This window comes from Lathyrus oleraceus, chromosome 3 (genome assembly GCF_024323335.1).
Source record: "Lathyrus oleraceus cultivar Zhongwan6 chromosome 3, CAAS_Psat_ZW6_1.0, whole genome shotgun sequence".
In the NCBI taxonomy this organism is placed as follows: domain Eukaryota; kingdom Viridiplantae; phylum Streptophyta; class Magnoliopsida; order Fabales; family Fabaceae; genus Lathyrus; species Lathyrus oleraceus.
The window spans coordinates 425,626,388-425,698,476 of NC_066581.1; the positions used below are offsets into that span (position 1 = coordinate 425,626,388).

General features: G+C 36.4%; 1 protein-coding gene across 2 annotated transcripts; it reads left to right on the forward strand.

Moving 5' to 3' along the window:
* Positions 1-17,189: 17,189 nt before the first annotated feature.
* LOC127129361 (sugar carrier protein C) lies at positions 17,190-20,142 on the forward strand. Of its 2 annotated transcripts, none has more exons than XM_051058568.1 (4): positions 17,190-17,378; positions 17,501-17,823; positions 18,893-19,522; positions 19,668-20,142. In XM_051058568.1, exons 1-4 carry the CDS (start codon positions 17,243-17,245, stop codon positions 20,106-20,108), a joined length of 1,530 nt encoding a protein of 509 aa, XP_050914525.1. In that variant the 5' UTR covers positions 17,190-17,242; the 3' UTR covers positions 20,109-20,142. The 2 variants fall into 2 exon arrangements, with proteins under 2 accessions (XP_050914525.1, XP_050914526.1); XM_051058569.1 differs by having other exon boundaries at positions 19,661-20,012.
* The last annotated feature ends 51,947 nt before the right edge of the window (positions 20,143-72,089 follow it).

The window sequence follows — 72,089 nt, forward strand, 5'->3', positions numbered from 1 at the left end:
AGAGATATGAATTTTTAAAATGAAATGGAATTAAAATAATAAAATGAAAATAAAATAAGAAAATAGAAATTATGGAAAAACACGGAGCGTTGGATGGTGATTCATTAATTGACGTGGATCATCACACGGCTAAGAAGCGCGTGTTCACCATACACGCTGGTCAAACGAGTAACACCATGCCAAATGAAAACTCATAACAATGGACGCGTATGATTGAATCTGGAAACAGAGATGGACGCTCCAGATCAAATCTGGGAACCAGACGGTGGCCAGCGCCACCGTCTTCTCCGGCCAAGCTCCGGCCAGGTCAAAAATTGTAGGAATTAAAATGGTAACCAAATGGCACGATCCAGGCATCAATCGAGAGCTGGGGTGATGTACATCACCCCTGTACCACCCAAATCCATTCTAGATCTCTATGTTGAGAGAAATCAGAAGTGGAAGATCTGTGGTGTTTATATGAACTTCATGATTTTCAAAAATTAAAAGCACAACAATGTTGCCTCTATGCAGAGGACTTCAGATCACACAACAACAATGAGAATTGAACACTATACAAGTAGATTCGAAGAAGATAACAGTTGGTGTGAACCTTTGATTTGCAAGGCTTTGAGGCACGATTCTTGGATGCAGTTGCTTACAGTTGACACTATAGAGCAAGGAGATGAAGGTTTAAGAACTTTAAGATCTGAAAATTGATCAATGAAATCAAAACTCAGATCTGAAAAATTTGAAGAAAAATGGATTAGTTCCTTTAGTGATGGCTGGGATTTCAGTTGAGCAGCAATTGGGGCGCCATTAGGTTGAAGAATTGAAGAGCATTGGCCTTCTATTTATAGGAGAAGCAAGCTAAAATGCATGATCAAAATGCTTGCATGAATGGAAAGGGCCTCCATGCATGGGCCTGTACAGGCGCATGAAGGGCCCAATTCCAACTGGAATTGAAAGCTGATGCATGCTAAAGGTAAAATGGACGTGCAGATTGGATTGTATTAGCTCATGCAAGGAAAATTAAATGATCTTCCAAAATTGCACTATAATATTCAAGTCTTCGAAAATGCTATGCCGAAAATAGAAACACCACCTTATGAGTAATGGTTGGAAAGATTATTGCATAAGGATCATTTTTTATGTTGATCAAAACTCCATTTGGGCCTTGGAAATTGATGAAAATTGGACATGAATTGTAGGGTGCAAAACATGCATATGTGAGATTTTCAAAATTGACCAAAGTTCAAGCCCTTCTGTCTCAATGATGCAAGCTCCAAATGACAAAATATTCAACATCAAAGTTGTAAATCTTTTTAAGGTAATCAATTTGGACTTAAAATTTTTCATAATTTGGATTTTTGATGAAGGAGTTATGGGCACTTGAAGTTGGACTTTTTCACATTTCAATGCATTTGGTCCAAAGTGACCTATAATGTTTTGCATTATCACATGTAATTCTTTTGAGATTTTGAAATTTTTATCAACATAACATTCGAAGTAGACATATTAATATTTCCAATGCATTTGATCCCACCTCAAAATCATGAAAAATGAATGAGTTATGTTCTAGGGAAGTTGACCCAAAATTAGGGTTTCAGTCAAAATGACCTATAATGTATTGGAATGGATGATGACCTTCCATGCTTAAAATCAATTTTTGATGAACATGAAAGTTGTTCATATGGTTATTAAGAACATTGTTTCTCTTGGGGTCATCTCCATTTGACAAACACATAAAAAGTTAGGTCTTAGTGTATTTCAAAATAGTCAGATGAATTGACTGGTCAATTTCTTAAGTCCACAACTCACATCTCGATGAATTGATGATTGAGGAAACTCAATTAAGTTCAAATATGCATGAAACTATGAATGAAAGAACTTCCCTTGATTGTTTTTGACCATGGGTTGAGATTGCTTCATGAGCAAGGCACAATTGATGAACAAATGAATTAGGGTTTCCTTGGGAAACAAGCCTCAAACACTTTGATTTGCTTTGATAAAAATGAGGAATTGAGATGTTTGGGAGACATATTTGATGGATGAGAGCTTTGGGAATCATTGTCATTCTTGCTTTCATCTTCTTTTGGCCATATCAATGCACATAGGATCTCCTAGAAGCTTTAGACCTTGTGACTGCTCAAGCTACAAACAAGAGATGTTAGTGACATATTTTTGTGCTTTTTGGTTAGTAAGTAAAATGAGAAAAGAAATAATATACAATTCAAGCATGCTTGGTGATCTCAAACCAACTCTCAAAAGATCCCACCCAAAGGTAAGGAGCCAAGATGCTTATGATCCTTGAGGCAATGCAAATGCAATGTTATGATGCTATGAGGGATCTTAGGGTCAAAATTAGGGTCTTACACCCAACTCCAAGATGATATTGCCAACTTCAGGAGAAACATCCAACAAATTAACTTGGCTGAGGAGAGCCTTCAAAGATAAGGGGGCAGAAGGATCAGCCAACAAGAGTAGGAATAAGTCACCCTTAAAGATTTTCTCTTTAATTTTTGAGAGTGCCTCATTCACGGGTCTGCTCGAAGATTGATCCTCAGAGGTTGTAGAAGTGCTAAGACTTTTTCAGATGAGCTTTCTCTTCGACTCAGCATATCCTTTAGATACTTAAGGGGATGGCTTGTTTCAGAGCTGCTAATTCGTCTAAAGAGAGACCCCCAATTGCTCTTGTCGAGGATCTGATACCCTCAGGAATAACTTCAGTTGTGGGAGTTGCAGAAGTTTGGCCCTGAGGTTGTCCTTCATTTATTTCACCCTTCCCCCCTCACCATTGTCATCTTTGTCCTCAAGCTCCCCCTCCTCATCAACATAAGGAGCATTGTCAAATATCGGTGGCTCTTCGACTTCTTCGTCTTCTTCTTCTTCTTCTACCTCCCCATCTTGGTCGTCATTTCCTCCTTAAGAGTCATTATCTGCACCTTCGACAACAAGTAAATCACCTTTAGAAACATTGCCAGCTTGGACTTCTTCGTCCACCACCATGGCATCTCTGTTCACCTCAACTTGGGTTTCTCGACCTAAGTCATCTTCGTAATCAGAACCACTTGTGTGAGAGTGTTGGGTGGTGGTTTTTTGTGGCAAAGTCTCAATCCCTCCAGCAATGGGTTGGTTGATTTCTCTCATTGAGATTTTCTTTGATGATGGTCGATAGGTGGGTTCGCCGGCACTGTTGAGAACATCTGGTATAGAAGAAGATTTGCCTGTTGTTTGGATGGCAGCGTCTCCGCCATCCTGAAAGCCAAAGTTTAAGAGATAAATTAGTCAAAGTAATAAAAAACAAACAACAAATTAATGTATGATTTTAAACTTGTTTCCTTCGTCTCTAGGACTGGAGTTGTCACTTTCGCCTTGTGTCGCTGCTATCTTCGACATATCTTCAAGATTAGGGTCTCGAATGGTGAGAGCAGCGGGTCATTTTATAACTCTGGAAGCCTTAGCCTGGAGCTGGCTCGAGGCTTCAGTGGCCTTTGTTTGTCTTTTTCTTTTCTTGTGAGACAGATCGACAACGAGAGACATGTCCTCATCGTCTGACTCTCTCACGACAGGGATTTCAGTTATTTTTGTTTTGATTTTTGGAGGTGTGAGGGGAGGTTTTTGAGTGATCTGGATGAGAATGTCAAAATGTTAGAGATACCATTATATATAACAAAAAGTAATGGACAGGGTAAAGATGTACCTTAATGGTTTTGCTGCCACCCTCAGCTTTTTCTTCAACCAACTTCTTGGCTGCTGGTTTCCTAGGTGGAACTTTGATAGCTAAAAGAAATAAAATGAAGAAGTTACTATAAGTCAAGAGTGAATATCCTAATAAGATATGTCATTCGAAAAGGCCTTCCACTCCACACCTTCATATATATCTGATTCGATGCGAACTCTTCAATTCCTATATAAAAATGCCATTTGAAACTATCTAAAGTATGCTTAGTCGCAACCACCCGCTGAGCTTTTTTTTGTGATTGTTGTCGAAGGATTTTTATAGAATCCCCATAGATGAACCAGTCTGGGAATGGAGGGGCAAGGGCCACTCCAAAATCATCGTTTGGCAGTCGAGGAAACTTAAGAGGATGCATTTTGAAAGCCATTTCGTAGTGTTTCTCAGGAGGAACGTACGAAGGGATTTTTAAGTTCTCCATTTTCTTTAAAAATAATTCCTTTAGTGTGACAGCTGCCTCACGAATGGTTCGATTAAGATCATCGAGCCTATAGGCAATTTCAAAGTAGTTTTGGGAAGCCTGAATTTCTTTGATGTATGTGTAAGTACCTTTCTTGATTTTTTCCTGCATAAAGAGGAAAACTTTAGTAATATGTTGAGTAAATGAAGAAACATCATAAAATTCTTCAGCATAGTATTTCGACCACTACTTCTCAAGTTCCGGAGTGCAGAGGAAGCATGGCTCGAATTTAACTTGAGCAAGGTGTGTTCTACCAGTATATCGAGCTATCTGTTTGATAACAATGGTTTCATTATGGATTGTATTGTAAAGAAGGAGATTTATTTTCTTGTCATAAAGATACTTTGGGAGAGCTTAAACTAATCCAAACTGTCGATCCACGAGGTTGGGTTGATAAGCAATTAAGGTAACCTGGATCTTCGACGGGTGTAACCTGAGGGTTATAAGTTTTGGGGTTAGAAAGGCTTCCTAAAGTAGAAAGGGTTATGTCTCTTGTTTCTTGGCAAGAGATGGAAAAGGTCTTATGAACCATGTTGGACCATACTTTATGGCTGTAAAGGGGGCCATGTTCGACATGAACTCATGTCATCTTGCAAACATCATGACGTAGCTCATGAATGTAGGTCAAAAGGCTTTTATTTCATCATTTTGTGTCAGTTGAGCCAAACAAACTCATTCGACCCTCCTATTCTTCACTTCTTCAGAGTCTTCGTCAACGAGGCCTTTGTTGGAAAGGCTTGCCTCGAAGGTGGCATTTAACCAGACTTGTAATATCCAGAAAGGCCCAGAAAGGAGGATATTTCCTTTTTCTCCTAGGTTTTTTAGTTGAGTAACGCCATCACTTAAGGATTCGTAGAGGCTGACCAAGATCATTTCGCCCAAACAAACATCGTGACCAGCATGTAGTTGGTTCGCCAGAGTAAGATATTTCTTGGAAACCTACAGTGATTTCGAGCAGAAAATGCAGTGGGATAACCATAAAGCTAAGAAGGAAATATGTTCCACGTCGGAGACGGTTTCAATGTCCTTATCATGATAATGGGCTATATGGGTCGAATAAGCAGCCCTAGAAGTGGAGAAGGCAATAGAATCCTCAGAGCCTATCTCTTGGTCAGAGGTGTGTCCAGCCGGTTTTAGCCCTGTGATAGCGGCTATGTCGAAAAGAGTAGGTGTAACCATTCCACAAGGAAGGTGGAGGGTATATTGGGTGTTATCCCAAAAGTACAAGGAAGACACTAATAAGGATGAACTATACTTTAATCCTACCTTCGAAAAAATGATTAAGTCATATATTCCCATATCTTTCCAGGTTTGAGCTTTGGCTTTCTCTATTTTGTTTAGCCAGTTTATGTAATCAGTTGGATCTTTAAATGAAGGGGTTGCACGGAAAACCCTAAAACCATTATTCATGAATCTAAGGTCTATGGGTTCATTTGTTGATGATTGAGGTTCCTCAGTAGTGCTAGCCCTAAGTTTTTTGGCCTGTCCTATGGGTTTGAATTTGTGGTAAGTGGGGAAGAAATCCCTAAGTTTGATAGGGTCAGTATTTAAATCAGGCAAAGGTCCAAGTAAAACGTTAGTTTTTCCAAAAACAGTAACATGAATAAGTACCTGAGATTCATAGATTTTCTGTTGTTCTTCAGTCCTGGGTTCTGGAATGTATTGTTGGTTATTTCTCATTACTGGACCAGGGAGCGTGGCAAAGGGAGGAAGATTTGAGATCTTTTTTGGGACCTTCATGGATTTGATAGAAACCTTAGCAACTTTGGTGGTCTCTTCGGAAGCTTTGCTTGAAGTAGCCGTTGTTGTTGAGAGTTTGAAGAAAATTTGGGTTTTGTTTTGAGTTTGTTTTTGGAAGAAGATGAAAAGATTAAGTGCTTGAGGTTTTCAGAAAGCGTAAAAAAAGAGAGAAATGAGTAAGAAATGTGCCTTTTATAAGTTTTTTGGAAGAGAAACAGTTCAAATCAGCATTAATGGTTGACAAGTGAGTGGGACACATGTCTCTCCAGGATTACATAGTGGAACAGTGGTAATTAATGCGTAATCCTATGATCTCCTAGAGTCTAGGAAATGTGATGATTAAAAAGATTTGGGTATGGGCTGAAAAGACATGTTAGGAAAAGGGTAATGATGGTGCTAACATCACAAGCCATCTAGAAGAAACTGAAAGGTTTTGTAACACTAGGGCATTAGTAACATGCAACAATTGTTCAAGGCGTCGAACCACATTCTTAAAAAATGCCTTTTTCTTTGAAATGTCAAAAATGACATTTTTTTTTGGGGGGGGGGGGGGGGCAATTTGTTAGCTCCCAATTTCGACGCCCATATAAATTAAGAGAATAAGTTTTCTTATTAAGATGCTTCGACAAAACTATGCATTTGAAATTCTAGTCGAAGATGCCTTGGTACAAGGGTAAAGATGCTGCATGGACTTAGAAATATTTTTAGTAGTTTAAGGTCTTTTTCGACAGAGACGTCACCAGTTGTGGTTCGACGAGGGATTCAAATTCAAATAAAGGAGGGAATTTTTGTTCTTATCTAAACTATTGAAAATACACGTGGAGCATAGTGGATAGTTACATGCATGCAAAACACCATTTGTCTCGATTTGGTGGAAAGACCGTTAGAAGTGGTTACTTCGATTAGTATAAATAAGAGGTCTTAGTGTTAGGACCATGTGTGTTTTCAAGTGTGTACAAAATCTTTCAATTTTACAAAATTACCCGTGTGTAGAGAAAGAGTAAATTGAGAAATATACGTTTGATGTTACATCATTGTTTTTTACTTGAAGTAATTTAATCAATTCTTTATTTCCAAAATTGTACTTTTACCTAGAAGTTTATCTTTACTTCCATTTACTTTCGATTTACAACATACTTTTTACCCTCTTTCATTTTATATTTTCATTAAATCCTTTAACGAATTACTGCTGGTATGAACACCGTCGAAGTGTTTATTCTCATTAGAATTCACCTTCAAAAATAGTTAGCACAAGTCTTATGATCAATCTGATCGATCCTGTAAATAACAAAATATAGTAATTTGGAAGATCAATGGTTGTTTATCAATTTTCATGGTAAACATCTACTAAGCACTAACCACTAACTACTAATTTCTAACATTTATATTATAATACTTTATTTCCTTGCAATTTACTTTATTGTTCATTTTATTTCATGTACTTTATGTCTACGTTCATTATCATCTAACCCTATACCATTTACATTATGCTAACTTATTGACTCTCTTACTACCTTGCTAAATAAAAAGAAGTAAAAACAAAAGAAAGAAAACAAATCATAATTATTTGAGTAACATAATTTGTTAAAATATTGATAGATGGACTTAGGGTTGCATAACTTTCTTTGATACAAATCTATTGTTAGTTGATTTTTTTAATCATCTTCAATACTTTGCATCAATGATAAGTTATCCCTTAATTTATCATATTTTGAGTCTTTTTTGACCTATGGAAAAATAGTCCTCAAAATGTTCATTTTGCACATATTACTAACCACTAATTATATTTCACTAACTTTGTTTATCATTAACCATTTATTATTGTGATTTTGGTACTATTGACTTGTTATTTGTCTTATATCATTGATACCCATTAACCATTATTTATTGTGATATTGTTATTATTTATCTTGTAATTTACTTTTATGTCATTATGTTGTAATTTACATTCAAGTACTCATTACCATCATCATTGTACAAACTCATCATGCATGTTTATTTACTTGTTTATTTATTTTATTATCATCAAACATTAAAAACAACAAAAATATGATAAAATGATAAGACCAAAAATATTCACTCCACTCTTAATCAATTTGGACTTAGAGGATTTCATCTTAGGATCTTTGCTTGAAGGCCTTTTCATTACTCTTTTGTGATACTTTGTAAATACTTGGATCTTCATTCGTAACTTACATTCATGTTGTAAGAATGACATCATGACACCACCTTAGGGGGACATGTTTGTAAGACCATTATCCTTTGTTTAACATATGTCACTTTTGCACACACAAGGCTTTCTCTTGGGCTATCTTACAATGAGATCCTTTATTTTTTTGTTGGTTATTTTGCATAAGCCAAATTTCATAATCAAATAAAACAAACCCTTGATTCAACGTCAAGTGACATTTTCAAAATCATTTTCAAAAATACAATAAAATTACGATTATTATTGTGCGCCACGAGCCTTAAGTGGTGGAGAATGAGTAAGAATGAAGCATTCCTACCTTACTCTGATTATTTTGGACGCAAGACGCTTGGCTTGTTGTCTAGAATAATCACCTCCGCCCATAGACTTTAGTATAATATAATCACAAACATTATTTCATAAAATCCATATTCAAGGTAAAAAATAATATAACCCATCAAACTCGTTTTTGTGCCTTAGGGCATCATCCCGAAAACCTTTTTCTCAAAGGTAAAATCAACCAACACATAAACATTTTCTACTCCGAACTACGGAGCTCTGATTCTTCATCCCCGAATGAGTGATGCGTAGGCACAAGGACCCCAATCCTTGGCGAACACTATAATAATAAAACACACACATTTATTTTAAAAATAAAATAATGATAGATAAATCTCCAAGTATGTAAAACAACACAAATGGTTCCCATGGAGTACCATGGACGTGAGGGATACTAATACCTTCCCCTTGCGTAACCGACTTTCAAACCCAAAATCTCGATTGTGAGACCGATTTCTTATTCTCTTTTAACGCTTTCCATGCGCTTCTCTTTTCCGATGGTTTTATCGATTATTTCCCTTCACCTCTCCGATAGGGGCACACAAATAAAATTCGATGACGACTCTTCTGATTTTGCCTCTCTTTGGCATCTCTTTAGTCTCGATTTTCATTATCGTGAAATTTCGGTAGCGACAACCACTTCATCTCCAAATCATCACTCAAAACAATGATCTCTGATTCAAAATTTCCACTGACAAAGGGGAAGGAATGCAACTCAGACTCCATTCCCCTTTTCAAAGATGAAGAAACACTACCCTCCGAATGGCTTTCGACAATAATAAGGTTTGAGAAAATATAATATATATTAAAGTTAGTAATTAGTTGTTAGGTTAATATTTTTTTTCCTTTCTGTTTGAACCCATAATTTTTAATAGAGAAAAATATGTGCAACGATATATTCAAACATTATATATTGGTGTTACTAAACATACGAAAGAAGTTATGAATCAAATTATATAAAAAATAATAATATGATTTACAATAATGTATTTACAATGAAAATCTTCTATCAAATATGAGGGAATTAGCAAATATGAAAATGAGAGAGAAACTTGAGAGGTGGTAACAATGTGTAAAAAATTAGACCAGATCAGCCGATCGAACAGGGAAGTAGAGGGGTCATCAGTCTGGTTTGATTGTTGGATCAAGTAAGATATTAAACTAATGATAATCACTCAGAACCTGCCAAAATTGACGAACTGACGATTTTGGAAAACCGATAGGTTAAGTGCTTTTTTCGTCTGACAAAACGACATTTTTTTGATATGTTTTTTAAAAAGTAAAATAAAAATATAGATAGACTTTGTTCAAAACTTATTAGAAACAATTTCCCTTTTTGTAATTAAAGTTATTAGACACTACGCTTATTTTGTTATTCAATTTATGTTGCAATTAAATTTTGTTCAAAATTTATTTGGATTTTCATTTTTTACTATTTTTTTATGTGTGATGATTATGTTTAGAATTTGATTTTAAAAAATAAATTTGTAAAAATATGATATTTTGTAATTTGATAGGTGTCGTGACTTGCTTACAGATCAAGTCATATGATTCGACTAGTTTAATAACTATATAGTTATGTTATATGGATCAATTTATTCAATCGAGTATCCATTTTATTCAAGTGAAATATACAATTTAATCCAGTTTAATTATGCAGTTTTGACCAATGACTCATTGGTTCGACCAATAAACTAGTGATTCAATAACTTCATCAATTTAATGACCGGTCCGATTTTTAAAAGATGAGGTTTAAGAGGGAGAGAAAAATGTGAAAGATAAAAATGAGAGGAAGAGAAATAATTATTTTAAAGGGAAAAAATAAAAAAAGTGAATATATATATATATATATATATATATATATATATATATATATATATATATATATATATATATATATATAAATATATATATATATATATATATATATATATATATATATATATATATATATATATATATATATATATATATATATATATATATATATATATATATATAGGTAAATAAAAATATAAATTTTATGAACTTGGTGGCAAAAGAAAACCAAGATTCAGATTCAACAAAACTACTGAAATTACAATTATCAATATCATAAACATGGCAATAATCGAGTGTCAGTCTCGACCAGGTTTGCTACTCTTCCATATCATCTCCTTCAAATACTTCAATCTTCTCCTACAATGGTGTAACTTTTGTTGAGAGAACCTCTGCAACAGATATATAAATATAAATATTATATATTGTATAGAAACAAAATTAATGAGAATGCACTCCATTATATTTAATCGACAAAAATAGGGAGGCATGAAGAAGAGACAAACTATATCAATGTCTGATTACCTTTTCAAAGTCTCAGTAACATCTACTTTGTTTAAATAATGTCATGCTATATATTGTTGGAAATCCACCACAACCTATGAATATTTTCTATCAATCTTGATGAACAAGATTGTTATCACCCCCACAATAACAATGAAAAAGAGAAGAACAATTGAGAAAGAAAGAAAAGAGAGGTTTGAGAAGAAGAATATTTTTTGCAGAGTTTTCTCTCTGCCCACAACCTATGGAAAACTTCTTTATTCACTTTGCAACTGCAAAATTTTGTGAATACAATATTATGAATACAACATTTACTTCATTACAAGAATCAAGGTTACTCCATCTATTTATAGATTTAGATTAGCTTGCACCCAAATCCAAAATCTAAAATTATAAAAACCCAAAATAGTTAACACTACTAAAAATAGGTCTAAGTCGAAATTCTGTGTGAAGCAACATGCTTTGACACTTCGACACACTAGTATAACTTGACACACTAGGTGATTTAACATTTCCTTGTTCTGTTGAGAAACCTACTTCGACGCAAGGAATTATAATTCAACACACCACCTAATTAATTGTGTCTAAGCTATCTACATTCATCACAACTCTTAGTCTTCTAAACACTTTGACATGCACTCCCTTCGTCATGATGTCTGCATTTTGATTCTCAAATTTGTAGTGTTCCATATTCATCTTCCCATATGCTACCTGCTCTCAAAGATAATGAAAACTCACCTCGATGTGCTTGCTTCAACTATGTGCTATCGGATTCTTTGTCAGATTGATAGCTGATATGCTGTCGATCTTCATGGTAATTGCTCCATAACTTTTCGTTGTTATCTCTTCGACCAGATTCACCAACCATGTTGCTTGACATGCACAAAGAGAAACAACTATATATTTTGCTTCTCATGATGATAATGCCACTACTGGCTCCTTTCTCGAACTCCAAGCAACTGGTGCACCACCTAACATAAACACATAGCCAACTGTGGATTTTCGATCCTTAGCATCACTACACCAACTTGAGTCAGTGTATCCCACTAGTTTGCATTCTTTTCCTTCATCAACTTCAGGAAATAAAATGCCATAGTCGAGTCCTCTTCGCCACTGTTAGATGTGATGCCTTTGGCTTCTGCATTAATCTACTCACCATACCTACATTGTATACTAAGTCAGGCCGTGTGTGACAAATGTATCAAAATAACCCAATAAGTCTTCTATATTGAGTTGGGTCAACATCATCTTCATCTGTAATCTGGGCTCAGCTAGAGTCAAAGTTAGGTTGCAATTTTACATCTAAAATCTATTGAGTATTTCGCCTGCATACCTTCTTTGAAGTCTTCGATCTCCTTCTTGCAGCTACCTGTTATCAACAAGTCATCCACATAGAGACATAGTATAAGCAATTCACTCTTGCTTCTTCTTACATATACTCCATGTTCAGTTTTGCACTTTATAAATTCCTTCTCCCTTAGAAAGCCATATATCTTCTTGTTCCAAGCTCTTGGAGCTAGTTTGAGTCCGTACAAGGCTTTTTGCAGCCTGTACACCTTTCTTTTTTCGCATTGTTTCACAAACCCAACTGGTTGTGCAACATAAGTTTCTTCTTCTAAGGGGCCATCCAGGAATTCCAATTTCGCATCCATCTGACACATCTGCCAGTTGTTCATGTTTGCTAGACCAACAACCAACCTGATTGTTTCGATCCTAGCAATAGATGCAAAAACTTCATCGAAGTCGATTCCTTCTTTCTATAGAAATCCTTTCGCCACAAGTCTCGCCTTGTGTCGAGTCACTCCTCCTTTGGGATTCAACTTCACCTTGTATACCCATTTCATATCGATTGTCTTCTTGTCTTGGGGAAATTCAACAAGTGACCAAGTGTTGTTGACTTCAATTGACTTCAGTTCTCCGTTCATTGCTTTCATCCACTTCAAATCTTTCAAGGCCTCAGATGCATTGACTGGTTCGACATCTACATAGAAAGCATAGTGTACCAGCTCACCTTCTTCATTGACCACATCATCTGATGTAATCATGAATTCTCGCAACCTTGCAGGCATGTGTCTTATTTTTTGAGGTTTGTTTGGGCCTGCTTCACCTCTGACTTCTTGTCGAACTTCTCTTTCGACTTCACTAGTTGGTTCATCACATAAGGTTCTCATTTAATCCTTCTTAACATTCTCATTCCAATCCCATTCCTTAAGCTCATCTATGATCACGTACCTGTTGATCACCACTTGCTTGTTCACTAGGTCGAACAACTTATATCCTCCAATCGAATGATATCCTATCAGGATCATCCGACTCGACTTGTCATCAAGTTTTCTTCTCAACTAATCTGGCACATGTCTTTGTGCTATAGATCCAAACACCTTCAGATGACTCAAGATAGGCTTGACACCAGACCAACATTCTTCTGGCGTGATTCCTTCTAGCTTCTTCGTTGGACATTTGTTTGGGATATATGTTGCATTCGACACAACTTCTCCCCATAATTCTTTGGGTAGATGCTTGCCTTTCAACATACTTCTAACCATATTCATGATGGTTTTATTCTTCCTTTTTGTGACTTCATTTTGTTATGGAGTGTAGGTGGCACCATCTCATGCACAATCCTTTCTTTCACACATAATGAGTTGAAGTCTTTCGACACATATTCTCCACCACCATCAGTCCTCAGAATCTTGAGCTTTCGACCTCTTTGTCTTTCGACCATATATTTAAACTTGGCAAATACCTCAATCACTTCACTTTTCTTCTTGATCAAGTAAGCCCACAGTTTTCGACTGAAATCATATATGAATCCACCTGGATGGGACCACATACATTAGAGTATATGACTTCAAGAATTGCCTTCGACCTACTTCCTGCATCCTTACTGAAGTTGTTCTTGTGTTGCTTCGCCTGCACACATTCTTCACACACTTCGTTTAGAATGACGATTTTTGGTAATCCTGAAACCATATTTCTTCTCTTCAAATCTCTAATGTCCATAAAATTGAGATGGCCAAGTCTATAATGCCATATTCTTTCATCTCTGTTGGTTGTCGTTGCAAGGCACTTATGCTCCATCACATTAAGCTCAATCTTGAAGGTTCTATTCTGAGACATTAGGACCTTCAAGATCAACTTCCATTTGAGTCGAGAACTTTCATCATCTTGTCTTTGATCGAATCCTTATAGTTCTTTTGGGCTAACTGCCCTATGTTGAGCAAATTGCTCTTCATGCCTGGTATGTACAACATATTTGAAATTACTGACCTCTTGTCATCTTTCCTCATAATCAAAATATCACCAACACCTTCAACTACTAGAGTATTGTCATTTGCAAATTTCACAATGTTCTTCATTAAGGGCTTTATGTTGACAAATCAATCTTTCCTTCCAGACATGTGTGACGAGCATCCTGAGTCGAAGTATCAATGGTCCTTGAATCTCTCTTCATCTCTCGTTGTAACCATCAACAACATCTCTTCTTCTTCATATTTCGCTAGCTTTACATAAGTTTCTTGATTCTTTTGCTTTTCTGGATAATCACTAGAATAATGACCATGCTTCTGACAATTGTAACACTGAATGTGACTCTTGTTTGGCTTTTGACCACCACCTCTTCCTCTACCTACAGAACCACCACTTTGGTTTTCTTGGTTCCAGGGTTTTCTCTGATTCGACCAATTTCCTTCTTGTTGATTTCGACCAGTCGAACTTTTGTAGCCTCCTCTACCTTTGTTGCCATTCCAACTTCCTTTGCCTTTCCTTTCTTTTATTGATTGCACCTGCAAAGTCATATCTCTCTTCGACTTTCCTGTAGCTTTTTCAGTCATTCTTTGTTCATGAGATTCAAACATCCCTTGAAGCTCTTCCTTTGTCAATTTTGACAAATCTTTCGACTCTTCTATGGCTAATACCATGTGGTCAAACTTTGGAGCCAACGACCTCAAGATCTTTCCAACAACAGATATTGATGTCAACACTTCTCCACATACCTTGATTTTATTCACCAGTTTCGTAACCTTGGTGAAGAAATCAGTTGTGCTTTCATTGTCTTCCATATGAAGCAATTCATACGTCCTTTTGTGAGTTTGCAACCTCACCTCTTTCACCTTCTCCCCGCCTCCAAATGACTTATTTATAATTTCTCATGTTTCTTTCACTTACTCTACATCACTAACCTTTTCAAAGTTATCTGAATGTACACATTGATGGATTATAAAGAGAGTTTTATAATCTTTCTTCTTCAATTCTTTATGTGCAGTCTTTTCTTGATCTGTCGCGTTTTCTGCAAGCGTTGTTACTCCTTCCTTCACAAGATCCCAAAGATCTTGATAACATAACACAACATTTATCTTCTTGCACCAATTCTCATAATGGTAGTTCTTGAGAATCAGAAGATTTGGTGGAAAATGCTCGTTTGGATAATTCATTGACATCGTAATTTTCTTCCCACAAATCGCTTAAATCGGAGATCTTGATACCCAATGTTGGAAATCCACCACAATCTATGGAGAATTTCAATCAATCTTGATGAATAAGATTGTTATCACCCACACAACTCCAACTCAAACACAAACTCAAAAATGAACAAAAAGAATTACAGTATCTCCTCCTCTCTATAATAATTATTTAGGGATAATTTTGACAAAATACAATTAATATTACCTTGAATTTTATAAATAACACTTAAAAATGAAGAATTTTTTTTTTCAAAAAAGAAACACTTAAAAAATAACGGAGAAAATACTTATGATAAAAAATTCTCATATTTCATTTTTCTTAAATTATATGAAAATAATCTTGGATTAATGACATCAAATAGGTCAAGAATTACATAAAATTTGCTCATAATTAAGTCCATCAAAGTAAAGTTTTTATTTTATTTTTATATTCCAGTTTGGTGGGAGTACATCTTTATATCTAAAGAGTGAATTGATATTAGTTTCATTTAATCATTTTTTAAAAGGAATGCGATGTAAATACAATAACATTTGGCAATATTATAAAGCTGTCCAAGAGACTACACATGTAACAGCCACTCCACTAACTTAAGCCACGCATTATTTTTTCTTTTCGTAATTGATTTGTTTCAATCCTTATGTCCCTTTGATTTTGCTATTAAATCTCGCATGAAACACGGACACACAGAATATAATCGTGATGCTGATACGGCGATATCGATAATAATTAAAAATAAATAAAAAAATAATTACATATATTTGAGATAGATGTCCAACATAGACACCTTTTTTAAAGATGTAGATGCTAGATAGGATCTCCTCGAATTAGTTTGACTTTAAAATTAAATATGATCTTTTCAGTTTGAATTCGTTTTCAGTTTTGGTTATCGACTATATAATATCTGGGTTTGGATTGGACTGGTTAGCACTATAGTAACCAAAACTTGATCTAATCCATTAAAAAGTGCTTATTTCAATTTTTTTCCAGTTTGTTAGGATTTCGCCTTCAAGGTTTGGTTGTTGCGGTTTATATTGGATAGGAACACCCCTAACGGGAAGTAAATTGAACATTTTGAATTGGATGAGAGCTTTTTATTACTTTTAGGTACAGCACACCCTGGGTGCAGTCTGGTTATTTTAATAAAGAGCTAATTTTAAGCAAGCTTGATTTCTTTGCCTTGATATGATTACTTACACTCAAAATTTGTAGAGAAAGATTTTGCCTCTCTAACCCCCTTCTTTACCATAATAATGTGTAATGTTAGAACCAATCATGACATATTCAGCATAATATTTAAACATACAACACATCCTAAGCAAATCCTTCTTACTGATAACACCTAATTTAACTTACAACATTTGGTTGACTATGCTTAACATACAAAGAATCCTCAGAATACCAAAAGCATGTTTCAAGTCATTGTAGAATACAATTTGAGACTTAGCTTCACATTTAGGACATGTTTCTTTGGATTAATTTATTTGAGTTTATCTATTTACATAAACATCTGTGAGACTATTTAGAAAAGCTTATAGAAATAACTTAAAACATATCACATATCTATCTATAAGTTATTGCCGTTTACTTTCACAAGCTCACCGTGATCACTAATGAAAACAGATTTTTGTACTATCAGATTCTATCTCTAGACCGATTATCTACTTACAAATACTAACGGTACAATATAGAACTGAACTCTTTTATCTTAAAGACATTGTGGTTGAGTGACTACTTTGCATAATTTTGAATAGTATCACGTAAGATTTTAAGGAAAGCGACTGAATCCAATAATTTCTTCGCTCATAATTTTTCAAAAGAGTGAAACAACATTTCAGTTATTATTTTTTTCCAATTATTTTGAATAAGTGAAAACTTTTAATGTTGAAAAGTTTATTTGATGTATTTCAATATTTAGAGAGAGTATAGAAAATCTTGCCACATCATCCAACCTCAACCTCGTTTCTCTTCTTCGGTTTGTGCTTCGTACAATATCAGAATAAACAAAAAAAAAATGTCTGCTGCAGGAGGAATACACGTAGGAGGGAGGAAGAAGGACTACCCTGGAAACCTCACTCCTTTTGTTACCGTAACATGCATCTTGGCAGCTATGGGTGGATTAATCTTCGGCTACGATATTGGAATTTCAGGTACACGTATATCCATAGACATATACTTAATTACTCAACAAAACTTTACACCAGTTCAACGGAAGCATAACAAAAATCATATCAACACAACCTTATATGTTTGTTTTTTCTGTTTTTGTTAGGTGGGGTGACGTCTATGGATCCATTTCTAAAGAAGTTTTTTCCGTCAGTATACCGGAAGAAAAACTTGGATATAACGGCAAACAGATATTGTCGATACAACAGTCAGATACTGACTATGTTCACTTCGTCATTGTACCTGGCAGCGATGCTGTCGTCGTTAGTAGCTTCCACTGTCACACGTAAATTTGGTCGGAGACTTTCTATGCTTTTTGGAGGTTTGCTTTTCCTCATAGGTGCTCTCGTTAATGGCTTTTCCCAATATGTTTGGATGTTGATAGTCGGTCGAATCTTTCTCGGGTTTGGTATCGGGTTTGCGAATCAGGTACTCATTAACCATATGATATTTAGAATCCGTTTTTTTTTTTAAATAATTTTTATAATGTTAAATATTTTAACGTAAAAAATTTACAAAAGATTTTTTTTATAAAAGTTTCAAATGAAATTTTAGTTTGAATAAGTTATTCTTAAAATGTTATTTTAGATATTTCTTCATTTTATGAAGAAAAAAAATTGGATATCAAAATTTTAAAAAATCACTTAATTTTGAAATTATTTCAAATAGTTTTTTATAAAAATCATTTTTGAGATACAACTTTTTTTTGAAAAAAGTTTGTAATTTTGACTATATCTTGATCTTTAATAATGTATATTTATGTTATAGAATAAAAATTTAATTTTTTAATTTATAAAAAATAAATTTAAAAAAATTTATAATATTTTAAAAAACATTTTTATAGAATCAATTTTCAAAAATACAAAAAAAAATCCATTTTTTTAAAATTCAAACAAACTGGCCATTAGTAGTTTGAGATTAATTCTATAAAAAAAATGACAACTAATGAACTACATAATTTGAACACAACTCCACAAAACATTATAGGTGACTCTGATGGCTCAATTTGAACACAAATTTATTATAAGTAGTTCCACAATTAATGTGCCCCGTTTGTCACTTCACATTTCCACACTCAATAGCACCATTTTATACATACTTGTATCAAAAAATTGGATTTTACAAAAATAACAAAAAAATACAAAAATAAAAGTTGAGATGGACCCGTGGTCCTACATTATGACTTTCGCAAAATCATTGAACCTTTTTTTTTTCTTAAAGCATTACTAAATATGAATATATTTCTTTTTCAAACATGTGTGAAAGGATAAAAATGTCCCATGTGAATCCAAGGACCATTGTCATAGGGATAATCATCATCACCATCATCACTACTACTTAAAGATTAAGATCGTTTTAAATCAGTCTGTGTTGTAATTTTGTAGTATTGATTGATAATAGTAATTCACTTGTTAACGAAGTTATGTATATTTTGATTAAACTTGCTATTAATTATTAATAATTGTTAATTGTATTTTTTTTCTTATAAATTTTACAGTCTGTGCCAATCTACCTCTCTGAGATGGCTCCATACAAATACAGAGGTGCTTTTAATATTGGGTTCCAATTATCAGTTACAATTGGCATACTTGTTTCCAACATATTGAACTACTTTTCTAACAAAATCAAGGGTGGATGGGGATGGAGGTTAAGTTTAAGTGGTGCTATGGTCCCTGCACTTATAATAATAATTGGATCATTAGTCCTGCCAGAAACCCCCAATTCCATGATTGAAAGAGGTGATTGTGATGCAGCTAAGGCACAACTGAAGAGAATTCGTGGAGTGGAAGAAGTTGATGAAGAGTTCAATGACCTTGTGGTAGCTAGTGAAGCTTCCATGCAAGTGGAACACCCTTGGAGGAACTTGTTAGAAAGGAAGTATAGATCCCACCTTACTATAGCCGTATTGATTCCATTCTTCCAACAATTTAGTGGCATCAATGTTATTATGTTTTATGCACCTGTATTTTTCAATTCCATTGGGTTCAAGAATGATGCTGCTCTTATGTCAGCTGTCATCACTGGAGGTGTTAATGTTGTTGCGACCTGTGTCTCAATTTATGGAGTTGATAAGTGGGGTAGGAGAGCCCTTTTCCTTGAAGGTGGAGTTCAGATGGTCATATGTCAGGTACCCTTCGTTTAATTTCTTCTTTGATAGATATAGGGGTCCGACACGGACACGAACACATGCACATATTTTTTTCATAGGTGTCGGTGCCACGTATACGTGATAAGAAGTGTTTAATTAATACGATATATGTTTAAGTGTGTAGGCTATAGTTGCAGCTGCTATTGGGGTAAAGTTTGGAACAGATGGATACATTGGTGATTTGCCAAAGTGGTATGCTGTAGTAGTTGTGCTCTTCATTTGCATTTATGTATCAGGGTATGCTTGGTCATGGGGTCCCCTTGGTTGGTTGGTACCTAGTGAGATTTTCCCATTGGAGATTCGTTCGGCTGCTCAAAGTCTCAATGTATCGGTCAACATGTTCTTCACTTTCTTAGTTTCACAAATTTTCTTGACAATGCTTTGTCACATGAAGTTTGGTTTGTTCATCTTCTTTGCCTTCTTTGTAGTGGTGATGACATTTTATATATACTTTATGCTTCCTGAAACAAAGGGAGTACCGATTGAAGGTATGAGTAGGGTTTGGAAATTGCGCTCATATTGTTTAATATTTGATTTTTTATTGTTTAATATTGTAAAAAACTAATTACACCTTAAAAAGGTCTCCATTTCTTTCGATATATTAATACAATATTATGTAATCTTTATGCATAAAATGACATTGTGTTAGCCGGTCAATAATAAAGTAATAATTTTAATCATTTTTCTATGTTATTGATCAACTCTAAAATAATGTGTCATATCCAAATTTTAATCTTGAATCGCCGAATCAATGCATTCATCGAATCATTAACATCATATGTATATTGTAACATGCATTTTGTCTCGCACAATGTTCAAATTGTTAGTCAGAATATTTTTTCGGATTTACAGACAAATCGGTCAAACTGAATCTCAACTATGCATAAAATCAATGGACGAAAAATTTCAAAATCGAGTTTGCAGACGTCAATTATATTAATCTACGTTTCGCGTATTTTAATCTAGCATATTCGTTTTATTTTTTGACTACTATTTCGGTCGCATTTTGATCCGTCTGAGCCTTTTAACCGATCAAAATTTATTTCAAAATTAAATCAAACAATGTATATTTCTGAGAAGTTTATTTCACGCTGATCATTTTGGTGCAGTCAATTTATTTTTTGGGCATTTTTGGGTAAGTTTATTTCACGCTGATCATTTTGGTGCAGTCAATTTATTTTTTGGGGCATTTTTGGGTCCGACTTATATTTACTTTGAGTTTTTTTTGTTGTTGCATTTTTGTCAAAGTGTCTAGAAAAATTAAATAAAATTATTGGTGTTTTTATTATATTTTTATTTTAGTTATTTTTTAGTATTTAATTTTATTTAGTTTTAGTTAATACTATTTAATTTTGTTTCTAAAATAAGCATAAGGGTATTTGTGGATTTTCAAAATTATTAAAATCATAATCTTACTTTTATATATATATATATATATATATATATATATATATATATATATATATATATATATATATATATATATATATATATATATATATATATATATATATATATATATATATATATATATATATATATCTATATATATATATATATATATATATATATATATATATATATATTTATTAGTGATGCTAAAAGAAGAACGAACACACAAGTCAATAACACCAAACGACCCTCACTTTTGATTTTTTTTTCTGAAAATGATCACCGAGTAGATTTTGGAGAATTTTACAGGCGATGCATATTACTTGTTTATCCGTTGGGGTTTCTCAATTTTCATCTCCTCACGTGATAACTGGCATTGTGTATAAGTTGTTGTTCATTCTTTTATAATTTTTCTAACAATGGTAGAGAAAGGATCGAAATATGTATAAGAAATTAAAGAAATGGTAGAGAAAGTCTAGAGGAGTATTGAGAATTTTCTTTCAAACTTATTGAAAACTTGCTTACAAAAGAAACTTAAATCCCCTTATATAGGGAAGCAAAAACTTACTATTTAAGCCGGTAACATCTAGTAACCTTGTCTTTTGACAAGATTCTTATTCTATTAACCTTGTCTTTTGCTTTTGACAAGATTCTTATTCCATTAACCTTGTCTTTTGCTTTTGTTTATTGATTCTTTTCATTATTGCTTTGAAATGGCAAACAAGATAGGATTCTTTCTTATCTACTGCCTTTTATTATTGATTCTTATTTTTTGCTTTCTCTTTTTCTTTCTGGGCCATGGATTGAATCATTGCGTCCCAGAAGTCTTCTGCAGTTGGGTCCTCTGCTTGGGTTTCTCCTGCCAAACAGTCAAAGTTGGGGGAATCAATTGATCCCATGGAAGAGCTGGTCTTCATAGATGAATCTTCATCTTTTGATGCTTTTGCTGGAAAAGTGGAGAAGAATTGGTTTTTCATATGGTCCAAAGTTCTAACCATGATTTCATCTTCTGATTCATTTGGATATTTTCTCTGGAAAAAGCTCTTCAGATTTCCCATAGACATTTGTTGGGAGCTTTGCTCTTTGACCTTATTACTTTGGTCTTCAGCTATAGCTGTTTGAATTAAATTTCCTATTTTTTGGACTTCTTCGGAACTCATTTTGTTCCACCATTTATAGAAGAAATTTCTTTCTAAAATGGGTATGTTGAATTTATCCTGAGATATGGTGATTGACCATCTCCATATCCATGGAATCTGAAATTTGGTAAAGAACCAAAATGGACATTGTCCGATGATTAAATTATCAGATGATATATTTGCAATAAGTGGGCTATTGTCACACCAGGGATAGTATAAATCAAGTAATTCTTTGGGTAGTATTTCCAAAGACGGACCAAATTTAGTCCACCATTCATAAAACCAATTTGGTATAGGTCTATTAATCATCTCTGGATTAATAGAGTAAAACCAAGAATGCTTATTCTTGGGATTTTGATAATAAAAAGCTTGAGTAAAAGCTTGGACATAGTCCCAGTAATTAAAGTAAATATACTTTCCTTCTGCAATTCTTATTGCCTTTTCACCATTTGGATTAAGACCCCATTCTCTTGGTAACAGGATTTTATTAATGTGACATTTACTGAAGTTTATAAAACTTTCAGGATTATTATTCTGGTAATGGTGAGTAAATGTTACCGATTCGGTAACGGTTAGAAGAATTTCTAGGTGAGGCCTAGATTTTCCATGTAGGCCTGGATATCCTCTTGATTCGAGGTATCTAGTTTTGATAGACCATCCATCATTTGGATTGATTTTGATATCTTCTTCATCAATATACATGATTTTTTCAGTTACTGGATTTTCAAAATAATCCAATTGCTCTTGAAGTGGGTTATTAACCGCAACTTCTTTGTAAGATGTAATTTTATTAGAGCAAGAGGAAGGAATATCTTCCTTTTTAGATAAAGATGCAGGTAATTGTTGCATTTTTCTACCTTTGTAAACTGTAGTCCAATCCCCTTTTATAGGAATGTTTGATTCTGGCTGGGGTAACATTTTGTTACTCCCCCTTCCACGACGGCCATAACCGCGACCTCTTTCCCTATACGGGGTCATCATTTTTTCCCTGCAAAAATTCACGAGTTAAATAATCAGCAAGTGAATTATTTTCACCTTTAATATGTTGAATGTCAAATTCAAACATAGATAATTGAGATTGCCAGCTAGCAAAAATTTGCTTAGCAACAAGATTTTCAACATCTTTTTCAATAATTGATTTAGCTGAGCTACAATCAATTTTTAGTAAAAATTTCTTATTAAGAAGATCATCTTGAAATTTTGAAATGCATTTTATAATAGAGAGCATCTCTTTTTTGATAGTAGAATATTTTGATTGGGCAGGATTCCATTTTCCAGAGGTAAATCTGACTAAAACTTCTTTTGATGTATCAGGTATAATTTGTTTAAGGATTCCTCCATAGCCTAAGTCGGAAGCATCCGTTTCAACAATTTTGAAATATTTAGGGTTAGCTAGGGATAAACAAGGCAAACATTTAACTTTATCTTTAATTCTTTGGACTGCCTGAGAATGTTTATCAGTCTAAGGGCCAGGATTCTTTTTAAGCCTAGCATGTAATATGGCAGTATCTTTTGCAAGATTTTCATAATAATCTGCTATATAATTAAGACTACCAAGAAACCTTTGCAATTGTTTTTTATCTGTAATAATATTGGGGAATTTTGAAGCGAATTCAATACTTCTTTGTATATGAATTATAGTTCCTTGGTCAATTTCATGACCTAAAAATCTAACTTTTGTTTGAAAAAGTTTCATCTTAGGAGCAGATATAACTAATCCATTATGTTTAACTAATCCTTTGAATATTTTTAAATATTTAACATGTTGATCTATAGTTTTAGAAAAAACTAAGACATCATCAATATAAACAATTATAAATTCAGTATAAGGATTAAAAATATCATTCATAATATTTTGAAATTCATAAGGGGCATTTTTAAGGCCAAAAGGAAGGACATTCCATTCATAATGTCCAAAAGGAACAATAAAGGTTATTTTATACTTATCAAATTCATTAATCTGAATTTGCCAATAACCAGATTTCATATCAAATTTAGAGAACATTCAAGCATTGTTTAATCTATCTAAAAGATCCTTTTTATTAGGAATAGGATATCTAATCCATTTTAACACTTTGTTAAGAGGTTTGTAATTTATAACAAGTCTAGGGACCCCACGTTCCCTTTCGGCAGCATTATTAACATAAAAGGCTGTGCAGCTCCAAGGAGATTTGGATTTTCTTATTAATTTTTTCTCTAAAAGAGATTCTATCTCCTTTTTGCATAAATCAAAATACTCATGATTCATTTTAGCAGGCATAGCTTTAGTGGGAATTTGACTTTCATTAAAGTCATCAAGATAAGGTAAAGAAATAACATGTTTCTTTCTATCCCAAAAGGCATTAGGTAAATCATTGCATATTTCATCTCTAAACTGTTGATCAATTAATTTAATTTGATTTTGAATTTCAGGTTTCTTAAGTTGAGAAGTAATGTTTAATAAACCTACTTCTTCTTTAAGAAAACAAATTTGTTTTTCTTTTTTAAGAAGAATATCTTTAACTTCATTAATCATCCTAGTATGAGGATCAGTAATAAATTCAAAAGTAATTCTTTTGTTATTGATAATGGAGGTAATTCCCTTTTGATCAACATTAATTAGAGGCATAATTTTATGCAGAAAAGGAGTTCCTAATATGATTCTATGAGTTAAATTTTTTACAAGAATAAAATGAGTAGGTAAACAAATATCTTTGTTACAGATATAAGCATTAGACAACTTATAATTAACCGTGAGTTTATCTCCTCCAGCTTGGATAAGAGATTGTGTGGTTTTATCAAAGTATTTAGTGGGAATAATTCCTTCTTGAAGGCAGTTTAAATCAGCGCCACTATCAATAAGGGCAACTTCATTTTCTAATATGAAATTTCTATTAATAACTAAAGTTATTCTAACAAACCATTTTTGAGAGGTCACTCTATCAATGAGAGAAAGGAATTCATCACTAGGTGAAGGATTACTAGTTGAAGATATCTCTTCAACCTTGGAATGACTAAATCCTAACAAAGTGAGTCTTTGAGATAAACCATAGTTTTCTCTTTTAATCTGAGATATCTCATTCTTTAAGAGGTTTATTTCTCTATTTAAATCCATAATAGAAACAGGAGTTTCACGGATGTTAGACTGTCGAAATCTAGACAAAACATCACTTAATTGGTAAGGTGCTTCTGTAATAACAGGAAAATCTTTTTTAGAGTTTTCTTGTATTAAGACCTCAAGCATTTTTCTTTTTATTTCTTTATTAGAAATAGATTCTATAGCTTTTATAGCTTCGTCTTGTTCTGAGGTTAAAACATTTAACCCATTCATATTAACAATTGATTTCCAGTAATCTAATTGATTACATTGACAATCATTACTATCAGAATATTCAGAAGAGTATTCAGTAGAGGATTCATAAATCATATTAATATCCTCTTCTGAAGAATAATTTTCAGAATCAGAATTGAGAAGTAGAACTTTTTCTAATTGAGAACGCAATTGTTCATCTTCTATCTCATTAAGAGCTTTTTTAGTCCAACATTGGTTGGCATAATGACCATGTTTGACACATTTATGACACGTTATGTCAAGTTTTTTGGCTTTTCTTTTACCTTTAGGGTCAAAAGATTTTTCCTTAGGTCTACCTTTATTGTAGTGACCCTTTTTCTTATTCTTATAAGAATTTTTATAAGAATTTTTATAAGAATTTTTTGACTTATCCTTATAAGGTTTATTGCGGAAATTTTTTCCTTTTTTCTTATTATTATTATCTGGAGATTTTCCAAGATCAAAAGCAAATTGTTCGCAAAATTCGCCAAGTTGGTGTTTCTCCGAAAGCTTTTGCCTTTTAAGTTGATTTCTAAGCTTTATGTCATTACATAAAGTTAATCCTTCATTAACACAAGTGCTAATTATATGACCATAAGTAAGTTCAGAATAATTTATATTTATCCCATCATTTTTCTGTCTTAAAGATTGTCTAACCTTTCCAGAAAATAAATGGGGTAATCCATCAATAAATTTTGCTTTCTAATGCAAAGAATTGGGATTGTTTAATTGATAAACTCTTGAAAGAAAAGTATCCTTATACCATCTAAAGTGGGTAAGAGAAGGGCACCTAAGGTTTTGGAGAAGTGTCTGGATTTTTTCTCCAATAGGGACATTGATTCCTACAAAATGCTGTAACATGGAGAGACACAGAGTATACACTGCATCTTCTTCTCCCGTGGTAGCCAAAGTAGTGCTTCTACTGGTTTCTGGTTCGACCTTAATGATTTTCTTATGATTAAGAATTTCTAATTTCTGAGATTCGGTGAGATAATGATCCCACCAGCCTCTAAGTTGACCAACAAATCTCGTGGTTATAAAGGATGCTATAGAACTATCTGAATTTCCATGTTGCTTGCAAACAGTAGAATACATGATCATCCTATGGATTGTATCTATAATCTGTTTGTCATTAAGACCGTCAACATTCTATTCATAAATGGCTTTTCCTGAATAAGAATTCTGGAATGGTTCAGATTCCTCAAAGAGCAAATCTTGCAGTGAGGGGCGCTTGTAATAATACTCTTCTATAGGCCTAGGAGCATAAACATGGTTTATATTATTAGTATTATTAATGTCAAGGTTACTAATGTCTAAATTAGCAAACATATCAGATAATTTGTCAATATGGTTTTCGTTATTATCCTCAGAATAATCTTCATGGGACATAACTGTGATCTTAATAAGACCTTTTAACTTTTGTTCTAAAATACGAACAAATTCTTGACCATCGGTTTCCATTTTAAACCCCTCTATGGAAACAGGAGGTTGAACTATAGGAACATCCGAAATAGTGGATGTGGACATCTGGTCCTTAGGTTTATTTATGAGGTCAATAATGATATCTTGACGTGCTATTTGTTTTTCTAAAAGTTTTTTTATGGATAATAGATCTTTTTCCATAGAGATAAATTGTTCTCCTAAGCAAACAAGATAAGCATTGGTATAATTTTGAGACCTGATGACGGAATTTAATTCCTTAAGAGTAACTTGATTTTGTTCAACTCTTTGTAACTGAAGGTTAAGGTAAGGGGTAGCTTCAGTATTTTGACTCAAACTTATCGTTTGTTCAGGGGGAAAAGGAGCTTCCATTTTTTCTCCTCTAATATTTTCCCAAGGTCTTTGTAAAACAAGGATTTCTTCTTGTTTTTTACTTATGAAATAGTTAACAAACCATTTCACAAAAGGAATGAAATCCTGCGCAAGGTTCATTTGAGTGTAATACTCATCTTTAAATTTAGCTAATTCGGGTTTTGATTTTTTTTTCAAAACCATTCTCTGAATTGAGTATATCTCTCATGTTGAAACTCATCATTGATGAGTTGTCTCCTCTTGCTACCAGGGGAGTAATCTAACATTATAACTGGAAATCCATGTCTGACGAGGTAGGTGTAGATGTTTGATTGGCTGCATTGTATGGTAAAACACTAGCTGGATTCTAATGTCTTGACTGATGTCATGACATGCTGTGGAGATGTTTGTTTGACTGCATTGTATGTTAGAATACCTAGCTGTACTCTGATGTCTTGGCTGATGTCATGACATTCTGAGTAGTGTACTGCAGGATTAGCTAATACAGGATTCATTGAATGTCAAACTGGATGTTATGACATTCATCCCTGTCAATAGATACTGAGGAATAGAACAGGTGGTGTTCTACTATAACTCAATATTTATTATCAGTCTGCTTATCAAGGAAATAACAGACCTGGCATAAGGCCTACTGTCTGAATGTCAAACTGGATGTTATGACATTCATCATTGACAGCATATACTGAACAATAAGCAGATTGGTTTTCTGCTACATTTTAGTATGCAACTCAGTCTGCTTATCAAGAGGATAACAGACCTGATGTAAGGCTCTATGTGTGAATGTCAAATTGGATGTTTTGACATTTATTAATGTACGCTGATACTGAAGTATGGACAGATTGGTTCTGTACAGTACAGCAAATTGTACAGTCTGTTTTCAGGAAAAACAGACTTAGCATATGGTTAATGATTTGGAAGTCAAACTGAATGTTGTGACATTCATTCCTGACAGCATATGCTATATTGTAGGTTGTTTAGTTTTTCTGTTTCAGCATTTTTCTCAGGCTAAAAGCCAGGAAACCAACAACCAAGCTACAATTAAGGAACCTAACAAATAGCCTATTTGTTAGCACACTAATATGTGGAAATTAGTTAGAATCATATGTGGCATTATTTGTGGAGGTCTTGAGATATTTTAGGAACTAAATATGGAGATATTTTAGGAACTAAGAGATTGAAGACCTTGATTGTAGCAGAAACTTTCTGCTGGTTTTGTAACAGCAAAGAACAAGTTTGCTGCGATTTCTGAAGGCCCAAATCCAGTTGGGTGATTAGGTTATAAATAGCATATTGTAACCTAGTCTTTGTAAGCCTCTTAGAATGAAAAATTAGGGGTATGTGTAAGCTAAACCTCCCAACCTGTGGGAAGGTTACCATGTGTTTCTCAGTGTTCCAAAACTGAGAGTATTTGTGACTCAAAGCCTGTAGGCAAGAGTTATTATGTTCTTGAACGAAGCTGTGAAGCAAGTCAAGTTGTTTAAACATTACAGTGTAATTGTAGTGATAGGAATGGAAACTGGAGGTTTCTATCTAGGAGTTCCTAGGTATAGATTGCATTGGGTAGGGATTAAGTGAAGAGTTGTAAACGGTGGAGTTTAACTCTGAATTAATACTGCTGATAGTGGATCTTCTTCCTGGCTTGGTATGCCCCCAGACGTAGGTGAGTTGCACCGAACTGGGTTAACAATTGCTTGTGTTTTTACAGTCTGCACACTATATTTTGTTTGTTATACTCAGTCTGGTTTTAGTCTGTTTATGAAGGGAATAACAGATATGACACATAGACTGCAGTCTGAATGTAAAACAGAATGTTATGACATTCATCATTGACTGCTGATATTGATGGACTGGTTGGTCTGTTACAGTTCACTCATCTGTAATGTTGGGACAGGTGATGTTCAAACCAATGTTGAGACATCATGCTGATAGCTGGGCAGGATAAATAAACATAAGGGCTATGTTTGATCTTTACTGTGTGTTTGCACTAGATGGACAGAACTGGATGTTCTTCTTTCCATGGTGGTACATTAGCAGTTGTTGTAACATCTGTGAATATGTGCATATGAGTACTGGATCATAATTTATATAACTGTCTTGCTGTATTAGTTACAATGTTGGATCAGATGTCATGACTTGGAGTAGAACATTTGAATTCTGACTACGCCAGAATTTCAAATGGTATCAGAGCAGGCATCCTGTTCTGGTTCTGGATGAGATCCATGGGTGATACTTTCTGGTATCTTGCAAGGAGTTATGTTAGTACTGATGTTGGAACCTGTGGAAGGTTCTGTGATCTCCCTGAATGGTCCCTTGAAGTAGGTGGATGGACTATTCATGACAAGAACTGTGTGTACCTGTCTCTGGAGGTTGGCAATTGGCCTTGTGTGGGACAGCTGTGCTAATTATTGAATCATATTCAAACTTGTTATGTTCTTGGAGGCTGATCTGGTGAAGTGTGTGTTCATATGTTGAGTTGTATTATGATTTCCGCTGCATAATACCTGGAAAAACTCAAACTCTGATGTAGTTTCCCCTCATGTGGATGAAAGGCTGCTATATTCAAGATTTCATCATAATCTACTGTAGATGTCAAAGATACTTGAGTCTCCTCAAGTCCACTCATCATGACATTCTCACTTCAGGATGGTAAGAATCACCTGATCACTGATTCTTTTACTCTCTTGGGTAGTGCATATGAAGACCTTGAATACTTTCAAGAAGGGTTTGTTCCAAGGAGGTGGAACTAATGTTCTATGTGATGTTAGAACATATTGTTCAACAAGTATGCAGCTACTGGTTGAAGAGCAGATGTTATTAGGTGTCAAACAAAGGGATACTTTTGTTTGGAACCTACTCCTGACCTGGAAGAGGAGACATCTGTTTGTGCTAAGTTGACAAGGGTAGGGTCAACTGTGTGTATGCTCAAGAAAGTCACTTTTAGAAGTCTGATCTCTAGAAGTGGAGCTGGTTGAGATGTGACATTGTGCAATTTCCTGCTGGTTGTCTTATTCCTGTAGATTGATCAGGGTGGGATAGTTGTTCCCTGAAGTACTATGTTGTGTTGGAAGACAAGTCCCCTGGATGTTAGAAGTCAATAATGGGGTAACCTGATTGCTATATCATTTAAGAGGATTGGGACCATGAATCTTGGTGTTCAAACACCACGCTCAGAAGTGGCAGTTCTTTCAAGGAGTGAGAATATGAAGATTCAGAAGTTGGTTGAGGTAGTATGCTCTGGCAATGCATATCTACTATTGACTGGTGTTGTTTTCGTTCACTAGTACGTATGGTCAGCTGGAGTCTGATTGGTGTGATTGGAGTATGTATAGGTATAACTCATAGAGTTAGTTGCCACTGGTAGGGATGGTGTATGTCATGTTGAGACATTTGTGTACAATGCATGGATATTAGTGTGGAGTTTCCATGATTGTTAATTTGAGGGGGAGTTTTGGTTAACCTCCTCACGTTTGGTCAGCCTAGGGTCTGGTTGGCTGTTGACCTGTGTCACATGAGTTCTGGTGGTTGTGTGACACATTTGCAAGGAAGGATTCATCTCTCACATTCCTAAGGGTGAATTTAATCTGGGAAGTTTTTCAAAACTGTTGAGGTGCTTGCAAGCAGAAGATGTTGACACAAGAAGAGTATTTTCAAAGTACTCTTATGGTGGAAGTATCTGAAAGGAATATTGGGAAAGGATTTAAGATCAATGGCTACTTGTGCCAAGTATAAATATTTAATTGATTATCCTTGGAGCTCAAGATTACTGATGTTTTTAAAGAGGTTGGAACATCTCGTCTTCAATACCTTGTGCAGAATCACAGGAAGGATAGTACATTGGCTTATGATCTATCACTTTGGTGGCAGCAAAAGCATATGATCAATGAAAAGGTTTCCTGGCAAGAAACATGTTCAGCCTTGGTGTGTACAAGAAGAAGAAAACATCATAGTCCTGATGGTGGTTACTTGGATCAGTTTACTTCTGATCTAGGTAAGGAAGTGCATTGGCTAATGCACACTGTGAAGTTAAGAATAAGTGGCAGCATTCTTAACATCATGGAAACAGCCTTGCCTTAGGAAGTGGAATCCTTGGTATAGCTGAAGGGACAGTTTCTAACTAGTCCGTCTGAAGACTCATACATCAGAGTGTCTGATGTCTTTGAAGAAGAAGTAGGGATTCATCAAGGTGTGAGCTTGGATGACTTAACTGCAAACCTGCAGGATGGAGGTTGTCTACTCAAACTTGGTTCCACAATCAAGTCTATGAGAGCATTGAACTCTTGTTCTGTGTAGGGAGGAAGTTCTTTCAAGTGGCAGAAGAAGGAGCTGAATTCTACAGCTGGATGTTAAAACACAATGTTGTGACATTTGGTTCAACATCAGAATCTTAGTTGGTGAAGTGGCACATCAACTTAAGATAGAAGGGTCTACAGGGTTGTAGATTGGATACTTCAAAAAGGCCGTTCTCGTTGCAGTTCTTTGGAGTTGCTGGATAGAAAGGATGTCACATGTTCATGTCTTAGAAAATCTAAGTTTTGTTCAACATGTAGCTTGAAGTTCAAGTCTCACTTGGAAGATCAGAATATCTTTGGGAGAAGTCTGATAAACATGGAGAGGTCAAAAATGGCATTTGATTTTTTCATATGAGGATTCATGAAGGAGGTAATCAACAGTGGCATTTGGTCTATCTCAGAAGTGAGTTTGAAAAATCAAGATAATCAACATATGGCAGCTGATTATGCTTGAGGAAGGTCTGAGACAAATTACTTTGAGCAGAAAAGTAGTAAGTTGAAGACATAAGGAGGTGTTTTCTATTCATCTCTTGGAGCTTGTGGTAGGAGTTCTGAGCTATCTATGGAAAATTATCTCGTGTAATGGGATGAGAATGTATATGTCCCAATTTGTGTCTGGTTCCTTTTGGATCAAGCTGGTGACCCAGTGATATCTGAGGATTATCAGATGGTGTTCTTTGGATGTCCTAACTTATGTTAGAACATTCTGGTTCTCTGCTCTGGTTAGAAGAGAGATTGACACAGAGTGTGGATGTGTTCAGCCAAGAGGGTTGATCAGAGGGTGTGCTCTTGAAGACATGAAGATGCGTCTTATGTTTTCCATTCACCAAGTGGTCTGGGTTCTCTTTGAATCAGGAAGTATGTGAAGGTCCAACTTTGGGGTGTTGGATATGTTCATGTGTGATCTCCAAGTTTCAAGAGGAGAGTTGGTTGTTCATGACAGGGGGAGTTCTGTCTTTGTGCTGCAAGTAATCATCAAGCTTGTGGTCTATATGTTCTCAGATAACAAGGTATGGCACCTGGTTAGTTATTGGGATGATGTGGTGTGTGTCAAGGCTGAGTGAGCAGAAGAATGTCTGACCGGATTGTTATTTCCTTCTGAATCTTACAGTCATAAGGAAATATGGATTTGTGTGTCTTACTAGTTGCATCCTTAACTAGTAATTCTGTTTTTGGTGCACAAATTTAGGGGGAGGAGAAGTACCCTTGTGCATGTGTGTATTACTAGTAATTATAAAGCTAGTAATTGTGTTGCTTCTGTTGCTGTTTAAACTACTGTTATGCTGTTTAACTGTTGATAGTTTACCTTGTGAACAAAAAGGAAAGATATAGGCAATTTTGGTACAACAAAGAGTGTTCACAAGATGTTATGTGTGATGTCTTAACATAAGATATCCTATGTACCTGCTGGAGTTCAAAAACATGGTCATGTAGTATTTGTTGGTCTGTAATATTAAGTGTTGCTTTGGCAATATTTTTGACAAAAAGGGGGAGTAACACCTGTGATGCCCCAAGACAACAGATTGTTTTGCTAAACAGATATTCAGGACAGATATTCAAGATCCTCTAATCCAGAGGTCATGCTGCAGCTGTGTTCCACTTCTATGAGTGTGAGTGTGTTTATGCATGCTGCAATTAGAAGTTTTTATTTAACTTCTGTATGTGTGCTGCAATGTGAAGTTTTTATTTAACTTCCATCTGTGTGATTGTGCTGCTACTCTGAGTGTATTAGCTAGGTTAATTTCCTGCTAGATGTGTGTTTTCCGCTGCTATGGACTCTGTTGTGAAGCCAAAGTGTTTTAGCCAAAAATTTGCCAAAGGGGGAGTTTGTAGATGTTTGATTGGCTGCATTGTATGGTAAAACACTAGCTGGATTCTAATGTCTTGACTGATGTCATGACATGTTGTGGAGATGTTTGTTTGACTGCATTGTATGTTAGAATACCTAGCTGTACTCTAATGTCTTGGCTGATGTCATGACATTCTGAGTAGTGTACTGCAGGATTAGCTAATACAGGATTCATTGAATGTCAAACTGGATGTTATGACATTCATCCTTGTCAGCAGATACTGAGGAATAGAACAGGTGGTGTTCTACTATAACTCAGTATTTATTATCAGTCTGCTTATCAAGGAAATAACAGACCTGGCATAAGGCCTACTGTCTGAATGTCAAACTGGATGTTATGACATTCATCATTGACAGCATATACTGAACAATAAGCAGATTGGTTTTCTGCTACATTTTAGTATGCAACTCAGTCTGCTTATCAAGAGGATAACAGACCTGATGTAAGGCTCTATGTGTGAATGTCAAATTGGATGTTTTGACATTTATTAATGTACGCTGATACTGAAGTATGGACAGATTGGTTCTGTACAGTACAGCAAATTGTACAGTCTGTTTTCAGGAAAAACAGACTTAGCATATGGTTAATGATTTGGAAGTCAAACTGAATGTTGTGACATTCATTCCTGACAGCATATGCTATATTGTAGGTTGTTTAGTTTTTCTGTTTCAGCATTTTTCTCAGGCTAAAAGCCAGGAAACCAACAACCAAGCTACAATTAAGGAACCTAACAAATAGCCTATTTGTTAGCACACTAATATGTGGAAATTAGTTAGAATCCTATGTGGCATTATTTGTGGAGGTCTTGAGATATTTTAGGAACTAAATATGGAGATATTTTAGGAACTAAGAGATTGAAGACCTTGATTGTAGCAGAAACTTTCTGCTGGTTTTGTAACAGCAAAGAACAAGTTTGCTGCGATTTCTGAAGGCCCAAATCCAGTTGGGTGATTAGGTTATAAATAGCATATTGTAACCTAGTCTTTGTAAGCCTCTTAGAATGAAAAATTAGGGGTATGTGTAAGCTAAACCTCCCAACCTGTGGGAAGGTTACCATGTGTTTCTCAGTGTTCCAAAACTGAGAGTATTTGTGACTCAAAGCCTGTAGGCAAGAGTTATTATGTTCTTGAACGAAGCTGTGAAGCAAGTTCAAGTTGTTTAAACATTACAGTGTAATTGTAGTGATAGGAATGGAAACTGGAGGTTTCTATCTAGGAGTTCCTAGGTATAGATTGCATTGGGTAGGGATTAAGTGAAGAGTTGTAAACGGGGGAGTTTAACTCTGAATGAATACTGCTGATAGTGGATCTTCTTCCTGGCTTGGTATGCCCCCAGACGTAGGTGTGTTGCACCGAACTGGGTTAACAATTGCTTGTGTTTTTACAGTCTGCACATTATATTTTGTCTGTTATAACTCAGTCTGGTTTTAGTCTGTTTATGAAGGGAATAACAGATATGACACATAGCCTGCAGTCTGAATGTAAAACAGAATGTTATGACATTCATCATTGACTGCTGATATTGATGCACTGGTTGGTCTGTTACAGTTCACTCATCTGTAATGTTGGGACAGGTGATGTTCAAACCAATGTTGAGACATCATGCTGATAACTGGGCAGGATAAATAAACATAAGGGCTATGTTTGATCTCTACTGTGTGTTTGCACTAGATGGACAGAACTGGATGTTCTTCTTTCCATGGTGGTACATTAGCAGATGTTGTAACATCTGTGAATGTGTGCATATGAGTACTGGATCATAATTTATATAACTGTCTTGATGTATTAGTTACAATGTTGGATCAGATGTCATGACTTGGAGTAGAACATCTGAATTCTGACTATGCCAGAATTTCAGTAGGTGATTCTACTCTTGGAGTATTAGGTTTTTGATAAATTCCTTGGGGAATTCAATTTTCGCTGAGTCTTATATTCTCAACGACCTCTATTTCTTCTCTTGTTTGAGAAGTAGAAGGTCTAGGTAATTGGCTAGAAGCTGTGAAAAATTCACTAACTGAGTGTCTAGCAGATAGAGATCTGGGTATCCTAATTATTCTTTTAGGAGTGAAGTTTATTTCTAGATCTCCTTCAGTAGTTTGAATTATTTGATCTATATCCCTATTAAGGATAGGTTCAGGATCTATTTCTTGGGGAAGAGACCATGTCTTTGGGAAGTTTATTTCATCCCATTTTATCAATCTATTGGTTGCAACATTGGAAGTTAACAAATTGGTTTGAACCAAAGTAGTAGTTCCAGTGAACGCTAATTGTTTTGCTTTGGGATTAAGCGTAGTAAGAACCTTATAGTAGATTCTATAGCATATTGCTATGATTTCACTTCCAGGTTTGAAATTGTAACCATTAGTATGAACAATTAACTGAATAGCATCTAATATATTCTTATCAGATAAAGATAGAGTTAAATTTGGTAAGACATCAAAGTAAACTGGTCCATGACACAGACTTGTCTCTACCATAGCGGCTAAAGATTTTTTGAAATCCTTACATCTACCATCTCTAACATAAGCCATTATGCTAGAATTCAAACCTAATAATGTTAACGGTTTTAAAGAAATTTGAACCAATCCAATATGGATAAAATTATAATTTTTAAAAGGTTTCAAATCTTTTTTAGTTAACAGTTTGATTATCTGTTTTTCTTTAGAAATTTGAATTGTTTGCTCTAAAGTTTTAACAGCAAAATAAGCAAAAACATCTATCTTACCAAATCTATAAATTTGATTAGGAGAAACGGAGGGTATAACCCATATGTTGAGTTTATCCAGATTTTTTTGGATATTCTACAAGTTCTTCATTTTTGATCAAATTGCTTTGATGATTATCATCATCATCAGAATCCATAAAAGAAACAGGCTAAGAATGTTGTGATTGGTTGATACACAAAGCTAAATCTAAATAGATAACTTGGACTCATAACATAATATTAACAGAAACAACAACCTATTAAAAGTCATCTAGGCAAACAACGAATTGTTTAACTATCAACCCAAAGGGATAGAAGGATTTCTCCCAAATCAAAGATGTCAAAATGTTTTTAGCAAAGCTTTTCTTTTTTTAGAATCATCAACAAGGATCGAAATATGTATAAGAAAGTAAATAAATGGTAGAGAAAGTCTAGAGGAGTATTGAGAATTTTCTTTCAAACTTATTGAAAACTTGCTTACAAAAGAAACTTAAATCCCCTTATATAGGGAAGAAAAAGCTTACTATTTAAGCCGGTAACATCTACCTACAATAGTAGGTGAACTAAAAACAAAAAACTTTTACAAAAGAAAATTAAGTGCATACATTTATGCCTAAAGACAAGAGATTCTTATTCCCTTAAGATAAGAAGATAAGATTCTTTCTTATCTTTTGCTTTTGGCAATTTTTTATTTTGACAAGATTCTTATTCTATTAACCTTGTCTTTTGCTTTTGACAAGATTCTTATTCCATTAACCTTGTCTTTTGCTTTTGTTTATTGATTTTTTTCATTATTGCTTTGAAATGGCAAACAAGATAGGATTCTTTCTTATCTTCTGCCTTTGATTACAGATTCTTATTTTTTGCTTTCTCGTTTGCTTTTTGGGCCATGGATTGAATCATTGCGTCATAGAAGTCTTCTGTAGTTGGGTCCTCTGCTTGGGCTTCTCCTGCCAAACAGTCAAAGTTGTGGTAATCAATTGATCCCATGGAAGAGCTGGTCTTCATAGATGAATCTTCATCTTTTGATGCTTTTGCTGGAAAAGTGGAGAAGAGTTGGTTTTTCATATGGTGCAAAGTTCTAACCATGATTTCATCTTCTGATTCATTTGGATATTTTCTCTGGAAGAAGTTCTTCAGATTTCCCATAGACATTTGTTGGGAGCTTTGCTCTTTGACCTTATTACTTCGGTATTCAGCTATAGCTATTTGAATTAAATTTCCTATTTTTTGGACTTCTTCGGAACTCATTTTGTTCCACCATTTATAGAAGAAATTTCTTTCTAAAATGGGTATGTTGAATTTATCCTGAGATATGGTGATTGACCATCTCCATATCCTTGGAATCTGAAATTTGGTAAAGAACCAAAATGGACATTGTCCGGTGATTAAATTATCAGATAATATATTTGCAATAAGTGGGCTATTGTCACACCAGGGATTGTATAAATCAAGTAATTCTTTGGGTAGTATTTCCAAAGATGGACCAAATTTAGTCCACCATTCATAAAACCAATTTGGTATAGGTCTATTAATCATCTCTGGATTAATAGAGAAAACCAAGAATGCTTATTCTTGGGATTTTGATAATAAAAAGCTTGAGTAAAAGCTTGGACATAGTCCCAGTAATTAAAGTAAATATACTTTCCTTCTGCAATTCTTATTGCCTTTTCACCATTTGGATTAAGACCCCATTCTCTTGGTAACAGGATTTTATTAATGTGACATTTACTGATGTTTATAAAACTTTCAGGATTATTATTCTGGTAATGGTGAGTAAATGTTACCGATTCGGTAACGGTTAGAAGAATTTCTAGGTGAGGCCTAGATTTTCCATGTAGGCCTGGATATCCTCTTGATTCGAGGTATCTAGTTTTGATAGACCATCCATCATTTGGATTGATTTTGATATCTTCTTCATCAATATACATGATTTTTTCAGTTACTGGATTTTCAAAATAATCCAATTGCTCTTGAGGTGGGTTATTAACCGCAACTTCTTTGTAAGATGTAATTTTATTAGAGCAGGAGGAAGGAATATCTTCCTTTTTAGATAAAGATGCAGGTAATTGTTGCATTTTTCTACCTTTGTAAACTGTAGTCCAATCCCCTTTTATAGGAATGTTTGATTCTGGCTGGGGTAACATTTTGTTACTCCCCCTTCCACCACGGCCATAACCGTGACCTCTTCCCCTATACGGGGTCATCATTTTTTCCCTGCAAAAATTCACGAGTTAAATAATCAGCAAGTGAATTATTTTCACCTTTAATGTGTTGAATGTCAAATTCAAACATAGATAATTGAGATTGCCAACTAGCAAAAATTTGCTTAGTAACAAGATTTTCAACATCTTTTTCAATAATTGATTTAGCTGAGCTACAATCAATTTTTAATAAAAATTTCTTATTAAGAAGATCATCTTGAAATTTTGAAATGCATTTTATAATAGAGATCATCTCTTTTTTGATAGTAGAATATTTTGATTGGGCAGGATTCCATTTTCCAGAGGTAAATCTGACTAAAACTTCTTTTGATGTATCAGGTATAATTTGTTTAAGGATTCCTCCATAGCCTAAGTCGGAAGCATCCGTTTCAACAATTTTGAAATATTTAGGGTTAGCCAGGGATAAACAAGGCAAACATTTAACTTTATCTTTAATTCTTTGGACTGCCTGAGAATGTTTGTCAGTCCAAGGGCCAAGATTCTTTTTAAGCCTAGCATGTAATATGGCAGTATCTTTTGCAAGATTTTCATAATAATTTGCTATATAATTAAGACTACCAAGAAACCTTTGTAATTGTTTTTTATATGTAATAATATTAGGGAATTTTGAAGCGAATTCAATACTTGTTTGTATAGGAATTATAGTTCCTTGGTCAATTTCATGACCTAAAAATCTAACTTTTGTTTGAAAAAGTTTCATCTTAGGAGCAGATATAACTAATCCATTATGTTTAACTAATCCTTTGAATATTTTTAAATGTTTAACATGTTGATCTATAGTTTTAGAAAAAACTAAGAAATCATCAATATAAACAATTATAAATTCAGTATAAGGATTAAAAATATCATTCATAATATTTTGAAATTCAGAAGGGGCATTTTTAAGGCCAAAAGCAAGGACATTCCATTCATAATGTCCAAAAGGAACAGTAAAGGTTGTTTTATACTTATCAGATTCATTAGTCTGAATTTGCCAATAACCAGATTTCATATCAAATTTAGAGAACATTAAAGCATTGTTTAATCTATCTAAAAGATCTTTTTTATTAGGAATAGGATATCTAATCCATTTTAACACTTTGTTAAGAGGTTTGTAATTTATAACAAGTCTAGGGACCCCACGTTCCCTTTCGGCAACATTATTAACATAAAAGGCTGTGCAGCTCCAAGGAGATTTGGATTTTCTTATTAATTTTTTCTCTAAAAGAGATTCTATCTCCTTTTTGCATAAATCCAAATACTCATGATTCATTTGAGCAGGCCTAGCTTTAGTGGGAATTTGACTTTCATTAAAGTCATCAAGATAAGGTAAAGAAATAACATGTTTCTTTCTATCCCAAAAGGCATTAGGTAAATCATTGCATATTTCATCTCTAAACTGTTGATCAATTAATTTAATTTGATTTTGAATTTCAGGTTTCTTAAGTTGAGAAGTAATGTTTAATAAATCTACTTCTTCTTTAAGAAATCATTTTTTTTCTTTTTTAAGAAGAATATCTTTAACTTCATTAATCATCCTAGTATGAGGATCAGTAATAAATTCAAAAGTAATTCTTTTGTTATTGATAATGGAGGTAATTCCCTTTTGATCAATATTAATTAGAGGCATAATTTTATGCAGAAAAGGAGTTCCTAATATGATTCTATGAGTTAAATTTTTTACAAGAATAAAATGAGTAGGTAAACAAATATCTTTGTTACAAATATAAGCATTAGACAACTTATAATTAACCATGAGTTTATCTCCTCCAGCTTGGGTAAGAGATTGTGTGGTTTAATCAAAGTATTTAGTGGGAATAACTCCTTCTTAAAGGCAGTTTAAATCAGCGCCACTATCAATAAGGGCAACTTCATTTTCTAATATGAAATTTCTATTAATAATTAAAGTTATTCTAACAAATCATTTTTGAGAGGTCACTCTATCAATGAGAGAAAGGAATTCATCACTAGGTGAAGGATTACTAGTTGAAGATATCTCTTCAACCTTGGAATGACTAGATTCTAACAAAGTGAGTCTTTGAGATAAACCATAGTTTTTTCTTTTAATCTGAGATATCTCATTCTTCAAGAGGTTTATTTCTCTATTTAAATCCATAATAGAAACAGGAGTTTCACGGATGTTAAACTGTCAAAATCTAGACAAAACCTCACTTAATTGGTAAGGTGCTTCTGTAATAACAGGAAAAATCTTTTTTAGAGTTTTCTTGTATTAAGACCTCAAGCATTTTTATTTTTATTTCTTTATTAGAAATAGATTCTATAGCTTTTATAGCTTCGTCTTGTTCTGAGGTTAAAACATTTAACCCATTCATATTAACAATTGATTTCCAGTAATCTAATTGATTACATTGACAATTATTACTGTCAGAATATTCAGAAGAGTATTCAGAAGAGTATTCAGTAGAGGATTCATAAATCATATTAATATCCTCTTTTGAAGAATAATTTTCAGAATCAGAATTGAGAAGTAGAACTTTTTCTAATTGAGAACACAATTGTTCATCTTCTATCTCATTAAGAGCCTTTTTAGTCCAACATTGGTTGGCATAATGACCATGTTTGACACATTTATGACACGTTATGTCAAGTTTTTTGGCTTTTCTTTTACCTTTAGGGTCAAAAGATTTTTCCTTCGGGTTTAGGGTCTAAGGGTCACTACAATAAAGGTAGAAGAGAGAATCAATAATCAAAGGCAGAAGATAAGAAAGAATCTTATCTTCTTATCTTAAGGGAATAAGAATCTCTTGTCTTTAGGCATAAATGTATGTACTTAATTTTCTTTTGTAAAAGTTTTTTTGTTTTTAGTTCACCTATGATGCTTGTCGTGGCTATATATAAAATATAGTCTGTCGGGTACTTGACTGCAAGTGCACAGTCTAGTCGCTTTAGTTTTAAAAGATATCGATCTTACAGGGACCTATGGTCAAACTAGTGCTACTAACGTCACTATGTTTATCTAAGGGAATTGATTAGTAGAAGTTCGGGGGTAATATAGTAAATCTAAGGGAAATTTTCGGTTTTAAGAAAGAATTAATGGAAGGAATCAGTATGCAGCGCATTAATCGTCAGGGATTCGATAAGTCACCGATGAATAATTTAAATGTCAAATATCTCTTAGTAGAAAATGTTTATTTAAAAGACTTTATCTCACACTCCCGTGGTTGTTGATTCGGCCTATAACTTTAAGTCAGAATGTACACTCTCTCTGTCCCATTTGAAGTCAAAATTACTTTTTGAAAATAAATAAGTTCTAATTGTTTTTAAAGTGCTCTCGCTGTTTTTAAACTCAATGTCTAATTTTTACTATCCAGCTCGAGCCTCACGCTCTCGCGATTGTTGGTTCTTACCTTAGTTAATTTCCCACTCTCGTGGCAAAATCGTATTAAATAGCTTTTCACGCTTTTGTGATAAAGTTAATTAAATTTAGATTAAAAACTTCAGCCTAAAAGGTTATTTGAGAAAAAGGGTTTTCACCGGTTATTATTAAATCCCATCAAATTAAGTTGCTACATACCGATACCGGTAGTTTAGCCGGACATATTAAATAAAGCTAACCCAAGGCATAAACAGATCAACATTGCGGCAAATATGCTTATAACAATAAATGGGCAATAACAATAATAGTTCAATAAAAACCTGGAGATCGAAGTACAGAGTATAACGATTCTTGGAGCACTTGAGCAGTCCTCCACAAGTCGGTAGGCTTTGCTTCTTTAATACAAATTACTACTAAAATTAAATAAAGTGTAGTAGTTCCCCAGTGTAGGAAACTACTACTATGGCTAACTGGAAAACTAACTGGAAAAAGGGAAACTATAAAAAGAATGGCGAATACAATAAGGCAACGGAAACAAGGTTGCTGGAAAGAAAGAAAAAATGCTGAAAGCTAGAAAGCAGAAAATTAAATTGCAGAGCGTAAATATCAAAGTAGGCGTCCCCAATTTTTCCCAATTGAGTCCTTTATATAGTGTCCATTAGGTCTTGGTAGTTGAGAAAATCAAGGAAGATTTGGTCTTGAGAGAGGAATTCGTGGGAAAAGTTTGTTGGAGGAGATTTAGGCACGTTTGGGTGCCTGTTGCTGACTGTTTCAAAGCGCACTTTGTGGCCGCGTGACGCTCGTCATGGGCCTGTGACGGTCGTCACAGTCTGGGTCGTGACGAGCGTCATGAATGTGTGGCGATCGTCACATCAGCAAAATCTGCATAATCTGTTTTTCTGGTTTTTTCTGTGCCTTTTCACTTGTTTCTTCTTCTTTTTCTTCCTTTTCTTCATTTTGCTCTTTAGTGCATGGAGATTCAAATACCTGCAAAAACAACACGAATACTTGCGCAATAATCGGGATATTAATCGAAATGGTGTGATCTTTGGGTGTAAATTAAGGCAATTATCTGATGTGTTTTCGCGTTATCAAACTCCCCTAAACTTGAATCTTTGCTTGTCCTCAAGCAAACACAATTTGAAAATAAAATTAAACGTGAATACATTACCCGTTCGTACGTGGTTGTCAGGTGGATTAGTAGGATGTCTGATATTGAGTAAAACACCAAAGATACTGTGACGACACGAGCTTTCAGCTTTAGCATAGATCTCTCCTTTACACAAGCCAGTTCAAATCATGCTATTATAGCTCGACCTAGTGTCTCTGATTCTATTTCACCCGGTTTCGTTCTGGCGCAATCACATTAAGCCCTTTGCCTCCGTACGCACTTAGTGAAGTAGCTAGTTAGTGACTTTGATCCTTTTCTTAGCACGGGGGTCTGGTACACTTAGTGTGGTACCCCTTTTTATATCCCCTTTTTTTGAAAGTTGTGGGGGATCGAACCGTAGTTCGCCCTACCGAGTCCAGTACCAGGTACCTCTGGACCAACCAACTAGGGTTTCTATTCCTTCTTTTTTCATAACTTTGCAACCTTTTGTATGGTTCTTTTATCAATTTATTGATAGCAACAGTACGAAGGAGTTTCTTGATTTGTAGGCATCAAACACTTATATTCATCGACTCTCCACATGGTTTGCGCTTGAGATGGTGCTGACTGCTAGTATAAACTACTAGGGGTTAATCTAGAATGGAGACTTAAGGTGTCGGTATAATTGTTATTCAAACTGATCTCGTAGAAATAAGGGATCTAGGGTGTCGGGACGGTATCAATCTTGTTAGATCTTTCTCAGTTTTCCTGACAAAGCCTCCACGGGACAACCTATGTACTTGTAGGGTATGCATTTAATCTTAAGGAAACATTTTTGTTATGCCAAGATATGTGTAAATGATTGAAAAGGGACAAGCAAAAAAAATTTGTATTGGCTGAAAATATTAGCAATAGAAACAAGTAGAGGAGTGATAAGGATTTCCTCCCATATTTAAACAATGCATTATCCTCAATGCGACAGTATACAGAAGTAAAAAAGGAAAAGAACAAAAATCACTGCTCATCATTACGCGGTTGGCTTCTTCGTGCTCTGGCTCTTGCTCTTGCGCGCTCACCTCGTCCTCGCTGGGTAGGATCCAATCCTACGTGCTGAGTGTACTCCTGGATGGCACCTACGCGATAAGTCAGGGCACTCATCTGGTCTGAAAGTTCCTCCATCCCCTGATCATGCCAGTGAGCATAATCGTGCTGATCCCGCTGCATTTGCTGGATCGCTTACATCATTTCTGTTTGACGGTCTTCCATTATTTAGTTGTGTCTCAACATCTCGAAGTAGATGTTTTCCATGGAGGCGGGTCTTCGTTCGCTTCTTCGTTGTCCTCGGGAGGAAGTCTCTGCAGCGTGCTCTTGAGGTGGTTGAGGCATGCCTCTGTCAAGCTCCTCTTCGACTTCATCTGTACCATTATCAGGATTTCCATCATTTGGCTCGGGGGCCTCCAGATCAAAAGTCCAATTTGTCATTTCTCTTGGATCTGTGTGGTTCCTGTTGGGCATGATGATGCTCCGTACTGTCTTGTTTTTGACAACAGGATGATACTTCCCATCATCTCTTGCTTTGATTAGGTGTGAGGCACGACAGTAGTCGATGTCGAGGAATTCTGCTTCCAGGGCTGGTAAGTTGGCTAGCCTATCTCCCAGGTTCAAGCCTAATGCTATGGAGGTGATAATTCCCCCATAACAAAACGCCTGGCTGCCTCTCATGCAAGCAGCCTGGATGTTGGCTAGTAGGAAAGGAGTGACATTGAACGCAATTTGGGCAAACACACAGTGGAGAAGGAAAAGTTCTTTGGAGTTTACCTTGTGGTTGCTGACTCTTCCAAAAACGGTGTGCCCCAGGACTCGGTAAAAGTATCTAATGACTGGGTTGTGGATATATGTTGCGTTAAGCGTATCTCAGCTTGTTGCGTTCATGTTGGTGAGGTTGTGCCAGACTTGGAATGCTATCTCTGACCATCCTTCTGAGATGCAGCAATGGATTCCTTCTCCATGTCGGAAACCAAGCATTCTCGCAATCTGGGTTTGACTAAGGGAATACTCGGTGCCGAACATTCTAAATGTGGCTACACCGGTGAGATATTGGGTAGCGCCAGAGGAGTGATGTATGAGTAGGAACTTAGAAATTCCAGGGTAAGCGCTTTGTAGGTTTGTTGCGGTGTGGTACAGAGCTGCATCAAGCTGGAGGCAGCTAGAATCCACTCCACACCTTCCAAAAGTCCTAACTCCCTTAGGCATTCATGATCAACATACCTCGTGGCTTGAACAGAGCGTTGGTAGAACTTGAGGTAGTTGCTTCTTTGGCGTTCGCCGGCTTCTCCATTTCGGACTATGACGGTTGAAAGGTCGGGAGTGCCTCTTTCTTGACGGGCCATTTGATGAGTTGGATGAAACTTTTGGTATTGATGGGTGAGGTGGAAGATTTATGAGTTACACGCTCGAAGAAAATGTGAAGAATTTAATAGATGAAGATCAGAATGTAAGAAAGTGATAATTGGTGAGGAAAATGGGAGAAAGATCGCCTGCATTTATAGGCGAGCTCTCTGGAATTCGTGACGGTCGTCACAGGGGTATGACAGTCGTCACACGCAACTGATGCGTAACGGTCGTCTGCAACGGTCATATGCTTGTAACAGTCACTTTTATATGTGTGACGATCGTTCCAGATTCGTGAAGGTCGTCACGTCTGTGAGACGGACGTCACCCTATAGTGACGGTCGTCACGCACTGAATTTCAAAATTTTCCTTAACACAAATTGCAGCAGAATTTGATAGCAGCATAAATAATAGCTAAGCAATTTTAATTTAACAGCATAAATGCATAAATAAATAAAGAGAAGAAATAAGCGTAAATAAATAGATATTGAATTAATGAATTGAAATTAAATGTAACATAGGAAAAAAAATATAGCGATAACATAGCAAATGAAAGCAATAGAACAAAAGTAATGCAATAAATAAAAGGGCTCCCTCCCCATACAAAAAAAAGCAGTGTCCTCCTTGCTTAGTGCGAGTAAGAGAAATCAGTGGTCAGTGGTTTCAGCCACGTTTTTATCCCAATGCAGCGACAACTTCGTTCAGATAATGAAACTGCTCAACGGCTATATCCATCAGGCCTAGGACATCAAAGCGTATGAGCGTTATCTCTTCTTTCACAATGGTGATGTCAGCTTGGAAAGTATTCAGACGGGTGATGAGCATGGCATGATTATCAGCACAAGATGGAGGAACCGGTTCAGCAATGTTATAATAGTTAGGAGGTGTTTCAGGGTCAGATTCTTCCTTATGGATAGGGTCATTAATACACTCATATTTGGGCGGTGTAGCGGGAGGTGAAAGTGGATCGATAGGGTGTTCCTCTAAGTCATAGAGCCAGTTATCTCGGTTGTGAACACTCGTTTTCTCATGGTTAGGCAAGGTGAATAGTCGGACCACTTCGTTACTGATTAGATAATCAAAGGTATCCGTCCCAATGTTACCGATGATTATGTGGTTAAAGCAAAATTCGATATCCATTGGGCGGATGTTTCCAAAAGGTACAAGCTCATAAAGTGGGCGTACAAGTCCTATGGCATCTGCTATCATGGTAACTAGGCCACCTATGATTATTGGGGTACGGTTATTCTTAGCAAGGTGGACAAATCTTTCCATCATGAATGTCACTATATTGACGTGTCGACCTTGATCGACACACAGCAGGATGAAGAGTTCATCGCGGGACACTAAGGTGTTATTTTCTTCCTTACCAAATAAGGTATGGGCTAGTATTTTATGAAAATATCGGATAGCAGGGTTATGGATCTTTTGTAAGTGCATCTCATTCGGGTTTGGGTTGGATTCTCCGGATATGCAACCCTAGAAGTCATCGAGATCAATGTCATCGATAAGGTCCTCTTGGCGGGTAGTAAAGACGAAATGTCCTCTAGGGAATCCTAGGAGGTCAGCAAGGTCTCGACGGGTGCAGGTGAAGTTTGTTGGATAAATAAATCCATCGTCACCCTTAGGGATTCGAATGGGCTTAACATCCCAACCCATGGCGCTTAGAGGGAGCTTACAAACCTCGCTTTAGGTGCAGCCCCTGAGGGCTCATACTATAAGGAAATAAAGTTGCACCCTCACTAACAGCAATTGCTTTTAGCTCAGTGGTAAGCGCTTGATCCTTCAAAGTCCATGCTAAATAACCTAAAGGATATTAACCCTTTGTTTAGTCTGTAACCATGCTCAGGGATGTATACAAGGGAACTCAGGAATTCTAAGGTTAGTTCACGGTACGTGACAAACCGTCTCCTAATGGCTGCGTTCTCCCACCCAAGCTTGTTAAACATATATAGGATGCTATCTCGGATGCTTAATTTATCCATGGTCGGTCCATCATAATATATGGTCAATGCCATATTTTTCCGGGCTAGATAATCATACCGCCTGCGTTGAACTCGGCCTCTGAAAACTGTCTCTGGTTGTTGCATGATGAAAGTAAGTAACTAAGTAGTTAGTAATTTTCCTGTTTGTCAGTATCCAATATGTCTAAGTTAGTTACTAGAAACAACAAGAGTGTCTGCAAAGAATCAAGAAGGGGGGAGCAAACAAAATAAAGAAGAAAATTAAAGAAGGAAAAAATTAGATTGTAAGCAAAATAACGAAAAGAAAAAAGGGTAGGTTGTCTCCCACTAAGCACTTTGTTTAATGTCGCAAGTTCGACAGTAGTGTCACGTTGTACTAGGTTTGGTGTTGAGCGGGCAGCTCTATGAGTCTGAGACTGTTCGAATAGTCTCTGTTTTCTATATTATGATAGTGCTTTAGGCGTTGCCCGTTTACTACAAAAGGGTCACTATTTCTACCTTTTATTTCTATCGCACCACTATTGAGAACTTTGGTGATCTCGAAAGGACCAGACCACCGAGATTTGAACTTTCCTGGAAAAAGTTTAAGTCTTGAGTTAAATAGCAGCACTACGTCGCCGACTTTAAACTCCTTCCTAGAGATGCGTTTGTCATGCCATCTTTTGGTTCATTCTTTGTAGATCCTGGCATTCTCGTAAGCGTCCAATCTCAGCTCTTTTAATTCGTGGATGTCCATAATCCGTTTCTCTCCTGCGGAAGTGTAATTGATGTTAAGGGTTTTAATCACCTAATACGCTTTGTGTTCCAGTTCTACAGGGAGGTGGCATGATTTACCATATACTAGTTTGAAGGGTGTGGTTCCTATCGGGGTCTTGTAAGTCGTCCGGTAGGCCCACAAAGCTTCGTTTAGTTTGGATGACCAGTCCTTTTTGGATATTCCTACGGTCTTCTCAAGAATTTGTTTTATTTCTCGATTCGAGACTTCGACTTGCCCGCTAGTTTGTGGATGATACGGTTTTGCTACGCGGTGTCGGACTCCGTACTTCAGAAGGAGTTTTCCAAATATATTCGATATGAAGTGGGAGGCACCGTCACTAACTGCTAGTTTCGGCACACCGAATCTGGGAAAGATAATGTTTTTGAATAACTTGATTACTACTCGTGTGTCATTTGTTGGAGAGGCTACAGCCTCGATCCATTTTGAGACATAGTCGACAACAACGAGTATGTATTTATTGCCAAAAGAAGTTGGAAATGGTCCCATTAAGTCAATCCCCCATACGTCAAAGACTTCGACTTCTAAGATTCCTGTTTGTGGCATTTCATCGCGTCTTGAGATGTTGCCAGTGCGTTGGCACCGGTCGTATTTTATAACTGCGTTATGGACGTCTTTCCATAGAGTAGGCCAAAATAGGTCGGATTGCAGGATCTTAGTGCAGGTCTTTGAGGTACTTGCATGCCCTCCGTAGGGGGTGGAATGGCAATTAGAGATTATATCTTCGATTTCATCCTCAGGAACACATCGACGGAAAATACCGTTGGTCCCTCTTTTGAAAAGAAGGGGTTCATCCCAGTAATACTGTTTTAGGTCATGAAAGAACTTCTTCTTTTGTTGATAAGATAGGTCCGATGGAAGTACTCCGACGGCTAGGTAGTTGACAAAGTAGCGTACCATGGCAGAGTTGCATTCACGTGTACTTCTTCCACGGATTCTTCTATTTATGTATCGTTTAATGTCAGTTCAGACATATCACTTTCCATTTGGCCTATGAGTCGTTCGTGAGGTAAATCGTCATTAATTGGGATTTGTTCAGGCTTATTCCCTTTGATACGAGATAAGTGGTATGCTACTACGTTCTCAGTACCTTTCTTATCTTTTATTTCTAAATCAAATTCTTGTAAGAGCAGGATCCATCTTAAAAGTCTTGGTTTGGCATCCTTCTTACTTAACAAATATCTAATAGCGGCGTGGTCCGTATAGATGATAATCTTCGCCATCAAATATCGGAACTTTGAATTTTGGTGGCACCCTCACACCTGGGACCATCCCCAAGTCAGCAACATCTACTCCAATAGCATTCTGCCCCTCTACAGCCTTCAGCCTCTCCTTCAATCTCCTGAACATCGGGTCCACACCATGGCCCATGCCAAAATCCTCCTGCATCAAGGTGAACTGATCCTCCTGATCATCACGAATGGGTTGTTGATCAGGGTTAGCACGTGGGATCAGGATAGGCCCCGGTCCATTGGGTTCGTTAACTTCTCCAACTGGAGGATCAGTTACCGTCTCTGGTTGACTAGTGGAGGGATTCCTTTGCATCATCTGTCTGAGCTCTTGCTGTCCTTGAGCCACCCCCTGAACCACATCCATTAACTGAGTCATGCGGATCCTCATCTCGGCGAGTTCTGCTAGTAGGCCCTCCATAGCTCTCTGTTGGTTTCTGCGGGTACCGTACCGGTGGATTCCTGAATCAGCTATCCTGCTAGTGGAACACCAAATAATATGAGAACACCGCAGCGGTACCTGTTATACAAGACATGCAAATGAATATGTAAATGCAATGACATGTTTATCAATTCCAAAGGGTATTCTAACCCCTTGATTCCAGTCTCACGAGAAGATCGAGACATGGATAAACTTCGGAGGACCAAGATGCAATAAGGAAAACCATCATATAAATGAGTTTAAAGAGAAGGGCCTTAGCCAACAGTACACCAAAAGAGGATCTCCACAACAGGTCTGTGGATCATCACTACAAAGAAACAACACAATAACTAAAGAGAGGAACAAAATCAGGAATCAGCCTCCTGTATACAACCCATAAGGACTCCTCCTCACTTCAGCCAGTAATGCCATCGTGTCAGGATGATCTAGAGATTATGTCAAACGCCGGATGATCAGATTCCTCTTGTGAATAATCCCATCCAGTTTGTTGATATGCTCTCTGTAATAATCCCCATTATCCTCCCCGAAAACCTCTTCAAGTCTAGACTTCTTCAAACCCGCCAGGACCTTGAGTTCTTCAATCTGTTCTTGAGCCTTGTTGAGTTGTTCTATGATGTAACCAATGGTTGAACGGGCGCACAGAAGCTCATTGTTCTTCTCCTTCAGCAAAGTCTTCAATTTCTCCATATGACCAGTCAGTTGGGCTACCATCTCCTCCTCTTTCGCCTTCCGAGAAGCTGAAAATGCATCCCATTGCTCTTGCCACCCTTCTAACTTACCATGGGCATATGTTTACTGCTGCTTGACTCGCCTTAACTCGGAACTGGATGACCCCAAGGCTTTGTCAGTCTTCCTAAAGAAGTCCATCTCCACAGCCAATTTCTTCTCTGCTTCCTCTTGTAATCTGATAGCTTCCCTCTTCTGATATTCCGCCTCATGGTACAAGTGCATACAGTCTTGCAATTTTACACTCAACTCCGAGTTTTCAGTTACAAGCTCCTCCATGGCATTCTTCAATTTGTCATACTCCTCTTGGCTCACCGTTGTTGACTGCCCAGGAGTTGGTGGATACAAAGGTTCTTCAATAGGAAACGGCATACCAAACTCTTCAACTCTTCCCTAAAGCCAATCTTCATACTGGGGATAAGTCCTGCAATCTCCTTTTCCAAGCACAGTTCTTCCTCTCTTAATCACCTTCAGCCAGACCTCAACTGCCTTGTGGGATACAATCAGATCAGATGAAGAATGGAAAAACAGAGATTCTTCCACATCTTTTTCCAAATGCGGAGTTCTTAAAGCATATCCAAACTGTCTGACTGCTAGAGAAGGATTGTAATTGATTCCTCCTCTTCTTCCTATTAACGGTACATTCGAGAAGTCCCCACAACTGTGAATAATATCCGCCCGAATCAAGTTCCTGTTAGACCACCAAGAAATATCTTCAGCTCTCAACCCCATCAATCTCTTCGACCAACTCAACGAATCCTTGAGATCAACGAACGCTCCTGACTTAGGTAGGTGAGAACTGAACCACTTATAAAACAAGGGTGCACAACAATTCATCAATCCTCCTTTTCTATTCTCATTCCGGTGATGCACCGAATAAAAGAAACCTCCCAACAAGGTCGGCACCGGGTTTTCCAACACAAAGAGGCGTATTGCGTCTACGTCCACAAATTTTGCAACATTGGGGAACAGGACAATCCCGTATACGCATAGAGCCAACACGGCATTGAAACCTCTCTGATCACCTTCTTCAAGTTTCTTCTTGGATTTTCCCACTAAGAAACTCAAATGAAACCCATTGACTCCTCCCTGTAAGACCCCGATTTTGTCCCTAAGATCCCTCATGGCATCATATCATTACATTGCATAGCCTCAAGGATCATTTGAGCATCTTGCTTCCTTTCCCTTTGGGTGGGATCTCCTTGTGAGAGGTTTGAGATCACCAGGAATTGTTTGCATTGTATATCATTGCTTTTCTTGTTTAATCACTAACCAAAAGCACCAAAAATATGTCATCTAACATTTGTTTTGCAGTTTAAGCAGCACAGGTCAAGCAATTCAAGAGCATCCATTGTACAAAAGAAGATGGTATTTTATTGAGATGAGGACCATATGATTGTTATTTTTTAGCTTACATGAGCTATGGTTTCATCTGGAAGCAAAATTCCCAAGTGATGGAGGTTCAAATTCATCAGAACATTTTCAGGTCATCTGAGGACCTAGGCAGTCAACTGTGCAGTCAACTGAGGACTTTGAGGTTGGGGAGATGATTGAGACACTTCATTCATGTTCAAACAAGGTCCATTTGACATTTCAAACATCCATATTGAAGATTTTGAGGTCATATCAAAAGTTTCCCAAAATGGAAAGTGACCTATAATTTCAAGTTTCCAAAAATAGCAAGTTTTTGGTTCACATTCAACTAAACTTTCCAACATCAAAGAAGCTTCAAATGAAATTCTGTTGAACATGAAGGTTGAAGATCTTTCTCTCCCATTTCCAAAAAGTCCAATATCATGAGCATCTGATGAATGGTTGAAGAATTATGATCAAATGATTGCCAAGGGTGCATAGAAGTTCAACATGCCATAACTTTTGATCCAAAACTCCAAAATGAACCACTCTTTTTGCATATTGCTTCTCATGACTAATATTTTCCAAATCAAACATTGCATTGCATGAAATTAACTCATATGATCATTTGCCCATGCATGTTCATTTTGGAGGAAAAATGGAGAATTTGAATTCTATTGATCATACATGAAAAATATCATTGCCATTGTGTTTATTGGATAATTTTGAGTAAGTTTTGGTCATGCATGTGCGTTGTTCACGTGCAAATTCTCCATGCACCACACACTTACCAATTTTGGTCATGCACCTCATTTTCTCTTAATCTTAATTAACACAAGCTTAATCAAAATTTCAGAGTGATTAGGAGATGGTATAAAGCCTAAATCATAACAGAATTTTCGGGGTTCTGACATTCTAGATCTAGATTTTGGATTTCCCCCCATTTTTGCTCTCATCTCAAATTTCAATTTCCTTCACATAACTCATTGATTTTACTGCATAATCGTGTTCATTGATCATCATTGAGTGCAAATCAAGGCTTGGATTGAAGAAATTGATCAAGATTCGTGCACCTTCAACACATGAACATGAACATGGAGTTTTGAATTTCAGCTAGATCCAGATCAATTCAAGTGTCAATTCATCTCCAAAGCTTCATAACAAGAGTGGAGAAGGATATCTGGAGCTGGAGAGAGCTGTAGCACGCGATTTCAACTCACTGTTCTTCAAGAAGGTTGGATTTCGAACCTCATGATTCTTCATTTTATTGCTATAATTGTGTAGAACTTTCACCGCTGATGATGCTGATGTTTTTAGATTTTAAAATGGATGAATATTGAGTGAGATATGAAGGTTTAAAGTTTGTATGTACAAAATGTTTTCGATCGATCCGTCCATTATGTGATGAATTAGGCTTAGAAAACGTTAGATCTGTGTTGTACGTTGAACAAGCTTTCGAATGATATATTCCATGCTGGATTCTGGAAAAAAAATTATAAACGTCACTGTAGCGTCGCCGGTCTCGTTGAGGAAGACGGTGGAAACCACCGTCAACCACCGCGCATGAACAGTACTTAGGGTTTTCTGGTTCGCACGTGTGAATTCACTGTTTGAGCGCTATTAACATCATAAACCTGTGTTCGATTCCGCGTGTGGATGTTTTGAATTTTACTTTTAATTTCTCACTTTACACCAAACGCTGCGTTTCATTTTCTAATGCGCTTGCAACCGCTTGAATGCCTGTTCGATCCTTGCCTGTGATGTTTTGGATTGTCTTATATTGTTTTATTCAGCGCTTCCTGTGACCGCACCGTCCTTGGTTCGAACCTGGCATGTGTATATTTTGGATTTCCAATTGTTTTTTTTCCAAGCGCCTCTACTATCATGCATACCTGGTTCGATTCCTTCTGCCAACATATTTTCAAACTTTATTCATCCAATTCCATTTCCCTCCAAATTATCATGTGTTTTTCTTCATTTTATTTCAATACTTTCTTCAAATTCCAAAAATCATAAAAAATAGCATATTAATCCAATTTGCTCCCAATTTTTTTTCACTTGTTTGTATTGATGTCTTTTATTTTTAGATGTCATTTGTGTGATTTAATTGGTTCTGGATCTTTAATTGAGATTGTATGTTTGAACATGTATGCAAAACTACCATGCTTCATTCAATTGATTGTGAAATGCTCATACATTGTCCAATTGCCATGAAATTTGATATGCTGATTCCTAACAATTTGCATGATTTTTGAGATTTTGTTTGGCATTTTTAGCATATTCCATCTCTGTTTTAGACACATGAACTTTGGGTGTGACAATGTGTGTCACACATTTTGATGTTGCTCTTGTTCATTTTCATATACATGTCAATTGAGCTTTTCTGATTCCAATTTTTTGCATGATGCTTTTGTTTAAGATGTTGTATGCACATAAACAATTTCATGATCATTGGACTCATTTATGTTTTAATGTGGATTTTTTATGTTTGATATCCAATTGTGTGCATTATGATTGCCTTTGCCTTATTTGTTCATTAGATGGCTTTTCGCATTGATTTGGATTTGATCCTTTTTAGGACATGTTCTTACTTGATTAAATGTGCTTCATGTTGAACATCAACTTCTGTTTTGACTTTTTGCTTTGCCTTTGACCCTAGTCTTTGCACTAGTGGTTTGTACTCACCTTTTGAGCTTTGTATTTCAGGTTCAAGCAATTAGCTATAATGGTTGATGTGATCTCATTACTTGAGATGCAAGTTACTTTGGTTAACTAACTTTGATTGTGTTGTAGGTCCTTTGGTGGTGAACTCACTTGAATGATTGCCTTTTAGGACTTGCTTTATGTACATATTGGAAACCACTGTTGGTTTTGTCTGTTTTCTATTTGTTTGTCTGAGTTACTAACTGACTAGCCTTTTGTACAGGTACTTTAGTCGCTTTTAGCTCTTGCTTGAGCTTTGCTTTGCTTGTGGTTGGTATACCACCTAGGTAACCATTCTTCTCTTCATGTAGTCTGGAAGTCCTGTCATCCTTTTGGCAGGCACCTGTCTGAAGCCCTCCTTAAGAGGCCATGTTCTTGATTGTTTAATTTTGTGCTAAAGAGCTCTAAATGAGGCATGGTTACATGTTAAGACCTCCTAAGTGAAGAGGCAATTGGCAGATAGAAGGGATTTGAAATCAATCCCCTGTTATTCAGTTGAGTCTTTCATTACGCTGGCACTACGTGCTGATGCTTTTGAATAAACACCCAAAATCTTGTATAGAGTCAGTCATGTGGAATAGGATTCCTCATTCTGGATCCTCACACTTTCAATGTCTTAGCTCACCCAGGCCAGGGTTAAGAGCCATGAGGTCTAATCCTCATTTCCCATTTCATCAACTTCACCCTAACTCTCAATGTTAGCGGTTAAGAGCTTCTGTTTACACTTATACAACTGGCTTGTTTGTTGAGGTTGACATGACCCCTTGACTAAAGCCCACCCTTGTGTGAAGCCTCTTGTTTGTGTATAGCGTGTGATTGTTTGATCATCTGTGCATTGATGTTTGTGTGTGCCTCTGTGCATTTGTTTTCATGTTTGAGCATTACTTGTATATCATTACCATGATCATTGCTCATACTTTGTGACATTTATCTTGTCTTTTGAGGAGTCAATTGTAAGTCCAGCTATTGGCATTTGTTTCCTTTGTGTTGTTAGGAGTTGGATGTAAGACCATTGATTGGCATTCCATTTCCTTGGAGTCGAGTGTAAGACCATCTATTGGCATCTTGTTTCCTCTTGCTGTTGTTATTTCTGATACTTGCTTTATCTCGCTTTTTGCCCTGTGCTTGACTATTCCAAAGGAACTTACTTTGATCATTTCTATGATCTTGAGAAAGCAACCCTGTTTGTGGATTTGTCCCTTAACCCTCACCTTTTGCATGCTCAACCTTGATCCATATTTTCATCCTTAACCCAAACCAAAACTTTTGTGCAAACATTTGACTTGTTTTCAAAACTAGAAACCTAAGCCTTAGGCTTTTGATTTTCAAACTCTCTTTTCATAATACTCATTGTAAATGAACTCTAATTCATACTTTGACTATCTTTGTGAATACTTCTAATTGGTTAATTCAATCCACTCAATTGCTTTTGTGGCCCTTGTCCACTTCTTAATCAAATTTCTCATGCATTAGCCATAGATCTGAATTATCTTAGTGGTTGATGTAAATCTCACCGCATACTTAGTGATCGAATTGTAAGCCTTCGATGCTTATTATAGGGTTAACCCCTCACTAGCATGTCGAAGCTATTCTCACATGGTGGATTGTTGGTTCAGGTCGAGTTTTCTCCCTTTGATAATGAAAGACCTTAAGGCTTTTGTTTAAAATCCATCCACTAATTTGTTTTCGAAATCTTTTACCCGAACTACGGGGTTTTGATCCTTATCTTTCATGAGAAGGTACGTAGGCAATGGGTTCATCCATCCAAACACAAAAATGTAAATAAACTTGTACATTCTTTTCTCATCTCTTCAATCATGTTTGCACAATAAAAATGTCATAAACAAATAATTTTACATTTTCTCATCTCTTCAATCATGTTTGCACAATAAAAATGTCATAAACATATAATTTTACAACAAGTTGTGAAAAGGGCTCCCTAGGAGTACCTAGGATGTTGTGGGTGCCTAACACCTTCCCATGACATAACCAACCCCCTTACCCAGATCTCTGACCTTCTTTTACTAGTTTTGTTTGTAAAACTTTATAGGCTTTTGTTCGCTTTCTAGCCATTCCTTTGGATAAATAGAAGTGCGGTGGCGACTCGACTTTGTATGATTTACCTTGGATCTAATTAATATTTCCAATGGTGACGAATACACCGCTACAGAAAAGTGGCGACTCTGCTGGGTAATAATATATTCCTTGGTGGGTTTTGCCAACTTTTCACACTTGTTGTCTATTGTTTATGACATATTTTTGGTGCTATTTGGGATTACTGTATTGATTGTAATGCTTGAATTGCTTGATATATCAATTGCTCGCTTGCTTGGTGATCTCTGTGAGATGAGTTCTATACCCGAACTCGAGTGCACCTTATGATAGGAGAATGGCATAGTCTCGTCGACTTGTGTGGAGTTATTCCTTAGCAAGTTGACTTGCGAGTCCATTCACTTGGTGGAGGTCATGTTGGATCGATGATGTCACACAAGTCATTTGTGGTTAGACATTATTCTTTCAATATAGACCATAGAAGCCAAGGACCTTAGTTTACCAAGCCCATCTTGGCCTATTTTAGGACGTAGTGCGGAGGTCGTTCAAATGTAAGATTTGATGTGATTGTTACGCGATACTACACTCATAAGAGTCTCTCTTGAGAATATTTTTGAAATACGAGTATTCGTTTCTCCGATAATATTCGAAAGATGGGATGATGACTATGGGAACCTCTGATAGAACATGTTCGGCAGGTTTAAACCATAGTACACTCCCTTTGGGTGGTTCTTAACCGAGACTCCATGCTCGTGACTCGCAATAAACCCGTGATTCATGGTCGATCCGTTCAGGTATCCTTAATATCAATGGAACTTAGGTGTTGATAAGGTGTAAACCATAATCCACCAAAATGGATGATTGATATTAAGGAGGTTTGAGCTGTTCATATATCGTTAATATCAATGAAACTTGGGTGTTGATAAGGTGTAAACCATAATCCACCAAAATGGATGATTGATATTAAGGATAATATGAGCCATCCCATGACCTTTATCTGGTGTGCTTTGCTTGAGCCTTGAGTGTGATTGTTGCATTCATGCATTCATCTGCATCCATATCATCAAAAAATGAGAAAAAAAATTTCAAGGAACTTAAGGGGTTTCTTTGCAAAAATTTTCAGACATGGAAAGACAAAGAATTATTCGACGAGATATTTTCCATATGCGATAAAATGATTAATATTTCAAAATTTGCAAATAATACCCTAAAGTTCCTCTGAATAAAAACAAATCATATGCACGAGCATTGCATGCATCATGCGCATAAGCAGGTGTTATTCAGGTCTTCTTGTCTATGGCCTAATTCTGTGCTCTTCATTTATTTTGAAGACAAGATGACTCATCGGTACTACATAAGAGCCAACTCTGCAAGATTGATGGATCACCTCGAGCAAAAGAATCGTGAGCTCAAGGAGGAAGTTGCCAGACTAAGTGCTTTTGATGGAATCATTCCTGGTTAGCCACCTGTCCTCCTTCTCATACATAGATGCTGAGGATGAAGTTGGAACGCCTTTCCAAGCTTTATCTATAGCCGAGCCTGTTGAGAAGAGGACTCCTTCATTTGCTTCCTATCGAGATGCGAAGTTGGCCATCGAGCATGGTGCAACTGCTGGTTTAGGAAAAATGATTGAGCTTTAAGACAACAAGTCCTAGGCTGGCATTGGCTTTTCTTCGGGGGGTCTTCAATGCACAAGGGTTGTTCAAGAGTGGAGGTTTCGTCCACACTGTTGATGAAGAAGATGTTGCTATCTTGGAAGAGGATGCAGAGGACTCCGACAATTTTGTCATCCCTGGAGGGGTCTGCCACAATTGGGTCGCTGTGGATGTTCCTACAGTTATCCATAAATCAGAGTAATAATCACTTTGTTTAAAAACCCTTCTCCCATGCCAAAAGGAGAAGTGATGACATTGTTGGCAAGCATAAATACAATGATGTTTTCAATCAATAAATTCATGTTAAATTTTTGTTTTTCCATTATTTTCACTTTTCGCTTTTTTGCATGAAATTGGTGATCACAAAAAACCCTAAACAAGAATAAAATCAAGCTTTTCATCTGCATAATGATTGTCTTGTTTGATTTCTAAAAAGCTTTTCATATCCAAAATCATTATGCAGGTTGATTTCTAAACCCATTGAACATAATGATCCAACGCCATCTCCCAATTTTGAATTCCCTGTATTCGAAGCAGAGGAAGATGATGTTGAAGGGATTCCTGACGAGATTTCCCGTCTTCTTGAGCATGAAAAGAAGATCACTCAGCCGTATCTTGAGAACCCATAAACAGTCAAATTGGGGTTTTACAAATGTAAAAAAAAAAGGGGTGAAAAACAAAATCAAAAATCAAAAAATCAAATCAAAATCAAAAAATCAAAATAAAAAAATGGCACCCTCAAACCCCAAGTTGACTGATTTCCGAATGGATTCAGAGTCGTTACGACCAGTTGAATTTAATTGAAGAGAAGCGATTGACTGCCATGTGCCATGGTCAGTTATATCAGCAAAGGATGAAGAAAGCTTTCGACAAGAAGGTCAAGCCTCGTGTGTTTCGAGAAGGTGACCTCGTGCTCAAGAAAGTCTTGTCTTTCGCGCCCGATTCCAGGGGCAAGTGGACTCCAAACTATGAAGGTCCATATGTTGTTAAGAGAGCCTTTTCAGGCGGAGCTTTGATGCTTACAACTATGGATGGGGAGGATTTCACTCGTCCTGTGAATTCAGATGCAGTCAAGAAATACTTTGCCTAAAATAAAAACAGAATGGCTCGCTAAGTTGAAACCCGAAAGGGCGGCTTAGGCAAAAATGAGCGTCTCGGTGGATTGAAAACCCGAAAGGGCGATCCAGGCAAAATTAGAGACATGAAAAAAAAATGATTTTTGCATCCCGCTAGATTGAGTACCTCACCCTGGGGCAATCTAGGCAAAAATTAGGGATTTGGCAAGTAACTGCATCCTGACAAGACTTTCTGTTTCACAACTGTCTTTTCGTCAGAGATTCTCGCTCAATCATCGTCAACTGAAGTTTCAAATACATCGAATTCAAATTGGTGGAGAAATGGTCATTATGTTCAATGTAGCCCTCTTCCAATATATATCCCCGATTTCAAACTTGTACAGATCTATGGAGTCTTGCCATTTGCAGACTACCATTCCATCAAATCAATTTGAGCTTTTATCCAATTATTTGCACTCTTATTTGTTTCAATTCAACAAATGTTTTGCATGTTTTAATTGATAAAATGTCATTGTTTTTAAATAAACAAATTTTTCATAAAATTGTTTTTTAACAAAGTTAACATTCACAATTATGGAAGGATACTTAAGAAACTCTCAGTGCTCTCCCAAGGGTGGCATGATTTCCAACAGGGTAAGACTTTTGTTCATATTCCTGGCATGGTTGTATCCTCTTTCTCCAGATTGTTGTTGGGATTCTCCCCAAGCAGAGCTTCTGTTGAGATTCTCTCCGAGCAGGGTATTTGTTGGGATTTCTCCCGAACATATTTTTCTCCCGAGTAGATTTTGTTGAGCAGAGCCTTTATTAGGACTCCTCCTCATTCAGAGCGCTTGTTGAGGTTTTCACCTCCCCTCCATTCAGCAGAGCAGTGATTCTTTCCTCCTCAACAGTTGTGGTTCCTTTTGGAAGGTTCAGTATTTGGTGGTTGATCCCCAATTCTCCTTCTCTTCCTCGGATAAATCCCCAGTAGATTTGTGGTGGTGGATTTTATCTATGTTGATTCATCCCTTGCAGATATCTTACTGTTACATGATCCCGTCAGAATTGTTTATGCTCCGGTGATCCTGGCTTTCTCTCCTGTGGTGTAGTACCAGGCGTTTGTTCCCTGGGCCTGTTTGTGTCAGAAATGTCTGTTTGTCAGCATTCATCAAACATAAATCACGCATATACATGCATAATCATTAACATTCAGATATTCATGTTGCATATTTTGCCATATATCTTTTGATTGTTGTCTCCTGATAATTGGTGATATAGATCTCCCCAGTAGATCTCCCCAAGCAGATGTCGGGTGTCTAATCTCTCAAATCTAGAGTCAGCCCCTTAAGCAGAAAATGTTTATCTTTCTTTCTGCCATTTCCCCACTGAGATACATCCTCGTGGATGACGGTTGTTTCCGTTTCCTCCCAACACATATATTGGGATGGATTTCCCTATTGAGTTATATCCTCATTAGGATGAGTCTTGATTCAGTTTGCCTTTTTGGTTTGATCCTGAATTGGCCTTTTTTCAACCGTCTCTTGTGCTTCCCCGTGGTATAAATGAATAATTCATTCATATTATCCCCGACAGAATTTTTTGGCCTTCTACCTACAACCCGGTAGTTATAAGTCCTACTTTGTTGGTTTTCTACCTACAACCCGGTAGTTGTAAACCCTACTTTTGCCCCTGTGCAGAGTTAATCTTTGTTGTTCATCCCTATTGATGACGGTTACTCTTTGGTGGTTATCATTATCCAATATTCGGTCTTGATATTCCCTCTTTTTGTGGATAATTGCTCCGAGCAAGCAATTCTATCCCCAGTGGGTCCTTTCACCGTTTGTCAGTGATATGTTCCCCGGATCATTGATTTTTTTATCAATATCCCCAGCGAGTCATCTTTCATCTACCCTTTTGTTGGTAATGATTGTTTCTCCCCCTGGTTGGTCACCTATTACATACCTACAAACCGGTATCTCTGGTGTTCCTACCATGCGAGTATATTATCTACGTTATGACGACAATATAATATATCTCATGCACTCTTTGGGTCAAATCTTTTGATTTTTTCTCCAGCAGAGTAAGATTCGTATTCCTTTTTCGGAATCGAATGTCCATCCTTTAACAAGTTTGCGATTCGCTCTCTTCCAGGATGATGAGTGTTTTGGAACATACACCAATTCACGATTTCGGTTGATTTATCCTTTAACAACTTACAATCCGGTTGTGGATAATCTTCCATGCGAGTATATTATCTACGTTCTGACGGTAATAGATAATATATCTCATGCACTCTTTGGGTCAAATCTTTTGATTTTTTCTCCAGCAGAGTAAGATTCGTATTCCTTTTTCGGAATCGAATGTCCATCCTTTAACAAGTTTGCGTTTCGCTCTCTTCCAGGATGATGAGTGTTTTGGAACACACACCAATTCACGATTTCGGTTGATTTATCCTTTAACAACTTACAACCCGGTTGTGGATAATCTTTCATGCGAGTATATTATCTACGTTCTGACGGTAATAGATAATATATCTCATGCACTCTTTGGGTCAAATCTTTTGATTTTTTCTCCAGTAGAGTAAGATTTGTATTCCTTTTTCGGAATCGAATGTCCATCCTTTAACAAGTTTGTGTTTCGCTCTCTTCCAGGATGATGAGTGTTTTGGAAGTAAAAACCAATTCACGCCTCGGTCGGTCACCTATTATATACCCAGTAACCGGTATCCCTGGTGTTCCTTCCATGCGAGTATATTATCTACATTCTGACGGTAATAGATAATATTTCTCATGCACTCTTTGGGTCAAATCTTTTGATTTTTTCTCCTGCGGAGTAAGATTCGTATTCCTTTTTTCGGAATCGAATGTCCATCCTTTAACAAGTTTACATTTCGCTTTCTTCTAGGATGATGAGTGTTTTGGAACAAAAACCAATTCACGATTTCGGTCGATTTATCCTTTATTAACCCAGTACCCGGTTGTGGATAATCTTCCATGCGAGTATATTATCTACGTTCTGACGGTAATAGATAATATATCTCATGCGCTCTTTGGTTGAAGCCTTCTGTCCTTCTCCAATCGAGTAAGATTCGTATTTCCCTTTGTGGAGTCGAATATCCATCCTAAAAAAAAATAAAAAAAAATAAAAATCAAGTTTGCTTTTTCAGCTTTCTTCAGGATGATGAGTGTTTTGGAAGTAAAAACCAATTCACGCCTCGGTCGTTCACCTATTATATACCCAGTAACCGGTATCCCTGGTCTTCCTTCCTTTCTGCTCCCTATTATGACCTCGGTCCCCTGTGGATTCAGATTTTCCTGAGTTGAAATATACCTTTTTTAGGTCTTCCTCAGATGTTTGTAGTTTTGATATCTATCACCCTTATACCGGTCTTAGATATTCGATTCTTCTTGAGCTTGTTACCCAGTAACCGGTAACACCTCATTCCTGTTGTTTCCCCAGGATTATCTTTTTAGACATTCCCAGTGGAGTCCCTTAGTGGATTGTTCCCCTCTGTGTTCTGATTTTTATCCGAAGCATCCTTTGTGGATAGTTTTGCTGTTTTGGGAATATTCCCCAATACATGTATTTTCCCCCGCAGGGATATTTTGTTCATCCTTCCCCAGCCTGTTTCCGGATTTTTATCCGAAGTATCCTTTGTGGATAATTCTGCTGTATTGGCATATTCCCCAATACATACGCCTTCGAGTCAGTTTCGAGTCTTTCCAATGGATTTATTCCCTTTGGAAACTCTTTTCCCCAGTTTTAAGTCGTGACCTGCTCACGCATTTTTCAATCCTTTGTTCCCCAGTAGGGTTTTCCCCCCATAGAATGAATTATTCATGGGAGTTGTTCTTTTTCTCCATTTGTTCTTTTCTTCTTTGTGGACATACATCCCCACAGAGTTTTGTTTTGCATACATACATTTGCATCATGAGGTCTTTTAGGGACCAAAATTTGTCTCTTTGTTATTATTTAAGCCCATTCTACCGCGTCGAGATGAAGATTTTAACCTTCACTTCTCCGGCTAGAATGAACTTAAACAGGGGCATCTGTAAGACCCCGATTTTGTCCCTAAGATCCCTCATGGCATCATATCATTACATTGCATAGCCTCAAGGATCATTTGAGCATCTTGCTTCCTTTCCCTTTGGGTGGGATCTCCTTGTGAGAGGTTTGAGATCACCAGGCATTGTTTGCATTGTATATCATTGCTTTTCTTGTTTAATCACTAACCAAAAGCACCAAAAATATGTCATCTAACATTTGTTTTGCAGTTTAAGCAGCACAGGTCAAGCAATTCAAGAGCATCCATTGTACAAAAGAAGATGGTATTTTATTGAGATGAGGACCATATGATTGTTATTTTTTAGCTTACATGAGCTATGGTTTCATCTGGAAGCAAAATTCCCAAGTGATGGAGGTTCAAATTCATCAGAACATTTTCAGGTCATCTGAGGACCTAGGCAGTCAACTGTGCAGTCAACTGAGGACTTTGAGGTTGGGGAGATGATTGAGACACTTCATTCATGTTCAAACAAGGTCCATTTGACATTTCAAACATCCATATTGAAGATTTTGAGGTCATATCAAAAGTTTCCCAAAATGGAAAGTGACCTATAATTTCAAGTTTCCAAAAATAGCAAGTTTTTGGTTCACATTCAACTAAACTTTCCAACATCAAAGAAGCTTCAAATGAAATTCTATTGAACATGAAGGTTGAAGATCTTTCTCTCCCATTTCCAAAAAGTCCAATATCATGAGCATCTGATGAATGGTTGAAGAATTATGATCAAATGATTGCCAAGGGTGCATAGAAGTTCAACATGCCATAACTTTTGATCCAAAACTCCAAAATGAACCACTCTTTTTGCATATTGCTTCTCATGACTAATATTTTCCAAATCAAACATTGCATTGCATGAAATTAACTCATATGATCATTTGCCCATGCATGTTCATTTTGGAGGAAAAATGGAGAATTTGAATTCTATTGATCATACATGAAAAATACCATTGCCATTGTGTTTATTGGATAATTTTGAGTAAGTTTTGGTCATGCATGTGCACTGTTCACGTGCAAATTCTCCATGCACCACACACTTACCAATTTTGGTCATGCACCTCATTTTCTCTTAATCTTAATTAACACAAGCTTAAGCAAAATTTCAGAGTGATTAGGAGATGGTATAAAGCCTAAATCATAACAGAATTTTTGGGGTTCTGACATTCTAGATCTAGATTTTGGATTTCCCTCCATTTTTTCTCTCATCTCAAATTTCAATTTCCTTCATATAACTCATTGATTTTACTGCATAATCGTGTTCATTGATCATCATTGAGTGCAAATCAAGGCTTAGATTGAAGAAATTGATCAAGATTCGTGCACCTTCAACACATGAACATGAACATGGAGTTTTGAATTTCAGCTAGATCCAGATCAATTCAAGTGTCAATTCATCTCCAAAGCTTCATAACAAGAGTGGAGAAGGATATCTAGAGCTGGAGAGAGCTGTAGCACGCGATTTCAACTCACTGTTCTTCAAGAAGGTTGGATTTCGAACCTCATGATTCTTCATTTTATTGCTACAATTGTGTAGAACTTTCACCGCTGATGATGCTGATGCTTTTAGATTTTAAAATGGATGAATATTGAGTGAGATATGAAGGTTTAAAGTTTGTATGTGCAAAATGTTTTCGATTATGTGATGAATTAGGCTTAGAAAACGTTAGATCTATGTTGTACGTTGAACAAGCTTTCGAATGATATATGCCATGCTGGATTCTGGAAAATTTTTGATGAACGTCACTGTAGCGCCGCCGGTCTCGTTGAGGAAGACAGTGGAAACCACCGTCAACCACCGCGCATGAACAGTACTTAGGGTTTTCTGGTTCGCGCGTGTGAATTCACTGTTTGAGCGCTATTAACATCATAAACCTGTGTTCGATTCCGCGTGTGGATGTTTTGAATTTTACCTTTAATTTCTCACTTTACACCAAACGCTGCGTTTCATTTTCTAATGCGCTTGCAACCACTTGAATGTCTGTTCGATCCTTGCCTGTGATGTTTTGGATTGTCTTATATTGTTTTATTCAGCGCTTCCTGTGACCGCATCGTCCTTGGTTCGAACCTGGCATGTGTATATTTTGGATTTCCAATTGTTTTTTTTTCAAGCGCCTCTATTATCATGCATACCTGGTTCAATTCCTTCTTCCAGCATATTTTCAAACTTTATTCATCCAATTCCATTTCCCTCCAAATTATCATGTGTTTTTCTTCATTTTATTTCAATACTTTCTTCAAATTCCAAAAATCATAAAAAATAGCATATTAATCCAATTTGCTCCCAATTTTTTTCACTTGTTTGTATTGATGTCTTTTATTTTTAGATGTCATTTGTGTGATTTAATTGGTTCTGGGTCTTTAATTGAGATTGTATGTTTGAACATGTATGCAAAACTACCATGCTTCATTCAATTGATTGTGAAATGCTCATACATTGTCCAATTGCCATGATATTTGATACGCTGATTCCTAATATTTTGCATGATTTTTGAGATTTTGTTTGGCATTTTTAGCATATTCCATCTCTGTTTTAGACACATGAACTTTGGGTGTGACAATGTGTGTCACACATTTTGATGTTGCTCTTGTTCATTTTCATATACATGTCAATTGAGCTTTTCTGATTCCAATTTTTTGCATGATGCTTTTGTTTAACATGTTGTATGCACATAAAAAGTTTCATGATCATTGGAATCATTTCTGTTTTAATGTGGATTTTTTATGTTTGATATCCAATTGTCTGCATTATGATTGCCTTTGCCTTATCTTGTTCATTAGATGGCTTTTCTTATTGATTTGGATTTGATCCTTTTTAGGACATGTTTTTACTTGATTAAATGTGCTTCATGTTGAACATCAACTTCTATTTTGACTTTTTGCTTTGCCTTTGACCCTAGTCTTTGCACTAGTGGTTTGTACTCACCTTTTGAGCTTTGTATTTCAGGTTCAAGCAATTAGCTATAATGGTTGATGTGATCTCATTACTTGAGATGCAAGTTACTTTGGTTAACTAACTTTGATTGTGTTGTAGGTCCTTTGGTGGTGAACTCACTTGAATGATTTCCTTTTAGGACTTGCTTTATGTACATATTGGAAACCACTGTTGGTTTTGTCTATTTTCTGTTTGTTTGTTTGAGTTACTAACTGACTAGCCTTTTGTACAGGTACTTTAGTTGCTTTTAGCTCTTGCTTGAGCTTTGCTTTGCTTGTGGTTGGTATACCACCTAGGTAACCATTCTTCTCTTCATGTAGTCTGGAAGTCCTGTCATCCTTTTGGCAGGCACCTGTCTGAAGCCCTCCTTAAGAGGCCATGTTCTTGATTGTTTAATTTTGTGCTAAAGAGCTCTAAATGAGGCATGGTTACATGTTAAGACCTCCTAAGTGAAGAGGCAATTGGCAGATAGAAGGGATTTGAAATCAATCCCCTGTTATTCAGTTGAGTCTTTCATTACGCTGGCACTACGTGCTGATGCTTTTGAATAAACACCCAAAATCTTGTATAGAGTCAGTCATGTGGAATAGGATTCCTCATTCTGGATCCTCACACTTTCAATGTCTTAGCTCACCCAGGCCAGGGTTAAGAGCCATGAGGTCTAATCCTCATTTCCCATTTCATCAACTTCACCCTAACTCTCAATGTTAGCGGTTAAGAGCTTCTGTTTACACTTATACAACTGGCTTGTTTGTTGAGGTTGACATGACCCCTTGACTAAAGCCCACCCTTGTGTGAAGCCTCTTGTTTGTGTATAGCGTGTGATTGTTTGATCATCTGTGCATTGATGTTTGTGTGTGCCTCTGTGCATTTGTTTTCATGTTTGAGCATTACTTGTATATCATTACCATGATCATTGCTCATACTTTGTGACATTTATCTTGTCTTTTGAGGAGTCAATTGTAAGTCCAGCTATTGGCATTTGTTTCCTTTGTGTTGTTAGGAGTTGGATGTAAGACCATTGATTGGCATTCCATTTCCTTGGAGTCGAGTGTAAGACCATCTATTGGCATCTTGTTTCCTCTTGCTGTTGTTATTTCTGATACTTGCTTTATCTCGCTTTTTGCCCTGTGCTTGACTATTCCAAAGGAACTTACTTTGATCATTTCTATGATCTTGAGAAAGCAACCCTGTTTGTGGATTTGTCCCTTAACCCTCACCTTTTGCATGCTCAACCTTGATCCATATTTTCATCCTTAACCCAAACCAAAACTTTTGTGCAAACATTTGACTTGTTTTCAAAACTAGAAACCTAAGCCTTAGGCTTTTGATTTTCAAACTCTCTTTTCATAATACTCATTGTAAATGAACTCTAATTCATACTTTGACTATCTTTGTGAATACTTCTAATTGGTTAATTCAATCCACTCAATTGCTTTTGTGGCCCTTGTCCACTTCTTAATCAAATTTCTCATGCATTAGCCATAGATCTGAATTATCTTAGTGGTTGATGTAAATCTCACCGCATACTTAGTGATCGAATTGTAAGCCTTCGATGCTTATTATAGGGTTAACCCCTCACTAGCATGTCGAAGCTATTCTCACATGGTGGATTGTTGGTTCAGGTCGAGTTTTCTCCCTTTGATAATGAAAGACCTTAAGGCTTTTGTTTAAAATCCATCCACTAATTTGTTTTCGAAATCTTTTACCCGAACTACGGGGTTTTGATCCTTATCTTTCATGAGAAGGTACGTAGGCAATGGGTTCATCCATCCAAACACAAAAATGTAAATAAACTTGTACATTCTTTTCTCATCTCTTCAATCATGTTTGCACAATAAAAATGTCATAAACAAATAATTTTACAACAAGTTGTGAAAAGGGCTCCCTAGGAGTACCTAGGATGTTGTGGGTGCCTAACACCTTCCCATGACATAACCAACCCCCTTACCCAGATCTCTGACCTTCTTTTACTAGTTTTGTTTGTAAAACTTTATAGGCTTTTGTTCGCTTTCTAGCCATTCCTTTGGATAAATAGAAGTGCGGTGGCGACTCGACTTTGTATGATTTACCTTGGATCTAATTAATATTTCCAATGGTGACGAATACACCGCTACACTCCCTTCTGACACATATTAAACTTCAAGACTGATTTCCCCAAATATGTGGCTGAAGCAACCACGCTGAGATCGGGCAGAAACTTAGAGCTGTAGAATAGCAACTGCGGCTTGATAGGAACTCTGAGAAAACTAGCAACCTCCTCCAAAGTAGGGACCAAAATATAATCCGGGAATGTGAAACACCTCAATGGAGGGTCATAGAACTGCAGCAGTGTAAAGAGAGCAGCATGTTGATCTTTGGAGAGAACCGTAACGAAGCTTAGAATCAAACCATAATCCTTTCGGAATATTTCTAGAGAATCATGATCCATTAACTTCATCAGCTGTTGAATAGGTGTAACACCTCAAAATTTGACCTCCTCTTCTTAAGACTAGTTTGGGGCATTGCATTTCATGTTTTAGGGCATTAGGCATTGCATTTTGCCTCTCATATGAAAATAAGAAGATTATCCTCCAAAGTCTTTTCAGAAGATAGGGAAGTTAGGTGATTCAAGCCTGAGGGTCTCTATGAATTGATCATCAACCATCTGAGGGCATGGGCTTCAATTAGGGTTTCTTGATTCTTCAAAGGTTTTGAGCATCATCTCATCTGCAAAGATATGTCACCATCATCATGGTTATATCATCATCAAGGGTTCCAGAGTTCATCCTCAAGTTCCTCTAGATTAGGGTTGTGGCCTCTGGTCAACCCTAATCAATGCAGTTCTTCCACCTAGGGTTTCTCAAAGATATGAGGTATTTTCTTGGTATGAGGATCACATGATTATTATAAGGAGCTTACATGAGCTAGGGTTTCATTTTGAAGCAATTTCACCAAGTGGTAGAGGCTCAAGTTGATCAAGACTTTTCAAGGTCATCTGAGGACCAAAAGTCAACTGTGCAGTCAACTGAGGGCTATGAGGTGGGGAAATGAGTTGAGACAACTCAGTCATGTTCAAATGGAGTTTATTCATCATTCTAAACATCCACCTTGAAGATTCAAAGGTCATGGCAAAAGTTACTAAAAATGGAAAATGACCTATAATTCAAAGTTTCCAAATTTGGCAAGTTTTTGGTCCACTTTCAACTAGACTTGTCAATATCAAGGAAGTCTCAAATGGATTCGTGGTGAACATGAAAGTTATATATCTTTGTCTCCCCTTTCCAAAAAAGTCCTAATTCATGTCCATATGATGGATAGTTGAGGAGTTATGGTCATTTGATCATAAAGTATGCATGGAAATTCAAAATGGCATAACTTTGGATGTAATGCTTCAAATTGGTTCATTCTTTTTGCAAAATGCTTCTTATGTTCAAGGCATCTCAAAATGACATCATTTGACTCAATTGTGCAAGAGGGATCATGGTCAAATGTTCACTATTTCACACATGTTCAAAATGAAGCAAATCTTCACCATTCATTCTTGGCTTAAGATGCAAGCAAAATAATCTTCAAATCCTGGCCCTTGGTTGTTCTTAAGTGGATTCAAACCCTAGCATGGGAGGGAACACGTGTATTATGGCCATGAGAGCTCAATTTGCATTTTTGCAAATGGCATGATAACTCACTAATCATGATTAGTACAAGGCTAAAATGATTAGCAGTGTTATTAGCAAGGAGTATAAATAGCAAAACCCTAATCATAACTGCCATAACTACCATTTCAGATCTAGAATTCAAGAGTCTCTCCAAAAAATTTCTCTCAATCGAATTTGATTTTTCTCCACATAAACCTCAAATATTATTACGTATTCTTGATCCTCATGCTTCACTGATCAAGAATCATCCATTGTTTGGAGCCATACCTCAAGAATTCGAGCAGTCCAAGAACATTCTCAAGTTGATCGGATTTGGAAATTGAAGAATATTCAAGTGGTTTCAGCCATTGCTTTTTGCACAAAGCTTCAAAGGAAGTTCAAGGAGGTTGATCTGGAGCAGCTGAGCCTGTGAGAACGTGTGTACAGAGGACTCCATTTCAAGGTGACTTCATTTTCACTTTCTCCTTTTGCTGATTTTATGTTATAGAATGGAAGATCGTGTTGTGTAGATCATGTACATATGATTAGAATTGAGTTTGAGTGAGTATTGAGGATGTTAGGTTGACTGGAAGTTTGGATCTGGAAACTTTCCCTCTTCGATTTGCAAAACCTAGGAGGAATTAGGAGAAACTAAGTTGATATTTAGAATCAACGTGGAGAGACGAGTAGAATGGTATAGGTCTCGTGAAATTCTGGAAAAAATCATGGTGGCGCCGCCGTGGGAGCCACCGGAAGCATGCCGGATAAGACGACCGGAGCGGAGCACCGGCGTCTGTGTGTTGTTAGGGTTTTGGCTGACTGTGTGCCATGTGGAGCCTAGCGTGGAAGAGTGATTGGAGGAGATGCGTTTGACTGGAGCCACGCGTGCGTTGAAGCTGACTGTGTGTGATGACTGGTTTAATGAAACGGTGTGTTTCACAGTTTAAATATGGACCGTGGATCTTAGGTGCGTGCCAGATCGTGTGGCTCATGATTTTCCTGGATTAATTCAAATAGTTTATTTCCCTCCATTTTCATTTGATTATTTATTTATTTTGGTCAGCTTGTTTAATTCATAAAAAATACAAAAAATGTCCAAATGAGTCCCAATTTATTTTTCATAGTTTTATATTTGTGTCTACTTTTTTATGGTGTTGAATTCAATAATTGTTGATGTCTGGATTTTTATGTGGGAATTTTTGAAGCAATATTGTGCCAAATTGATCTAGTATATTCAATGCATTGTGAAATTCTCAATTTTGAGCTTTTTGATCCAATTTTTTTGCATACATTACATTCATACATGACATGAATTATTGGTCACTGGTTTGGATTTTTCTCACATGTTATCATCATTTTTGACACATGGAGAAAAATGTAACAATTTGTGTCACATTTTTGACATTGAATTGGTGCATTTTTATTCACGTAGCATTTGCATCATTCTGGACTTGATCTTTTGCATATTGAACATTCATGGCATAAAGAACTTATACAAAAAATCCCAAAGTCATTGTATGCATTTCTAATTTGATATGAATTTTCTAAGTTGGAAGTTCATTTTGTGCATATTTTTGGTCATTACATTACATAGACTAGTTGAGGCACTTGATTATTGATTTGATGTTGGTCCTTTTGAGGACATTGGAGGGGGTGTTTGAATGTGTGATGTGCAAAAGGATGGGTCCTGGATTGGTCATTTGGTTAGGTTTTGAGTCTTGTACATAAACTAACTTTGTTTTGTTGTTTCAGGTGGATACTCATCATTGATGATTGGGTTTGTTCTCACCTTGTGAGATACAAATGCATTGAGTTCTGACCTATTTTTGTTTTGTAGGGTTTTAATTGTTGTGGTGAGCTCATGAGCTTGTTTGAGTGCTAGGGCGCTTATGCATTAAATTGTGTAACTGTTAGAGGGTTTCACTGCTTGTTTTCTGGTTTTATGACTGAGGTACTGACTGTTTAGTCTTTGTACAGGTACCTTAGTTGCTTACTTGCTTTAGCTCTTGCTTGAGCATTGGATTATGGTTGACACACCACTCAGGTAGTTAGCTCCTTACTTCATGTAGTCTGAAGTCCTGTCACCTTTTTGGCAGGCATTTTACTGGCAAGTCCTCCTTCAGAGGCTCTGTTTGTGTTTGTTTAAAATTGTGCCCAAAGACCTCCAAGAAGAGGCATGTTATTTGATAAGACCTCCAAGAGAAGAGGCAATTGACGAATAAAAGGGATTAGTAGTCAATCCCCCGTTATTCAGTGTGTCGTTCTTTATGCTCGCACTACGTGCTGATGCTTCTGAACATGTGTGATGCTTGTTCACTTGTGTTGGTGTGGTTATTTGCTTTTCTCTTCCCATCTTCTTTTCTGTAGGAGTCGTACGATTAACTTCTGAGGAGGTTGACCGTATGTAGAGTTTAGACTTGAGTTGACTCGCTTCCTGTGTGAGTTAAGTTCTTGTTAGAGACC

Bases quoted from the DNA above. Each gene is read 5' to 3' on its own strand.
- LOC127129361 (XM_051058568.1), top strand. From the start codon at position 17,243: ATGTCTGCTGCAGGAGGAATACACGTAGGAGGGAGGAAGAAGGACTAC. The intron at 17,379-17,500 runs GTACACGTATAT...TGTTTTTGTTAG, and splicing joins CTACGATATTGGAATTTCAG to GTGGGGTGACGTCTATGGAT. The intron at 19,523-19,667 runs GTACCCTTCGTT...TTAAGTGTGTAG, and splicing joins TTCAGATGGTCATATGTCAG to GCTATAGTTGCAGCTGCTAT.